Here is a 72089-nt window from a genome sequence, read left to right as displayed (position 1 = left end):
CAAGAAAAAAACAAAAAAAAAGCTCGTGACCCTGCGTTCCACATACAAAAGTGCTCGAGTCTCCCATTATAGTCAATGGGGTTCGTTACTCGAGCAGAGCTCTCAAATTTTACGAAAAGCTCAACTCAAATAACGCGGACCCGAGCATTCGGGTGCTCGCTCATCTCTAATTTTAATGTTTCAAATTGTCCAACTAATTTAGACATATCAAAAAAGATTCAGACATTAATGGTAAACGTAGGGGGCAGCTTTTAAATGACCATGCCATGTATTGAAGCTAGAGATTTATTCATATGAAATTGATGAAAACTTTATTAATCTCTACTCACTGCTATTAGAGATTGCTTAGCGTTGTACCCTGCTTCTGTTTGGCAGTCCCATAGAGATGAATGGAGCAGGAGTGCGCTGCTTGACCTGCTGTAGAGTTTGCATTGGGGGTTATGTCTCCAACAGGATCTTCTAATTGCCTTATAAACTGGACTTGAATTTACTATAAGGGTACTTTTACATGGGCTGAGCCCAAATATGCAATTTCCAATTATAGTTGTCCTCATTACTCATTACTCGCTAGTCACTGAAGCAAAGTGACTAATGAGCGACTGCTCACTCAGCACAAAACCGGTAGTCATTCATCTATGTATGAATGACTGCCTCTTTGCTGTGAATGGAGGCGAGTGGCTGGAAGAGATCTGCGGCCCACTCCATCTCCATTCACTGAATGACTATCCCTCCTGTGTGAAAGCACAGAGGCGGCAGTCATCCCATGAAAATACCTTGCATCTACACAAAAATGAAAGAAGTTGTAGATTTTGTCACACAACAGCTGGAATAAGCAGTAAGTTCCTCACCTCAAACAAAGATGAAGTTTACAAGAAACACCCTGGAAGGCTCAAGCTGCTCTTCATTTAAAGCACATCATGCAAGAATACCATTTTTGTATGTTCAGTCATGAGAGTTGAACAATTAAGGCCGAATGCACATGGTGGGAAATTCCGCGGCGAGATTTCATGTAGAATTTCCACCGTTGCACGCTGCCATATGCAATCCTATGCAGACAGCCACGATTTTGATAAAGAAAAACTTGCGCCAAATCGTGGCATGTCGTATTTGAGTGCGAGCCTCGCAGAGGCTTGCACTGCCGAGTCAACGCTGTTGCGCCAGCTCTGCACTGCACATGTGCGGCTGTGCACCAGCCAGCACATCCGCAGAGCGAAGATGCCAGACAGGTAAGCCGCGAGTCACTGCAGAGGCATGGGTCACATCCCACTGTGAGAATGTCACAGTTGGAATCCGACCTGGTCTTCTGCATTCAGCCTTATACTAACAATTTCTAAACATGCATGTAGTGTAAGGTTTTGCAATATACTAAATAATTTTTTTTATGCACTCTTAGCAATGATGAGTGTGTCATTTTGGATCACTGCAGTAATCTTTGGGTTGTATGCCTCCCAGTAGTAGGGGGAGACTTATGGCCCTTTTACACATTACGCAAAATGCACGATTCTCGTTTGCCCAAGGACACAAGCTGGTGACGTCATCACCAGCTCATTCACGCTCATGCAGCCTGTTTAGACAGGTGATTCATCGTTGAGAATCATTCACTTCTCATTCGGTGCTTCACATTCCTATGTGAGCGGGGAGTGTTTAAACGCACCAAGACGCGAATGGGCCAACAATGGTTTTTATGCCAGCTGAAATTAAGTGGCGAACGAAAAGCGAACAATTCTCATTTGTTGTTCAGTCGTTGGCTTGTGTTTAAACTGAACGATTTTCGTTCATTTTATGAACATTTTAAATGGTAATTGTTACGTCTAAACACACTGTTACTAATTTCAACCAATTATTGCTTTAATTTTCCAAGCAGAATCAGAGCTTCCTATTGTATTTAGGTGAAGTGGCTTTACATGTACTGTCTAATATTTAGCTAAGTCAAAGAAGAGAGGGATATAGTAGTAGTAGTGAGATTTAGTAGTAGTGAAGTAATATTCTCCCCATGTTTATTCCACATATATACTTATAAACACATACATTCATCTGTCTCTTACATTTCCATGTGCAATTATTGCAAATAAATAATTGTGTTCTTTACAATATAAAGCATGGGATTACGGTTAACAACCACTGTTTTGTGCTATTACAAGCTGCAATCACTCTGACAAGCTTTAGCTTTACTAACATATGTTAGGATTTTAAGGTATCAACTGAAGTGATGTTGACTATAAAGAAAAGTGATACAAAAGGAATAGGGAACAGTTAGCAGACAGCAATTGTTCAGCATCTGTTAAATGGCTGGCATGCTCATATTTTAAATGACAACATCTCAAACATACATGGAGGGCATTAGGGGTATGCATCTAAAAAACTTAGATAAGGACTGGTGCTAAGAAACTTTTAAAAGTTATTGAAACCTTATTAAAATATAGAACTGCAATAGCAATGTACTGAGGGAAAGTCAATTCAGTTACAGGTTTCTGTAAAAGTCCTTATCATAGCAACATTGTAGCACATTAGGGGCATAATCCTGGTGGAAATCTTGAGGTTTCGCCACAGCGAAAAAATGCGATATTTCCGCCGGGAAAGCGCTGCTCAAATCCTGCGGCTCTTAGCCGTTGGTGTTGGATCAGCTTGGCCGCATGCTTTTCTGTTGTGGCCGGCACTCCCATACAGAGCAGCGCAGGTGCAACAGCAAAAAAAATTAGACATGCTGTGGCTGGGGAATCCACGCCACAGCGCCGGCTTGTGCCGACTTTGCCACAACGGATTTGCCGTCCCGTGTGGACGAGATTTTTGACAAATCTCATCCACATGGCTGGCTAATCCCGGGATTAGCAGACATAAGCGGATTTGCCACAGCGAAATTCCAGACCGAATTGCCGCGGCAAATGCGCCATGTGTGAACCAAGCCTAACTCCAGCATTGAAAAGCAGCAGAGTGCTAACAACTGAGCCACTTTACTGGGCTCCTCTGCTCCAGACGAGAACAACTACAAGAATAAACACAAAGATAACACAAAGATAATCCCCTCCAGATGTTACCCGTGGTCAGATTTGAACCTACAATTCCAGCTCTGTAAGGCAGCAGTGCTAACAACAAAATCACCACACCTGTGCTTTTAGATACACTGAAGGAAAAGAACAGGAAGAATAAACGCAAATAGAACATAAGAAACACCATCCAAATGTTGTTATAGGGAACTTTGGACCTAAAACTCGGGTAAGGCAACTGTGGAAATAACTGAGCCACCACGCTTGTTCTTCCTTCTTGTTCCTCTTTCTTCTTCTTCTGCTGGCAAAGGAAAAAACAAGAATGTGAAGTAGAAAAATAAGAAGGAGGAGAAGGAAGAGGAAAAGGAAGAAGGAGATGAAGAAGAAGGAAATCTTCTACTTTTCCTTCTTCCTTTTCTGCTTCTCCACCTCTGCATAAGAAGAAGCAGGGGGAGGAAGAAGCAAGAAGCTTGGTGGCTCAGTGGCAAGCACTATTGCCTTATAGTACTGGGGTTATATGGACAATATCTGCATGGAGTTTGTATATTCTCTGTGATTATTTTTCTTCTCCTCCCCTGGAAAAGAAAGAAGTGTGGTGGCCCAGTTCTTTGCAGTGCTGGAGTTGTAGATTCAAAGCTGACCAAGGGCAACATCTAAATGATTTTTTTATATTCTTTTTGTGTTTATTCTTGTTGCTTTTTATCTAGAGCAGAACAGGTGAGTGTTTAGCACTGTTGCTTTACAGTGCTAGAGTTGTAGGTTCAGATCTGACCAAGGACAATATCTGGATGGAGTTTTTCAAAGTCCATGCAGATGTTATCCTTGATAGAATTTGAACCTAGGACCAAGCACCGAATTCAACACTAGTACTGAGCACATTACTTATAACTGCTGAGAGGAGGGCCGCTGGTCATAATAACCTGTGGTATACTGATCCCATACTTACTGCCTGAACCTATTGGAAACATAGCTGTACTGGATCCAGTTACACGGCCTAGCTTAGTAATTGGGCAGTGTTATTTAGACACGTGCTTGAGAGTTATTTTACCACCTTACAACATTGTTCTTTTATGATTACTGTATATTTGTTGTGTTTATAAATGTCATTGCTTATAGCAATGTATTCTTCCTTAAAATAGTAGCACTCTATATCTGATTATAGGCCTCTCTTTTTAGTGGAGATTCATCATTTGTTTTCTCTTTGCAATAATCTATTTATCTCCTGACAGTGCTCTCCCGTTAGTTGAAATGAGATGTGATAATCCTCTCATCACTCAATAGTTTAGAGGCATGGGTTACAGCGTGCCACCATTGATAGAAATATATGATATTATTGAAGCATAGATAGATCCAGAAAATTCCTCAAAGAGCACACGGAGTAGGCAGGAAATGGCAAATATAGCTGAAATGCATTCCTTTTTATATATAGTAGCTATAAAAAGTATTTACCCCCTTAAACATTTTCATTTCTCCCTGTGTAACAGTGGATTCTGTTAGGGCTCATTCCCAAGAATGCATTTGCGCTGTGTATTACGCAGGCAAAATCTGCACATGCAGTATGCATTGAATATAGCCATTGATTTTAATTACTTTGGTCAACTGTGCATTTTTTGTGTGCGTATTTCAGTCGCGCGAAAGAAAACCCGCTGCATTTCCTATTTTCGTGCATATTGTGCATGAAAATAACTCATATTAAACTAGTTCACCTTAATTGCCTACTGAAATCAATGGGAGCATACTTGCATGTTCATCTGCACAAATATGCAAAAATACAATAAAATTTGCACACAGGCACAGAAAAATGCAACGCCTATCAAGCAAAAACGCCATTCAAATGCGTGCATAAATATGCTTACACCTGTGTGAAGCCAGCCTTAGAGCTCCTTCATGTGACCGTATATGCTTGTATGGTCTCCCGCATGCACCATAAAATTGCGTGAATGAAGAAAAGGCGCAATCAAATCCCAAGCTTAATTAGCTTTTCCTCATCCATTTACACAATCGAGTGTCACGTATTATCGGAAAAATACGCCACAGCCCGGAAATCCCTCGCTTGGCATAAATCCTCGGAATCACTTCTAATTACTAAATAGAGGCACATGTAAGCTTTTCTATGCATTGGATGCTGCTAAACTCCCTCCCCCTCCCTTTTTTTGCAGCTCCCATAGGAGTCTGTGGGAACCGCCAAAGTAACTCGGTCAAAAGATAGAGCAAGACCTTTTTTTGTGTTTTTTTTCCCACACATATTTTATTAAACATTTTCTTTAGTCCCACAAGGGAACCTTCACCATATTATCACTTGACTGCTTCTATAATACACTGCAATACTTCCAGGTTGCTGTGCATTGTGGCTGTACCATTAGAAAGAGGGTGTAATAGGTGTACTATGATGGCAGGCCTGGAGGCTTTTACTAAACCTCTGGCTTTCGTGACCACAACTAATCATCCCATGATCACATTGCAAAGGAGCTGATTGGGTGACAGAGAAAACATCTCCCTTTTTCTAACCACTAACTGTAGATCACACAGTCATCATTGATCGTTAAATAGCTGGTATCAGAGTTATCTTTGATCCCAAACTGTGCAGGTGGGTACAGCTGTATAATACAGGGTGCACCCACCACATACAGAATTCCCTCAGCTCAATGCAAGCCCTTACAACTTCCGATGTACCTGTATAGCAGATGATGGGAAGCATTAAAGATCAAAGAAGACTGCTGCAGAAAGAAAGAGATTGTAAATTAAGCCTCCAGCATCCCTATTACTAAGACTCATTTGCTTTAGTATATGAGCAGAACTTATCTGATGTCCATTTTTTTCACTGTTTTAGTAGACTGTACTTTATAAACATTATGTCCTTGCTGTAGTAGAAATCAGCTATTCATGCACTGACGCACTGCTGAGCCTGTGGTAGACTTGTGTTTATACACAGCAGTCAATCAAAGGAGGGAAAGTTGCAGGGAGAGGGACAGAGCAGCAGCCTTAACCAATGATGATACAGGGGGTGTGTCTCAGACTACCTATAGGCACTTTGCCCAAACTCTACTCACATATCACAGTTCTGGCCTAATGGAGTTGAGCTAAAAAGCAGTGCAGTTGATCTGCTGATTGCTATTGGTCCAGATTCTGAAACCTCAAGCTATTGTGGCTAGGGTAAGCTATGGTCAGCCATACATTTCCCCTATATTGAGTGCTGCTGGAAAATGTACTATCACATGCCTGCCATTAAGATTAATAGCCAACCCATCCTAACATTCTTCTATGATAACAATATGCCCTAAAAGGATTGTTTGTCTCCATGAGACATTTAGAGCTAAATAAATTGCAGTGTGACCATGTGCCAAACTATGCACATAATTGCAAAGCCTTATTTGCCAACACAGTTGGGGCTTCTAAATATTGTCCAGAGAGGGGTTAATAGTTATGCATTGCATTAATTTAGCAGATATTTTAAGCGCAATTATAATTACATTAAAAAGATCCCCAACACTTATATTGCCACAGAGAATGATCGCCATTTGGTGTGAAAGGAGAGTGACACAAACTTGGTGCCGGACTAGAAAAGTTGGTATTGCTTACTAGGAAATGTAATTGTGGCATTACAGAACAGATAAAACTCCATTCATACCCCATTTGGTGTGAACGTCCAATGTGTGCACAACTGTATGGCATACACAATGTATACACAACTGTACGTCATACACAATGTATACACAACTGTATGTCATACACTATACAATACACTACGCAATAGTTGTCTCACTGCTCATTGTACTGTCTAGAGCTCGTAGGAGATTTTTTTACTTATGTGAAACTTTTCCTTCTCTAATTATGCCTTAAACTAGCACTGATTATGAGACCGAATTGCATCTATTCTGAGTGGTCTGTATGTACACAGGTTTCAAGTCCTATAAACCTAAAATGCTATTTAAAAATCTATGTTTTGTTCAAAGTAAAGAATCGTTAAAAGACAAATCAGCTTATTAGCAATTTCGGGAGAACTAACTTTGCTCATCCAGAATAAATTTATCGTGCAACAAATTTGCCTGTGCCTAATAGAAAATGATCTTTACGCCATTGACATTTGACTGTGGCAGTGTAAGGCTTTGTTACTATGGCAACTTCAAAGATGTCTTACAATTTCAAACAGAGCATCAGCTTGTCAAAGACTGCAATGTTATCAGAGCTTCAGAGAGTAGAAACTCTGTCTGTCCTCAATTTGAACTAACATAAAGCTTTTCCTAAGACCTTACACAATAAAAATCAGAAAAAGACATGCCAGCATACCAGAATTACCCGCCTGCTCTAAGATATATATATAGTGTTTAACTACAGGACAGCGCCAGGACAGAACCTTTTAGTTACATATGGGATACATTTTCCTGCAAATTACAGAGGTACTGCATTTATGTATATACCTAATCAGCATTGGACTGACATGCCCTGGGCCCACTAGAGAAAAAGATCCTGTTTTCTCGTGTGGCGCAGAGTGTTAAGCTCTCGCTCACAACCTGAAGGTTTCGAGTTCAATCTCTGTATGGTTCAGATAGGTGGCTCAAGGTTGACTCAGCCTTCCATCCTCCCGAGGTCAGTAAAATGAGTACCCAACTTGCTGGGGGGGGGGGGGGGGGTAATAAATAAATTACCTGAAAGAGCTGCAGAATAAGTTGGCGCTATACAAATAACAAGTCCCTATTATGCACCTCCACTTTTAATTATATCCCAAAATACGGTACCCTTCAATAGCCATCGGCTGAGATGAGTCTGCATGTGTTCTCAATGGGTAGAGGACAAAAAGCTTCTGCAAGATTCCTTTATCAGTGGCTAATCGCCTATGAAAAAAGAATCGACATATTGAAACCTAAAATGTCTGAAACTTTTTTCTCCCCATATCTGCAGTTGGTGGAAAGTCAACACACTCCCATACACAAGAGATTGTCGAACGGTCATCCATAATAGGTAGGTTCAAAAGATGTTCCCCTTATGTGCATGTCCACCTTAAATTGCACTGTTATCATTATGCATATAGGTCATATCATCAGTAAATTCTTAAAGTTATTTGTAAACCAACCTATGAAAATTGTTCCAAACAGCAATTAATGGAAACCAATATGCTGTAGAGTTTCCAACGATAATGGAACTTTGAGGCTCATTGGCCCAACACTGGAGGATCTTCTCACTCTTGTGAACAAGTCCGAACCTCTAATACATACACTACAATTTTAGCAGGGCTCTCCTGCTTCTAAAAATATGGCTTATTAAGCAACATAGCATATGGCTTGCATAAGCTTCTTGTAAACTGGAAGTCAGAGCTGAGCTCTTAAAGAACAAAGCCTTTTGAAAATATGTCTAGAATAAACTTTCCTCAAAAACTCACTGTACAAAGAAGCTACTAGTGGGGAGGGGAGACTAAGAGATTACACAGGCTTTCATTGCTAAAATGGAAAGTGCTGCACATACGGCAACTGCAACACCAGTCCGTCACTACTTTTGGCTTTATGTAATGTTTTCCACTATTGTACTTACTAAATATAGCAAACAATTAAAATTACCATATGTTACACACAGATACATAATGTTCCTACATCAAACTGCATGCCTACAGTAGAAATCTGAGTGTTAGCCATGGAATCCACAGTAAACTAATGTCGGATCTGCCTATGGCAAATATGGCATGACGTGTGAATATACCCTTTGGATCACTCAGCCACTCTGTGTTTGCTTTTATACACACACACACATATATATGTGCACACACAAATAAGTGATTTAAAGAGTATATTCACACTTCAGATACGCCATATTTGCCATAAGCAGATCTGACATTTGTTTACTGTAGAATCCATGGCTGACACTCAGATTTCTACTGTAGGCATGCATTTTGAGGTGCTGCAGATCTGCGTACCATCTGTATAAAATCCTGGAGGTGTGAACAGAGGCAAATTGAGGGCCAAATAGTGAAAAACACTCCAATTTTGGTTGCATGTTGCCCAGCAATAAGGGCAGGTCAGCACACAACTGTACAGTATGGTGCCCACCCACCTCTGTGCACTGAGAATGCCCTGTTGCTGGTTCCCGACTCCCTGTCAGCCGTTGCACAGTCCTCTGCCAGTCCTCTTCTCTTCTTGTTCATTTAATATCGGCTCTGTCTTCTACTCTTCCTTCTTGACTTGCTACAGCTCTGTCTTCTTTTCTGTTATCTTCTTCCACCTGCTCCTTTGCCCCCTCACTCCTGACTGGCCACACACTCCTCCCTTCAGCATCTCACCTGACCGTTTCCCTGCTCTGTCCAGCCTCCCTGGAAATGACTGCATGCTGTTGCAATGGGGGTACATTCCTCTACCCCTTACACATGTGCTGGGGTATGTCAGTTTACACATATAGTAGAGTATCATATAGGCACTTTGGGTGACCACCCAAAAGGCCCATATGATAATCCGCCATAAACTGTCACTATTATTGCTATAACATTTTTTTATTAAAGGGGTTGTCCCGCGCCGAAACGGGTTTTTTTTTTTCAATAGCCCCCCCGTTCGGCGCGAGACAAACCCGATGCAGGGGCTTAAAAAAAAAAGCGCACAGTACTTACCCGAATCCCCGCGCTCCGGTGACTTCTTACTTACAGTGCGAAGATGGCCGCCGGGATCTTCACCCTCGGTGGACCGCAGGGCTTCTGTGCGGTCCATTGCCGATTCCAGCCTCCTGATTGGCTGGAATCGGCACGTGACGGGGCGGAGCTACGAGGAGCCGCTCTCCAGCACGAGCGGCCCCATTCAGAAAAGAAGAAGACCGGACTGCGCAAGCGCGTCTAATCCGGCGATTAGACGCTGAAAATTAGACGGCACCATGGAGACGAGGACGCTAGCAACGGTACAGGTAAGTGAATAATTTCTGATAACTTCTGTATGGCTCATAATTAATGCACAATGTACATTACAAAGTGCATTAATATGGCCATACAGAAGTGTATAGACCCACTTGCTTTCGCGGGACAACCCCTTTAAGTATTTCATTTTTTTATCCCTAAAATCAACCCTGTACAAAGTGCAAAAGTGTAAAGAAATAAATAATATATTGAATATCCTTATCGCAATTATACTTTTCTTCAAACTGCTGGAAGAGACTCATTACTTTAAAAATGTAAAGATGTTGAATTTTTATGAATCTTTAATGTGTTCTATACTCGCACTTAAGGTCAGATAAGAACTATCTTGAGAAGAAATGGTTGGCAGATTTTGGAAGAACAGCTTGACCTGTTTAGTTTGTACATTTGTTGTCCATTTTGATATCCCACATATTATTAGGTTTGTTTCTTTCGGTATGTTTTGAAACAGTCTTTTGTGAACCAAAATCTGTTTTATATTTCCCTATAGCAGTAGCCTCCACAACCTCAGCTCAGTAGACTTTTAATGAAGCAACCAAAATTTTCCTAGATGACGCACATCACGGCATTAACCCATACTTTTTTACATGACCTCTTGTTCCTACATCAATCTCTGTTTGAAATACATACCTATTTGGTTGATACTCGGAGGTATAGATGTACTTCTATCATTTTCACTAGCTTTCCTCTTCAAAGCTTTCTTACTTTAATAATTTATTATGTATTGTCGGCTTTGCATGATTTTATGAACATTAAACCTGACTTTATACAGTACTCACTGATTCAATTTTGAAAGTATTTCCTAAAAAAAAATATTTCATGCCTCGACAAATAAATTGCCTAAAGCCCCATTTACACACACAGAAGACCGCTCAAAATTTGTCAGAAACTGACAGTTTTGAGCGATCATTTTGCATTAGCTACTAATGGGCTAATTAGCCCTTTAGTAGCTAACTAGTTTCATTTGCATGTATTTAGAGAACAGTGGGTGGTCTGTTCTCTAACTACATCACTATTGTTCTCTTGTGCAACAGCTGCTGAAAGAATGTTATCAGCGCTGCCTGCGGGGAAGTCAACATGCGGTCCCTTTTATCAGGGATGACAGATTAAGCTGAGCTGAACTCAGTGATGGACGAAAAGTGCATGGTAAGTGAATTATGGGCACACATTTGCAGGCAACGGCTATCGCTCAAAACCATCGTTTGGTTGAATTTTGAGCGATAATTATCATTCTGTGTAAATCAGCCTTAATACATAGCTGTGTTGAAGAGGTAATTAGAGTGATAATGTGTTAACAGTTAGTTTACAATGGGTGGGCGGAACACACACAACTATGCTCAGTAAACTGATTACCAGGGTACTGTAGATAAGGCAAATAAAATCTATGCAACTCAGGGCCCTTTAAGACTTAATGAGAATCTCACAATTCTCCTCTGTACGAGAAGAAGAGCTGGTGACATCCCGTTGAGAATCCGGCAGTTCTTGTTCACTTATCGTTAATTTTTTTTACATTCCTCCATGAAGGACTGAACAATCAGTGTTTAAACTGCCCGACAAGTGAACAAGTCGATGCTGATTTTTATGCCGGCTGAAAATGAATGACGAAGGAGAACTGCACGATTCTCTTTGTCATTCAGTCATTGGCTTGCGTTTAAACGGAACAATTATTGTTCAGTTTTGCTCATTTGAACGATTTTCTGGACAAATCATTCCGTGTAAACAAAGTATTAAGGTAACTTTATATGGAATAATTACTGGCTGCATAATCATTCGAAAGAGTGAATTCAAATGATAGCCGTTCAGTGTAAACATAGACACTGAGGCCTCGGTCAAACAGGCGTTTTTTGCCACGATTTGCGGATCGCATGACGGATGCGCATCCGCAAATCGCGTGACCGGGGCCGAAAAATCGCCAGAAAAATCTGCTCCTAGCCGCGTTTCCTTTGAAACGGGCCTGATAGCAGGAGCGCTGTCCAGCCCATTGAATTCAATGGAGCCGGCAATACAGCCGGCTCCATTGAAAGCAATGGGCTGCCGACGAGCGCAGGATGAATTTTCGGGAAGGGCTTAAAAATATAAGCCCTTCCCTGAAAATCATCCTAAAATGTGTAAAAAGAAAAATATATATATATACTCACCTTGTCCGTGCAGCCGGAGTTCAGCCGCGGCCGGCCGGCAGTTCTCCTGAGCTGCTCTGAGTAGTATTCAGCAGCAGGGGATTTAAAATCCCTGCCTGCTGAATGGGCTGCCTCTGATTGGTCACAGCCCTCACCAATCAGAGGCAGCTCTCACTCACACCCATTCATGAATTCATGAATGGGTGAGTGAGTGCTGCCTCTAATTGGCTCAGCGCAGGGACCAATCAGGGGCAGCTCTCAGCTATTGAAAGACAGCCTACCCTGTCCCTGGATGGCTTATAGATATCTCCTTTTGGTCAGTCAATTTGAATGACCACACAAATATTCCAAGGAGCAAGTGTAAAATAATGCATCCAGAGAAGGTCCCAGACAATTGGTGGATGGTGCAGTATTGAGAGAACAGGTAAGTTCAACTACTATAATAACTGTACTTATGAAATTAAACACGCTGATAGAATATTCATAATACCCCAGAGACATGTTTCAGATGTTCAGGGGTTCCTCCTTCATTGAGCCCTTATATATTTAAGTTGTCCTAATGCAAGATCTATGCCTTAGCATCTAAGGATTATCCATGTTTGTGTACCTGGGGCAGCATGTGTTCTTAACGTCAGAAGTTCAACCGCCTGAGACCTAAAGTGACATGTGCGTGTCAAGCACCAAGGTGCAGTATGTTCCAATTTACAGAAATAGCCTAGCCAAATACATGGATAAACTGAATAAAGGCTCAAAATAATAAAATTTACAAAAATTTAATATTTACAACAAACTGGTACTTGTTATTTGATACTCTAAGAGAAAGCCATAATTGAAAAATATGTAATAAAAATATATAAATAAGGACACCCATATGTTACTGTGTCGGAAAAAAGTAGTCATTATCATAAATAACACACAAGTAGAATAACAAGCAAAAGATAAGATGTATAAAAAAGAGTTTTCCAAATGTGAAAACGTAGAAAACCGCAAGTATTCAGGATAAACTTCTAATATCCACTGTGTAATGTTAAAAAATCCAACAAAGATGAATTATTTCAGATTTATTTCCACCTTCAGTGTGACCCGTTACCTGCACAATTCCATTGAGAAACTGAAATCATTCAGAATGGTAAAATAAAAATAGCAAAACTAAAATAATGTAGTTTGCGTAAGTGTGAACACCCTCTTATATTTGGGGATGTGGTTGTGTTCAGAATTAGCCAATCACATTTAAACTGTTAGAAAGTAGTCAGTACATAGCTGCCATTATTTGTTGATGAACCCCAGTGATTCCCAACTCGGGATGCCATGGCTCCCAGGCTGGAAATCACTCAGCCAACATTAAATTTGCTTTCCAGGCAGCACCAGCCGGGATACACACAGGAGTTGGAGCAGAAGTGATGTTTCGACCCCTATGTAGTGTCCGGCGCTCCACCTGCAAATTCAAGCACTGCTCCAGTTGATTTCAGTGAGAGCTGAGCCTGCAATTAAAAGGGACGTCCACTACTCAGGCATCGGAGCAGCGTGTCTGCTCTGATCTCGGTGTATCCCCGCAGGTGCTTCCTGGAAAAACCCTTTAGTTTGGGTCTACACAGGATAGATTTGGCATGGAATTTGCATACAGACGTTCTATATGGAAATTCCGTGGCATTTGCAGTAGCAGCATGGCCCATCTTGATGTGACAATCTTTTCCCACTCTTCCTTGCAAAAGCACTCTAAATCTACCTATCTATCTATCTATCTATCTATCTATCTATCTATCTATCTATGTATCTATCTATCTATCTATCCATCTAGTATCGGAGATGGCCAGTAGAAGGCTCTGTAAAAGTGATTCCAGCAAGTTATTCAATAGTAATTCAAGTCTATCAGGCGTCCCTCCACTCTGAATTAGTTAGAGACTCCTGAGTAGGAGAGAGAATCCCAGACTGTGTATGAAAGAGACACAAATTGTGTGTTGGAAAATAGACTGTGCTTTGTGGACTGTGTTTTGACTAAGCCTATGTCTAAAGAGGGAGGTTAATGTATAGTAAGAGGTCAGGCGGCCAGGATTTATTTTTGTGTATTTACCAGTGTAATGTGCAGTTAAAATACTGTAATCAGTTGCTGAGTGTAATTATGTTGGCAGCTACTAGACTTAAAGAAGTCGGGTTGTAAAGAATATTCATGAGAATGGCGCCAACCGTCTTGGGTGAAGAAGACAGCAATATGATTTAAAGAAAAAAAAAACAACTGTAATAACACACATTTTAAACCATGAGATACACTACCTGAACTCATGCAGATCACAATACTCTATACCAAAATACATAGATTATAATATCATAATACTAGCTGATATATAGATATGAAAAGCGAAAAAAGGAAGGCAATGAACCTTACTGCAGATGGTAAAGTATTTTGAGAGCTTTTGCGGTAAATGAATTTAGACTATAAATCCAGTACTTTTCTTTCCCGCACAGATTTTTAAAAACTAGAGGGTCTATTTTTTCAGTGAGTATAATACGCATAAAATGTCTTAAAACACTATGTTTAGTAAAATTTTTATTCATTTTGATTTGCGCTTATTAATTTCTTGTTGAAGTGGGGTAACAGTTTTCCCTGATAAGAAATAGTTTATGCTACAATTAAGGCTCAAAGTATCCTTTACTGTTTGTTCAATAGAAGCTACATGAGTTTTTTCACCAAGGGGTGCACCTAGAAAACGAAGTGCCTTATGCAATAACCAGATAGGGTACAAAATAAACAGAACGCTTATCCTGGTTAAGGGTTTACAACAAAATTGTAAGGTTTTGTGAGGTTTGGCAAAAGGATAGATTGTTTTAGTATTATGAAAATGAATAGTGTTGTTTGAAATTACCTGAGACATGGCGCATTAACATTATAATGATATACAGAGTGGGTCATGGTAATGCAGCATCCCGTAGGGTGACCTCAGACAAAAGGCACATGTTAAGGAGCTGGGAGGGTAGAGTGGTCACTTGTCACTGTGGCACTTACCAGGCTCACTTCCAGAGGGACACACGTAGCCTCAGCCAGAGCAGCGCTGGACCTCTTCTGGAAACCCCTAGGATAGGGATACCCAATAAACTGGAGAACAGGAATAGCAGATGTCTTGGACCGTTCCGTTACCCACTGGTATGACCCTTGGCGGAAAATAAATGGAGCCGCAGACAGAAGTAACATACCTCAGGTCCCTGGGAATGGTCAGGGCCTGGCAAAACTTTACTGGAAGAACTTCTTGCATACAAGGCTCAAATGACAATGATTTGCAGTGCAGGTATTAGACAAACTTGAGAGTACCTCCACTTGGTGATCCCAGACTTCAGGATAGCTGGGTGTGAAAAACAAATGGGTGTACCTCTACGCAGTGATCCACTAGATCCAGACAGCCGCATAGGAAAAATGAATAAAGAGTACCTCTGCATTAGGCCTTGGAAGTGGCACCTCCTTCTTGCTCACACTCTCTCTTTCTCTTCAATTGGGACTCATCTCTGGAACATACACTCTCAGGAAACCTCTCTTCTTCCTCCATTCTTCACCACATGAGTGTTGAAGTACCCCCCCATGTGGCTGTCTCTCTCTCTCTCAGGAACCTAGAAGAAATGCAACTCAGAACTCTGAAGAATGGACTCTCAGAACTCCTTTCCCACTCTCAGACACTCCTATTTATATTCTCAATACCATGTGACAAGACAAATTGATACATTGCAAGCATCAACCACACTTTTGCAAACACTTAAAGGGGTTGTCCCGCGCCGAAACGGCTTTTTTTTTTTCAATAGGCCCCCCGTTTGGCGCGAGATAAACACAAGGGATGGGTTAAAAAAAAAAAAGTTTAGTATTTACCCGAATCCCCGCTCTGCGGCGACTTCTTACTTACCTTACCAAGATGGCCGCCGGGATCTTCACCCACGATACACCGCGGGTCTTCTCCCATGGTGCACCGTGGGCTCTGTGCGGTCCATTGCCGATTCCAGCCTCCTGATTGGCTGGAATCGGCACACGTGACGGGGCGGAGCTACGTGATGATGCGTAGAAGGGGGCGGAGCCAGAACTCTGCTCGTGCCGAGACCCAAGAGAAGGGAGAAGACCCTTCTGCGCAATCACGTCTAATTGGGAGATTAGACGCTGAAATTAGACGGCACCATGGAGACGGGGACGCCAGCAACGGAGCAGGTAAGTGAATAACTTCTGTATGGCTCATAATTAATGCACGATGTATATTACAAAGTGCATTAATATGGCCATACAGAAGTGCTTACCCCCACTTGCTTTCTCGGGACAACCCCTTTAACTCCTCACGTGCTGCAGCTGTGCAACACACATAGCAGAATGACAAGTCCCTTTTGCACAGCGCACCAACACAAGACATGACATGTATGACATTATGGAGAGGGCCAAGAATAGATGTACTGGACCACTACAGTAAAGTAGCCAGACACCACACTCTTATGAAAGCTGTTTAAAAGAAAGTCTGTCTTTGTTATCTATAGCAACCACTCATAGCACAACTTTCATTTTACCGCAGCAATATAAGAAATGAAAGCTGTGATTGATTGCTATGGACAACAAAGATGGACTTTCTTTCGGACAGCTTTCAAAAGAGAGTGGTGCCCGGCCTCTTTGCCATGGTCCACCCTTGTGAAACCTTGCTTTGCCATTCACTCTGGGAAATCTTGCATCGCACTCGGATGAACATCGTACACCATATGATGTGTTTTCCGGACCCATTGAAAATGATAGGCTAGGCATTTCAAGAGAACGCCCAAAGATAGGACATGCCCCAATTTTTTCTTTCCCCAGGAACCGCGATGGAATATAGGAAAATTCACCATTTTTGCTTTACACATTGTTTTATTATTCAGGCCTCATTCAGATGATCATTGTTTTTGCGCACTATACTCGTGAGAAAAGTTTGTGGCTATAGTTCTGTAAAGATCGCATGAGCGGGCTGCTTCAAACTTGGTGAAGTCACCCATTCACACAATCCGAGGTGCGTGCTGCATGCTCTCAAAGCTCCCATAGAAACCTATGGAAAGCATGCATCAAGATAGGACATGTCTAACCTCGGAGTCCTATCTTTTGAAAGGTGCGCTGATGCAGCGTGCCTAACATTCTCTCATCTGAAAGCTTCTATAGGAAACCCTTTGATTCCTATTAGAAGCGCTTCCTGTGTGCTGCTAACAGCTCGAAAACAGCGCTCGTCTGAAAGAGGCCTGACAAGCATAAAAAGGATAGAAACTACACATACTGTAATTTCGGTTTAAAAGTGCCTTGAAAAATAATGCCAGAATACGGTAGTTGTTTTCTGTTCATCTTGGCTTCTAAAAACAGGAATAAAAATCATGAAAAAGTTGTATATAACCCAAAATGGTGTCAATGAAAACTTCAAGTTTACCAACCTAAAATAGCCCTGATATAGCTATGTGTATGGAAAATATAAGGCCAAATGCCCACAGACAGATTATCGCTGCGGAAATCGGGGTCAGACGCCTGCCGGGATTTCCACAGCAATTTCTGTCCATGTATGTTGTGTAAAGCGATTCTCCTATGCCCACAAACGGAAATCAGCTGCGATTTTCCACTCACGGGGAGGTGGGGGAGAAATGCAGCATGTTCTAATTTGAGCGGAAAAACGCACAAATAGCTCCCATTGCAGTCAATAGAAGCCGTCCATCCCGTGATACTTCCACACAGGGGCGTAACTATAGAGGATGCAGGGGATGCAATTGCACCCAGGCCCAGGAGCCTTAGGGGGCCCATAAGGCCTCTCTTCTCCATATAGGGAACCCAGTACTATAAGTAAAGCATTATAGTTGGGGGCCCTGTTACAGGTTTTGCATTGCGGGCGCAGGAGCTTTAAGTTACGCCTCTGCTTCCACAGTGAGCACAGCGGAAGTATCGTGGGAATCTGCGTCATACCCCACTCTCGCTCGCTGGCCGACAGTCTTGCTGCAGATCCAGACAGGTAAGTATGGAGTCTCTGGGGGGCGCCGGGTCTGATTCCACTATGAAATTTCACAGGCGGAATCCAACCCCGCCGTGAACAGGAGCCCTAATGCTATATGTTTTAGAATAAGACAACACAAAAACAATTCACTTTTTAAAAAAAATTTTTTGGTGTGTTCAAAAGTAGCAAAACATAGCAAAAATGCTATCAATTTGGTATTGACATACTCATAACCATCCACAGAATAAAGTGAATGCGTCATTTCACATGCTGAGCACTTTTAAAATAGATTCCAGAAAGAAGATGGTGAATTGCTGTTTCTTCCCACTGTTCCCCAGAAAATTAATAAAAGTGGATCGTTACATATACCCCAAAATGGTTTCCACAACTTTTCACACAAAATGCAAGGTCTCAAGCAGGTACATTGAAAGAAAAATTATGACCACTGAAGCACGGCGGGAAAGGGCGAAATTTTGCTGGTCCTTAAAGGGGTTGTCCCGCGAAACAAAGTGGGTCTATACACTTCTGTATGGCCATATTAATGCACTTTGTAATGTACATCATGCATTAATTATGAGCCATACAGAAGTTATCAGAAATTTTTCACTTACCTGTTCCGTTGCTAGCGTCCTCGTTTCCATGGAGCCGTCTAATTTTCAGCGTCTAATCGCTAGATTAGACGCGCTTGCGCAGTCCGGGTCTTCTTCTTTTCTGAATGGGGCCGCTCGTGCCGGAGAGCGACTCCTTGTAGCTCCGCCCCGTCACGTGCCGATTCCAGCCAATCAGGAGGCTGGAATCGGCAATGGACCGCACAGAAGCCCTGCGGTCCACCGAGGGAGAAGATCCCGGCGGCCATCTTCAGCAGGTAAGTAAGAAGTCACCGGAGCGCGGGGATTCAGGTAAGCGCTGTCCGGTGTTCTTGTTTAACCCCTGCATCGGGGTTGTCTCGCGCCGAACGGGGGGGCTGTTGAAAAAAAAAAAAACAGTTTCGGCGCGGGACAACCCCTTTAAGCCTGGTTGCAAATGACCAAGCGGGATACCGGGCCATGCAACTTGGCCAGATATTACGCTTGGGAACGTGCGATGTACCTGCGGATGTGAGGCATTTTTGTGTCAATAACATCTCCCGTCAGTTTAGTATAGTTGCGATCCCCTGGCGTGGCTTTCAGCTGTGTCAGGATTGTCAAGTGTTTCCCATTGTTTTCAATGGGAAACCTTAATCACTGAGGCAGAACGAACACCAGATGGCGAATTAGTTTAGTCACTGTAGGGTTCGGAGCACAACTAAAACATAACTTTTATTAGGTACCAATAAAAAGAAACTTTGTCAAACAAGTTTCAAAAAAGACACACACGTAGTATAAAAGGAATGCTCCTCATGCGATAATCCCAGAGCTGATCTATACACGGAAATGGCCGTAATTCTGGGAGACAATATGAGAGCTTAATGTAAAATTCAGAACTTCAAAACGGTTCAATTGATCAAAAAGCCGACCATAGGGTTAAATAGTACAGCTATGACCGTTTAGTCAACTATATAGATCAGCTCTGGGATTACCGCATGAGGAGCATTCCTTTTATACTACATGTGTGTCTTTTTTTAAACTTGTTTGACAAAGTTTCTTTTTATTGATACCTAATAAAAGTTATGTTTTAGTTGTGCTCCGAACCCTACAATGGGAAACCTTGCATCGCACTCACATGCACATCGCACGCCATATGATGTGTTTCCGGCCCCATTGAAAACACTAGGCCAGGCATTTCGAGAGAGAATGCCTAAAGATAGGACATGCCGCGATTTTTTTCCCCCGAATTGCGATGGGATACGGGAAAAAAAAATCACTCATGTATTTGACCCCGTTCGAAAGATATATAGTCTTACAACGCAAAAATCTCACATGATTTTCTGGGCCATGTAAACGCACTGTGAAGGGGTCACCCCATTTCTAGTTGATTTGCAGCAGGAAGCAGGCAGCTCCATACTTTGTGCAGTGACCCAGATTGGTACTGTAGGCTGAGTCCCATTCACTACAATAGGACTAAGCCTGCAGGATCCACCCCAGCCACTGCCCGATGAATAGAGCTATCTGTTCATACACACATTTTAAACTAAGTTATGATGCTTATAGTTTAAGTGACATGGAGTCTGGGGAGCCTCTTTTCATACTTACCAGATCTCTCTTTCTTGCGTGCACCCAGCAAGTGTGACTTTTTCCAGAAAGGAGTGAGCGTGCGCTCAATTACAGATTAATGGAAATGCGAAGCACTCTCTTCTGAAAAGAGTCATGCTGGCTGTGTGTGCGCAGACTACACCGGGGGATACCACAAAAACAGGGTACTGGTATGAAAATAGACTCCCTGGACTCCATGTCACCTAAACTATAAGCACCATTACTTAGTTTATGGTGCTTATACTCGATGGCAGGTTCCCTTGAAGACATAAATTTGAAATCCACAGTACAATAAAAAAAAAGTTACACTTTCAGAAGAGTTTTTCAACTTTTAACAAAGCTTTTAGGAGTTAAAAAGAGCAATTGTCTCAAAAGAGAATTGTAGTTGGAAGGGAGAGATTTCCATATTTGTGTCCACTCCCTATAGGTATTGCACTTTACAAGGGTGTGGAGGGATGCATGAGGGACATGGAAGGGAAACAGTTTTTGCTGGTTGCTGCAGCGGTGTGCAGTGAGCGGAGCAGTACGCTGATCCCTACGGGACACCAGCTTGATTCTTGCCCTACGGGTAATTCTGAAGCAGCATTGAACAAACTGCACAATTATGCTTACTGCAGCGGTCATCGCCCGGGTATCTCTCTGCATGGATGTTTTGATAATGCTGGCAGCCGGCCGATAGTTAGATCGAGAGACTTTACATTCCAAACAGCTATGGATTCTGTTTATCCTACAGCTGGACCAGCCATATTGAACTGTTTAAAGAAAATTTGGAGCATTTCACCAATGTCTAATACCTGAGTTATCCATGCCAATCTTTTTGGATGCCCCTTCCATGGGGACAAGTTAAAGAGGCAAAACACTGTCTGGTTCTGTACCTGCTGTGATGCGACTCGGTCACGAAGGGTTAATATCTTTGGTGCCAGAGACTAAAGACCAGAGTACAATAATGCAAATGCAAACACAAATGGATGTGAATCTTCCCCTGGTCAAAGATACACTGGCCACTCCAAAGGCAGGGGTTATGGGGAGTCCTGAATCTACGACTGGAACCCCCTCTACAGCGTTAGCAAGGCAATACCCACTGTCCAAAGCACCAGCCTACTCAGAACCATGCAGAACTCAGTCTGGTTCACTTTCAGTCCCTAGTTTGATGAAACAATGTTATGTTCACCTCACTATTAGTATTAAAGATGTTGCAAGCCTATGAGGCGACGCCATTTTTTATAACCCCTATAACAGCCATAAATAGTGCTTTGTGTTACTCTTTTGATTTATGCAGTTAGGCCGCCTGCACGCAGCAGATCTGGATTCTGCATGTAGGTTTCTGTAGCGGATTCTGTCTCTGACCGCAGCCAGTGACACTGGGTACTTGCATTTTCTCTTCTTTTTCTGTACTGCAGATAGGGAAAAATAAACATTTGAAAAAAAAATCTGTACTGCGCATGTCTGACGGCGGCTCGCCGCAAGCATCTGCAGTACTGATTTTTTTAAAAAATCTAATTTTTCTGTCCTATCACTATGCGATGATGCGGAATTCACGATGCTGTCCGCAATGTTATTAGTGCACAGGCCGCACATCCGATGGCTTCCATTGACTTCAATGGAAGTCGTCCATGTGGAATCCGTGCAAAAATTGAGCATGTTGCGAGTTTTCCTCTGTGAGCCAAAATTGCAATTGATTTCCACTCTTGTGCAGGAAAAATCAATTTCCCATAGCATGCCATGGGTGGTATTTACTGCGGATCTGCGATGCAGAATCCGCAGCAAAAATCCCCCCGTAAGACTGGTAATCTGACACATTTAAGAAGGACTGGGCATGTTGATCTGCATACATGATCCTGTAGCACAATCACTTGTGGTCGACAGTTTCATTACTATGAAAGATAGTCAATTCTTTTTTTCATTATAGCGCTGTGGAATATTTTGGCGCTATATAAATAAAGATTATTATTATTTTTCCATCTCTTACAATACCTGCGGGTTACAGAAACTGCCCAATTATGAAAGTCCTTGTCTAGTGTAGTGGATTTCAGTCTTAGTTTCGCCCATGCCAGACAAAAACATTCTCCTTAGTATTAGAAAGGAATATATAACATTTTATAGTGTATCCAATTTTCCGAAAAGTTGTTAGATTTTGTATAAAACGTAGAGAATAAAAATCCAGCAAACAGTTCTGTTTGTGCTAAAAACAGACTCGTTATATAAAAGGTTTTGTGAAAATAAACACATTCATTTTTTCCCTCAAAGTTCTTAAATGATTGCTTTAGGGAATCCTGTGGCATAGTGCATTCACATCAGCATTCGCTGAAGATTACCATTTATGCCTACAGACAGGAAAGTGTATCTGGGGTGATTCTCTCTTAGAACTGTTTTTGGAAGGATTTGTTTAAAAGCCGGTTGATGGTTTACTGATAAACTGTTAATATAGCCTGCTTTTGCTAATTTTCTCTGGGGACAAATAGGACAAGACAAGAACAACCTGCTTTTTAAGCTGAGCAGGCACTGTACCCTCAGGCAACAGAAGCAGTGAGGAAAACAAAGAATCTGGAAAATATGAAAGTTCTCTACACAATGAAGGGAAATAGTTTTGTTTTTGTTGAGAAAACATACTGAAATGTATATACCATATGGAAATAGCGTAGCAGTTAGTGCCACGCGGTTAAACCTCGGCTACATATTTAACAGCATTGTATGGTTATTATTTTAACGTTACTTTCTCCTTTTTTGAACCAATAGGGTGTTATTTTCATAGCTTTTTATAAAAATATGTTGCTTAAAGTTACATATGGTTAACATTTAAGCATTCCTTAAGGCCCATTTAGACACTACGATTATCGCTCAAAAGATGTCACTCAAGCGACTTTTAAACGATAATCGTTGTGTTATTTAAAGCGCAAGATGATCGCTTAAGATGAGTGATTACCTTGCTCTGCCTGCGGAGAATGCAGAAGACAAGCGGGGTGCCCCCGCTTGCCTTCTGCATCCAGCTGTTTTCTGCACGGAGTGCCCGGCTGTTATACAGCCGAGCGTTCCGTGCCGGGTGTGGAGAACAGAGCTGGACCGCTCTGTTCTTCATACCCAGCCTGTGATCAGGGAGCGGGATACAGCTGAAACAATAGTATCAGCTGTATCCTGCTGTGAATCCCTAATAAGGCTCATCGTCATCTTTCAGCACGCTTAAAGACAACGTTGAGCGACGGGATGACGAAAACTGCCCAGCGGAAGTGCAGTTATACACAACGATTATAGCTCAAAAGACGGCTTATGGTTGTGTCTAAATGGGCCTTTAGTTACTATTGGTCTAAAAGTGTCATTAGGGCTCCATGAGAGGACTGGATAGGGTTAAGCAGTAAGTGTTAACAGAGATAATCCACTCAAAGGCAATTTGTCAGTTCAAACATTCTATCCTAACTGCAGGCATCATTTTGTAGAGTAGGAGGAGCTGAGCAGACTGATATATAGATTTATGGGGAAGGATTCTGTATGGCTTGTATTCTGTTCATTTGAATTTCTGCTAAGTCTTAGCTGAATAGTCCAATGGGCGGCCCTATCAATGATTGACAGCAATGTGTATGACTCTACGTACAGAGGTAGCTGTCAATCACTGATAGGGCCGTCCATTGGACTGTTTAGCTCAGAATAAATAAAGGTTTAAATTAATAAAATACAAGTTCTACTGAATCTTTCCATATATATATAAATATATATATATATATATATATATATATATATGATTCTGCTCAGCTCCTTCTGCTCTATAACATCATGCCTGCAGTTTGGACAGCATGGTCAAGCTGAAAGACTCCCTCTTAAATGAATTATTCTACCAGAAACATTGATTTTAAGCATGAAACACAGCTCTGCCCTGAGCATGTCTTTGTGAAAGGCAGAAGATTTTTCATTACACTAAAACCTCACTTTTATATTCTGCCATGCTGTATGTGAATCAACCCAACTTGAGTCACAGAGGTGGACTGTCTGAGCCCTAAGTCACAGCATGTTGCCTTTCTTTGTGACTTTTGCAGCTCGCCACCTCTCCTTGCTACTGACATCAGCACAAGCAGCAGTGAAATCCCATACTTGTGCTGTGCGGTTCTCTGCCCAATCCTGCACAGCTCGGCCATTTCACCTTTACGCTGGTGAAAGTGCAAGCAGCGGTGAAAACTCTCATTTACGCTGTGCAGTTGTCTTCCGTAATAACAAAAAAATATAGCAAAAGGGGCAATTCAATTCAAGAAAAACATAGCAGGCAACCATACTTACTGATATAATGGTATATAAATTTAAGGGAGGTGAAAACACACTTCCCAGCTGTATACAGACCAGGCATAATACATATGGAGGAACTTGACCAGGTGCAAAATACTGATGAATAACCACTCATGCTCACCACAAATGTGAGACAGCTTAGTATTATATGTGCAATAGGACATATTATGGGTGTCAGCCACACAGATACATGTAGTGCACCATACAGGCTTACAGCCTATAAGTGATGCCACTATTCAATCCGACAGGCTGTCCTAAACTTTACAAGTGGACCACAATAGTGGAGTTATTCTGGGCTCCCCCAGCATTTTAAAGCCAGACCACCTATTGCAAAAGTTACAATAAATCCAAGGTATTAGTTAATATTTTGGCCAAAATATGCAAGCTTGCAAGCCCACGTCAAGGGTCCTTGTTATCCTGCGAGCCCCTACACTAATACTACTTCCTCCATCATTATTAAAAACAGCCTGGTCTACATGTGGCATAATAGGCTGTAAGCCTGTATGCAGCCCTACATGTATCTGTGTGGCTGCCTCCCTCACATGCCTTATCTATGTACAAATGTGACACAGGCGCCGAAATGTGTGATAGGTGTGGCTGTTCATCAGTATTTTGCACCTGGTCAAGCTCCTCTATATTCATTTTGCCTAGTATGCATGCTGCTAAGAACCAGTGTTTTCACCTCCCTTGTATTTATATACCATTATATCAGTCAGTATTGTCACTTGCTATGTTCAATGTTGATTGACAAGTGGGCAGCGCTATGGTACCTGCTTATAACCAATATTTCTGGTGACAGACTCCCATCATAAAAAGTAATGGCATAGAGCTGGGCATCCCACTAGGCAGGACAATCCAGTTCTAAAACTGTTGGCAAAATCTGAAGCTCCTAGGGCCCAGTGCAAAAACTGTAGGAAGACCCTCCACCTACAGTATCACATGTCATTAATATCCCTGGTCTCATTTGTGCCAGTGGGACCTTTTTGTCTCCCTCAGACTTTAGGACCTAGGTGCAACCTCAACCTTTGTTTCCCTTATAGTTATGCCCCTGGCTGCAACCCCATATACTCTCAGAATCGGTGGATTCCAGTCAATTGAATCCCCCACTTATCAGATAATGATAAGGTTTCTCGATGACATGCCATCACTTTCTCTGATGGAAACAGGTGTTTAATTTAGCTAATATGCTGAAGTAGATTTACAAGTAAACCAGCCATATGTTTCATGAATTTAATTTAAATGCAGTCCAATTATTAAAGATCTACATGTATCAATTTTGCATTCTAGCCTCACCTATCCGTTTCTTTCAAAGGACCAGAACTTGATTCAAAAACGTGCCATTCTCTCCTTAGAAGAGATAGTAGATCTGATATACCAGCATTGACACTCACAACAAATCTATTTAGATAATCAGTTTAGAAGTAAAGTAAAGATTTGCTCATCTAGGGAGATGGGTGACTTTATTCACCAGGTTGAAGAGTCACAGTGATCCACATTTTGTAGAATCAATGCAAGAGCGAATTCTAAAATCTCTCTATTTCCTACATGTTCTCTAGCACAATGATAGCTTAAATTGACTTGGATACAGTATATCTCTGGACCAAACGTTATCATAAGGTAGTTTATTTAATACAATAGTGTGCACAGTGTATACAGTATGCTTATAGTATTTATCTGATATGGAGTTGTATATATATATATATATATATATATATATATATATGTGTGTGTGTGTGTGTGTGTGTGTGTATGTGTGAATTATATTATGTTAGGCATTACTGTACCTCCATATTCCTTAATATACTATATAATAAATTCTTAGCAACTTCAGTTTTGCTACATGCAGGGGTAATGCTTTGGTAGAGGAAGAAATACTGGGAATGAAAAGACCCTATTGACTGTTCCACAAGAATCTATAGCCTGCGTGCCATTGATCCACAGCTTTTTCACGATGAGTGAATTCTTGAAAAATCTTCTTATGTCTCGTGGAAACCCTATTAACATGGATCAGTCAGTCGGTTACTGAAAACATGCACATAAAAGCCTACATCAGGGACTGTACCACATGGTATTGGCCATATGAACCGACATGTCAATTTCACTTATCTCAAACTAAATATTTTGTCCACCCTATGTTAATCAACACTGAACAATCTGAAACTCAACCCAGAATTCACTGCATTAAAAGTGATTTTCTCTGCAAGTAAACCTTTGTTGTAGGGAAACCTGATTGAGAAATACTGCTGTGTGCCAAAGACAGACTATAGATCATCATAAATTAGGTCTATATTTTAGAGATGGGGAATAAGAATTCCCTGCTCCTTTGTGCAAAATGCAATAATAGTTCTCAAATGTTATAGCTAGAGCAGTAGATGGGAAAGCATTTTAATAACTTTATTTATACATAAATGGGTTAATAGAGCCACTTTTTGACTTTTTTGGAACATTGGCATTAAAAGAAAATTAATTGGACTCTGGATACATTGATATGAGAATGAAAAACAGCCCTAAAATGTTACACAGTATGCAAAAAATGGGCAAGACAATAGGAGATAAATGTCATTTTTAAGGAATTCCATCACAATTTTTTGCAGTGTCTATCATATTACAAAAAAATAAATATGTTTATCCATTGTCTACAAAATCTTGCTGTGGAGAAACCAAGATACTGAGTGAAAATATGTCACACTGCAACCATAACTGTGAAGCCATTTGTAAAAAGAAAAAAAAAATTGCTCTGTATTATGACACGCTGAGCTCTAGTAGCGCGGAAACTTTTTATTGATTTCACAAAGTGCGGTTTGCTATGCCAGATGTTACACTGTCCTACACATAGCCAAACACAGTGAGAAGTAAATATCTTCAAAGTGAGGGAAGAGAAATATCTAACATTTAACACCTTGGGATTGAATCCTTAGTAAAACATAAGCTTCTAAGTGGAACTGCAGTTGCTGAGTCACTTGATCCAACAGTATTTGGCAAAGATATTGGATATGATACAATTTATCAAGTATCTGAGTACTCTAATAACAGATATTGTTTAATAACTGTGATCTTGATATTTGTATAAAGATTTACCATGTTTAGAGTATATTTTGGCAGAGAAAACAAACTAATTTTGCATTATCTTTAATCTTTTTATTTGCTAACAGTATAAGAAAACTGTACAGCATTATACTTCTGCATTCACTGGCGTAACTATAGGGGATGCAGGGGATATGGTTGCAACCGGGCCCAGGAGCCTTGGGGGGCCCATAAGGCCTCTCTTCTCCATATAGGGAGCTCAGTACTATGGATAAAGCATTATTGTTGGGGGCCCTGTTACAGGTTTTGGATTAAGGCCCAGAAACGTCAAGTTAAGTCTCTGCGTAAAGGGGTAAGAAAAGTTGGGGGGCCTCAAGATAAACTTTTGCACCTGGGCCCAAGAGCCTTTAGCTACGCCCCTGTCTGCATTATAGAGTTACAAGAATGCTTGTGTTCTGAGCCACATAAAATCTGATGGAAGAGGTTAATTGTTTTATCATAATCACTATGTAACTCACTAGACATGCAAAAATTCTGTAACTTAATATCTGGTGTCATATTCTGATTTCAGATAGTAGCTTTAGGGTACTTTTACACGTAATGATAATCATTTGCCTCAGTGAAGCAGCAATCGATGTCACAGTTTGCTCATTCGCTTGGGTGATCCTTTTAAACACAAAGATAAATCTTTTTTTTTTTTACAGGATCGTTCAGTTTACTGCACCAGTGAGTGAGAATGACGGGACGATCGGTGTTTAAATCGAATGATCAGCAAACGATCTAATGAGGATTTTTATGCCTGCATGAAATGAATGATAAGCAAACTAATTGGTTCATTGTTCAAGCATTGGATTGTGTTTACACTGAACGATTATCATTCAAATTCAAATGATCCAGCAATTTTTTTGAATCCTAATCATTCTGTGTAAAAGCACCTTTACTACGCAGAGCCCTAGCTAGACTTTTCCTCACATACGATTTTTTACTCACATAGATTGCCCTCCTCTTGTATGTAAATACTGTAAACTGACACAGGTAGATAACTTAATGATACTCAGGACGTGTTGCGACTCAAGGTTTAGGCAAATAGAGTCAACAAACTATAAAATAGTTGAGAACACTGAAATAAAAGTGAGTACTTGGTTGGGAATGAAAAAGCAACTGAATTCACTTTAACTTTAAATACCTATATATTATTTCCGATTGACTGAAACATGATATTAATACATTGTAATATCAATAACTCTTTTCTAACAGTAGTGCGATTTCATGAAAATATGTAAATATAAATTATAGAACACAATGCTAGGTTCCACTTTGGGAATTAACTTCCTTTTAAGAACAGTTCTGATTTTCCCCGGGGGTGGGGTGGGGTTATCAAGCAATGGAAACTGAATTGCATCACCTACAGTTTGATACATAGGAGTCACAGCTCCTACTGACTCAAGCGGTCCTATAGAGTTGTCCAGGGTCTCCACATTTTTCTCTGTCTCCTCATTGGTGCTGATCAATCCTGTTGATCCGTTTCTTTGCTGTGAGTTTTGTATCAACCTAACTCTGCTCCCTCTCTGGCCTTTTCCTCACGTTCCCTGCATTCCTTATTTACCTAATAGGCTGCAACAATAATCTTTTATATCAGAAAATTCCTCAACCAAATAATGTCCAACAAGGATGCTCAATTCCATTGAACTAAAATTTGGCACAAATTTTGGTGCACATAGCGATTTGGCACAATTTTTAATGCACCTCTCCAATCAGTCTCTATGGCAACATTAAACACTTCGGGTGAGTCCCTTACACTCAGCCTTGGCACATGCCATCACCCCACTACAGCTCAAGTTGTATGCAATTTCGGCACTCTGGTGATTCAAACCACTGCTCCAACTAGTTGTCAACCTCCAGTATGTTATCTAAAATAATATATATATTTTATATAATGTTTTAGAACAGTTTTCAAAAATACTGTGTGTATCAGAATACACATTTGATGCCATAAATGTTATGTTCAAATTTGGATTGAGGGCTCTAAAGATCTGGCACAAAATCCTATACAATGTAATGCGGCGTGCTGTGTTATCTTCCCTGGGAAATGCCAGATGGCATGACAAAACACAGATGGATTCCATTATAGTTAATTTCATTTTCCATCATGTAACATATCCGTCCCAAAGCTGGCATTCTATTTTCCCCATTCGTATGATGGAACAAGAATCGGAATGCCACAATGCATGTGGGAATGAAGCCCAAGGCTTGGGCAACATTGAAACTTTTTGTTTTAACCATTAAGCTACTGCTGTAGTCCAATAAATACATTGAACTCTATGCAGTCTTGTGGACTATAGCTGTCACTAAATAAAAATCAATCAGTAGTGTCACAAAAAGTCTCCTTGCAGCCCAGGCCTTAGATTTACATTGCTTACAAGATGCTATAAAACTAACCTGCGTTTCCCTGTGTGTAATACATCTCAAGCCTTTTAAAATTCTGTATAATAGAAACACATATGGAGCTTTAGTTTTCCAAATTTTAGTGTCCACAACTATTTTTTATCAGTTTCTCAACAATGGTATATGGGAAATTTAATACTGAGGCCTAACATGATACGTGATAATTAAACCCAAATTAAATTTGGTACATAGCTATTGATTGAATTACATTGAAGCAGATATTCCCGCTCCTCTTTCTTTTTCCTCTCCTACACATAGATACTTTTAGGCAGTTCTTGAGCTCTTGAACAGGTCAAACACTATATATAATGTATAGTATATATTTTTACCGCTTCAATTGTTCATAGGGCAAAGGAAGAACAATTTTATAACAAAACTTCAAAGCAAAAAGTAGTTGGCACTGCTTGAATGTACGGTATATCAGCAACCAAGTGTAGAGAGACTTGTGCCTGGATTAGTGATGCTTAACATGGAATATAGTCCATAAACTCTTACTACAGTTTTATTGCACTTGGCATTAGTGTTGTAACTTTTCCTTCTATGACATTTGATAGCTACTGGATTTAACCAAAACTTGAATGGATCATTGACATGCAGGCAATGTATGCCATGCTTACCAGTTTAAACTTAGATGATATTAGGAAAGTATCCTAGAGCTCTGAATTGAAGGTAAATCTCAGCGGATGAGGGGTAGTTTGATTGTGTTACTGTCAGGGAAATTTCTGCGTACAACACCAATCAGGCCCACCCCAATGCCCCGCTGCCGGTGGTAAAGAAGAGACACCACACACGGAGGTCTGGTATAGTTCCTCACATGGGGACATAACTGCGCACTTTATTACAGATTACATGGGGTCTTATACCCTTTGGTCTCATCACTAGGAATGGGTGATGGTCTCATTGGCTCAAATTCACTGCATAACCATATATGTTAAGTCCGGATTTCTGGCTGAGGCACTGATAGTCATATACGTAGTTAAACAGTCGTTATCTTGATACGGCGCCTCTGGGAAAACAGCCAAGCACACGGCTTTCGTGTTCGGTTCTGTATCATCTCTGAATTTCTGGACACATCTCTCTCAGCCTTGCAAACTTTTGGAATATCTGATGTAAGGCGACATATAAGTTTTTCTCATTTTAACTTTGAATAGAACTTGCATACAGGTATAAAAGCATAAAAAACATTTGACAATATATACATATACCCTCACATTACTATAGAGTAGAATAATTTTGATTCCTATATATAAAAGGGGTTAGATTAATTTTAAGGTATGTGCTGTTCCGACAGTGTCGGAAAACATTAACTTGACAGATAACACTTTAAATACACCATTGAAGAAACCGTTAAATTGACACTTAACACAACAAAGGGTATTGAAAAAGTTAAGATAAGGTATGCTACAGCTGTGTCTTAAGTGTCAAGTTAAGTGTAGCTTTATTTGTGTTTTTACATCATTATGTTAAATATGCAGCATGTTCTATTGTTGTCCAATATTTCCATCTAAATACATATTCCTTGTATGGTGGCTGGAAAAAGGGAAGCATATGGTTGTAACACAACTGATAAAAGAGAAAACTGACAACATAGCATTTATTGACTGAAAATTAACACAGGCTTCATATGAAGGCAACTATGTGCAAAGCAATGTCTGTATTAGATTATTGAAGTGCACATGAAACCATATTGCAAAAAGCATTTTCCCCCAAATAATACCCTAGGACAGAATATGTGTGATCAATTTGGATCCAGCCACTGGGAACCCAGTAATCAATAGAATAGTCCAACTAACCAAGGAGAGGTTACTGTTCTATACTTGCTGACTTTTGGTCATTTTGTGGATCAGCATACACCATACTTCCTTGTCTTTGGCCGCTTCCTTCAGATTTTCCACAGTCATTTTCGTGTCACACTTGATTGTGTCTACCCAGCGTGTTCTTTGGCATCCTCTTCTTCTGGACCCATTGACTGTGCCGAGCGTTAATGTTGTTTCAAAACAATTAGCTTGTATGACATGACCAAAGCATGAAAGCCATTGTTTGGTGATTTTGCTTTCTAGTGATACTTTTAGTCTGACACAGTTTAGAATAGCCTCATTTGTGACCATCTCTGTCCATGGTATGTGCAGCATATACTGCCAGCACCATAGCTCAAAGACCTCGTTCCTTCTTCTGTCTACTTTCTTGAGTGTCCAGCTTTCGCATACATATGTAGTTATTGGTAAAATTATTGCATTGATTATTTGAATATTTGTTGTAACGCTGATGTCTTTGCTATTCTATATCTTTACCATTCCTTGCATTGCACTTCGGCCAACGCTGATTCTTGGACTGATCCAATTTCTTCATTGTTGAATGTTATGGGTAGTACAACATTGCTTGCTGTTGTCAATAGCTTTGTCTTCTTAATATTGAGATACAGTCCCATGTGTTCGCTTTCTTCTTTGACTCCTCAAATTAGGTATTCAAGGTAATTTTCATTTTCAGCAAGTTGAGTTGTGTCGTCACCATATCAAAGATTGTTTGTGCTTCTTCCACCAATTTTCACTCCAGTTGGAGATTCCTCCAGATTGCATTGCCTTATGATCATTTTGACATACAGATTGAACAGGGTTGGGGATAGAATGCAGCCTTTTCAGATGCCTTTCCTGATTTCAAACCAGTCAGTGCTACCAAATAAAGTCTTGACTGTGGCTTCTTGGTTCTCATAAAGTGATCTTATCAATTCTTCCAGATGCTCTGATATTCCTATTTGCTCTAGGCATTTCCACAGCTTGTCATGCTCAACACAGTCAAAAGCTTTGCTGTAGTTGATGAAGCACAGGTATGTTTTTTTGTTGTTCACTTGTCTTCGCCGTGACCCAGCACAAGTTTGTGATTTGGTCTCTTGTTCCATGCCCTCTGCAGAGCCCAGCTTGAACATCAGGGAGTTCCACTTCAATGAAGGAGGCCATACGTTTTTTTAATCATTTTTAGCAGAATTTTGCTTGAATGCGTTATAAGAGCGATGGTCCGAAATTTGCCGCTCTCTAGATCTTTCACACTCCATTGAAATACTACATACCTGTTACAGAAACTGTCCAGAACTCCAAATTTATTGGGCTCCATATCCTCACTGCTGCTTGGGGTCTATCACATGGCAAAACCACTATGTTGAGAAAGCTGCTACACTGATCCACAGTTTCCAAACACAGATCAAACTTGTATGGGCAGATAAAATAACCTAATGAATCATTTCAGTTGTGCTAGAAAACACAAACAATTAAAATGTTTTGCATGCGCAATTTGAGTTAATGTATAGTAAGATATATTTCCCATTCAGTAGTTAAATATCAAGAAGAAACTAGAACTTTTTTATGTTGTCATTTCTGTTTTACATTGCTAATGCATAATTTAATTCAATAAATAAATCAGACCCAATTTTAGTCACACAGAAGTGTTAATTCAAGGACTATTAACATTTCTCGTTTGCTTTCATATGTCACAGATTTTTATATATTTAAGATGTACGTTATGTAGACCTTCCTGACGACAGGTTGGAATTATTCTCTTATCAATAGAAGTATGCTGGGGAAATAAACCAAGCGGAATTGAGTCAACAAGGAGAATATTTCACTTTCATGGCATGTAAAAATCTTTATTCCCTCTTGATGGCTGCAATTTATCTTCCTTTGTCCAGATTTTTGTAAGTGACCACAGTTACCCTGCACTTACTAAAGTTATAAACATTGCAAATGTAATTCACTGAGCAGACTTTAATTAATGACCTTTTCACAATCTCTCTACGGTGCTAGCTTTTTATTTACTATTGTCTTTCAACATAATAATAGCAAATGAATCTTCTCATACAATGAACAAGTAATGCTTCCACATTACAATTACGATATATAACAACTGAAAAAAAAAATAAAAAGGACTTTATGGCACACTATATAGAAATAACCTTTTTGTGCCAGGTAGACTTGGCTGTCCGCCTGTTTAACAGTAAAATGTCTGTAATAAGAATGTTTTATGGAAAATACGTGCTCAGTTTGTATTCTGTTAAATATATAGTAAATAATTACAATATGTTCTTACGAGAGGAAGTGCATAGAAAACCAGCAGCATAGCTGAAAAAGAAAAAATATATATATTAGATATATGACCTTGTCCTTGACGAAGAATCTTAAGAAAATAAGAAATAGGACCAGAGATGTGTGAAGACCACATTGTTAGAGATCACTGTTCAGGGTCATCCCTTATGGCCCTTTTAAATGGGCGGTTCAATAATTCGGATTCCTGCACCCAACGGGATTTAGAACAATATCATTTAGTGTAAATGCATGCCCCAACTGAACGACGAATGAGAATTCATTCGCTTCTTGTTTGTCGTTCAATTTATGAATTTATAAAACTGAATGATGGATCAGCCCATGTAAACAGGCAGTCATTCATTAATGAACCACTGCCTGTTTACTGTGAATGTATGCGGGTTGGCTGAAATGATCCCCGGCTCGCTCCACCTCCATTTATTGAGCAGTGATCGTTCCTGTGTAAAAGCATAGGGACGATCATCACAGGCACGGCCTGTTGGGCATCTGCGCTCAGCAGATCGCTCAGTATAAAAGGGCCCTTAGATTATAAATAGGGATGAGCGAGTATACTCGCTAAGGCACTACTCGCTCGAGTAATGTGCCTTAGCCGAGTATCTCCCTGCTTGTCCCTAAAGATTCGGGGGCCGCCGCAGCTGACAGGTGAGTTGCGGCGGGGAGCAGGGGAGAGTGGGCGGGAGAGAGGGAGATAGAGATCTCCCTTCCGTTCCTGTCCGCTCTCCCCCGCCGCTCCCCTCCCCGCGGCGGCCCCCGAATCTTTCGGGACGAGCAGGGAGATACTTGTCTAAGGCACATTACTCGAGCAAGTAGTGCCTTAGCGAGTATACTCGCTCATCCCTAATTATAAACTTTATCAAGACTTTATGAGTTGCTTCAACATATATTTACTTTTTCTCCCTTGTATACCGGAGCTTGGTATAAAATTGTGCTACTTCATGAATAAAAAATAATACTTGCAACCTGCAAAAGACTTTAGTTGGCATATGCTTCAATGCCGAATATTGTTACCTACAGTAAAAATGTGCTGATAGAAAGTAATAAGAACATTTACAAGTAACATTCACCTATAATAGGTGCTTATGTGAAAGCATAGTATTCTGCAGATGTAATGTTACTGTCAGTAGGAATTGACTGGCCAGCAACAGTGGATCCACAAGTAGATTAAGCGCTGGATACTCTGGTTAGCAGATCCTGGGGACCACAGGTTTCTACCCTTTAACCCTTGATCAAGGGATTTAATCTTTACTGTTGCGAAATCCCAGGTTGCTTCTCCAGAGTAGCTGCTGATTGATGAAGCAAACAGAAGACAGTGTTAACAAACCAGTGGTCAATACCACGTAGTCAAACTATGCCAGAGCAAAAGGGTAAATCACAATCAGAGTCAGGGACACAGCTGAGTTAAATATCAGGAAATAAAATAGCAGGTAAACAGGTGGTCTGACAAATCCAAGGTCAGGATTACAGAAGTCAGTCAATATCACTCCAGGTGGCACGGTAATCCATACAGAGGAATTTATAACGACCGCTGTGCACTCTCATAGTGCTGCGGAATAAGTTGGCGCTATATAAATAAAGATTATTATTACTGCAGAGTATCACAGATTACTTTGCTGACCTGTCAGTCAGGCTCAGCTGGCAGACCCCAAAGCACCTAAACTCAGTATTAAAAAAAAGTACCAGAGTGCATAACACGACACTGTCTGGATTGCTGGGGGTCCGGCCCACACACCACCAGGCGGGTTTTCCGGTACCAGCACTGTCATTAGTCGGTTGTATCTGACCTCAAAGTCGTGAAAACGCAAACAGGTAATTGCTTTCTGTCAGCACTAAGCAGATGATTGCCATCGTTCACTTTAGGGCCCATTTACATGCAACGATTATCGCTCAAAATTCGTTCAAAAGAACGAATTTGAGCGATAATCGTTCAGTGTAAACACGGAAAGAATCGCTCACTGTACATTCAGCGGAAAAAAAAAATATTGTTGAATCACTGGCTTCTTATTGCTTGTTAACGCTCATCACCTCACATAGAAGGTGAAGAGCTGAGCGAGAAGCCAACGATGTCTTTCAGTCTAAACGTTCTGCATGAGCACTGACGACCTTAGCAGTGACGTCAGTGCTCGTACATGTAATAGGGCCCCTTAGACCTTGACCACAATGGTGCTTACAATCTAATTTTCCTATCACACACATCATTGTTATAGGAAGTTAATTAACTATCACATACTGCATCATATACAAATGTAGGACCTACATGCTCCATGCAGATACTGTCCTTGGTCATATTTTAAACCAAGACCCAATACTGCCAGGGAACATCCCTAACCACTGAGCCACTGTGCTGCTCATATCACATCTTACATGAATAGTACATGGTAAAGTAACTGTAATTAATGTAAAAGACCAACATATTATCATTTAGAATAAAACACTAGCTTATTGGATGAAGGTGTTTGCAAGGTGATTACAATGATATTATGATTTCATAGCACCCAGTGCTTGTGTCCCTGATTGCAGGCATCTAGATAATTGCAATCATCTAAGGAATTACTTGTTCCGCTAACTAAGCAGTTAGACATGTTTATATACACTGAGTGGGCTTTCCAAGACAATTATATCCATCAGCAGCTAGAATTGGTTTATATAAGCTTTGTTACAATATAAAATACAGGTAAATGCCCACTTTCTTGCCCTAGATGATCACTGGTTCAACAGTGATGATCATTAGATCACTAACGATGGCCACTATACCACTCTGTAACAAAGGATTGCCACTATATCATCAACTACTGGATGATCTAGTAGCAATCCTAGATAATTATCAAGGATTAAATAATATGAAAGAAAAATTAATAGCAAATTTTGGATGGCTGCTAAAGAATGGAATCACAAGTCATAGTTGCTGGGTAATCAGTAATATCCCCCAGGAACAGAAGCTGGATAGGTACCAGTGAAAAACATGACTGATTAAAATAAATGCACAAAAATAAATTAACCATAAACATTTAATCAGTAGAAATTGATTGATTAATGTTTCAGGTCCAAATAATTAATACACAGTAGAGATGAGCGAGCATAGCCGTTAAGGCAAATTACTTGAGCGAGTATCGCCATTTTCGAGTACATGCCTGCTCGTCTGAAAAGATTCGGGGGGCCGACGGGGGTGAGCAGTGGGGAGGCGGGGGGCGAGGGGGGGCAGAGACAGAGAGATATCCCCCCCGTCAACCCCCGCTCTCCCCCGCTGGCCCCCGAATCTTTTAGGGCAAGCAGGCATGTACTCGAAAAAGGGGATACTTGCTTGAGTAATTTCCCTTAACGAGTACACTTGCTCATCTCTAATAAACAGGGATGACCGTTAAATTACAGGATCACTAGTAATTAGAGATGAGCGAACACCAAAATGTTCGGGTGTTCGTTATTCGGAACGAACTTCCCGCGATGTTCGAGGGTTCGTTTCGAACCCCATTGAAGTCAATGGGCGACCAGAGCATTTTTGTATTTCGCCGATGCTCGCTAAGGTTTTCATGTGTGAAAATCTGGGCAATTCAAGAAAGTGATGGGAATGACACAGAAACGGATAGGGCAGGCGAGGGGCTACATGTTGGGCTGCATCTCAAGTTCACAGGTCCCACTATTAAGCCACAATACCGGCAAGAGTGGGCCCCCCCCCCTCCCAACAACTTTTACTTCCGAAAAGCCATCATTAGCATGGCATACCTTTGCTAAGCACCACACTAGCTACAACAAAGCACAATCACTGCCTGCATGACACTCCCCTGCCACTTCTCCTGGGTTACATGCTGACCAACCCCCCCCTCCCCCCCACAGCGCACACCAAAGTGTCCCTGCGCAGCCTTCAGCTGCCCTCATGCCACGCCACACTCATGTCTATTTAGAAGTGCGTCTGCCATGAGGAGGAACCGCAGGCACACACTGCAGAGGGTTGGCATGGCTAGGCAGCGGCCCTCTTTAAAAGGGGTGGGGCGATAGCCCACAATGCTGTACAGAAGCAATGAGAAATAGAATCCTGTGCCACCGCCATCAGGAGCTGCACACGTAGGCATAGCAATGGGGAACCTATGTGTCACACACTATTCATTCTGTCAAGGTGTCTGCATGCCCCAGTTAGACCGGGCTTTTTAATTCATAGACACAGGCAGGTACAACTCCCTATTGTGAAGTCCCTGTCGACCCACAGCATGGGTGGGTGCCAGGAAGCCACCGGCGGTACATAGAAATATCCCATTGCATTGCCCAACACAGCTGAGGTAGTAATGTCGTGCGTAATACAGGTGGGCTTCGGCCCACACTGCATGCCCCAGTCTGACCGGGGTTCTTTACAAGTGGACACATGTAGGTTACACTCCGTGTGCACCTACAGCATGGGTGGCTCCCTGGAACCCACCGGCGGTACATATAAATATCCCATTGCATTGCCCAACACAGCTGAGGTAGTAATGTCGTGCTTAATGCAGGTGGGCTTCGGCCCACACTGCATGCCCCAGTCAGACTGGGGTTCTTTAGAAGTGGACACATGTAGGTTAAACTCCCTGTGGACCCACTGCCTGGGTGGGTGCCAGGAAGCCACCGGCGGTACATAGAAATATCCCATTGCATTGCCCAACACAGCTGAGGTAGTAATGTCGTGCGTAATACAGTTGGGCTTCGGCCCACACTGCATGCCCCAGTCTGACCGGGGTTCTTTACAAGTGGACACATGTAGGTTACACTCCGTGTGCACCTACAGCATGGGTGGCTCCCTGGAACCCACCGGCGGTACACAAAAATATCCCATTGCATTGCCCAACACAGCTGAGGTAACGTCAGCTGTAATGCAGGTGGGCTAAAAATTAATTTGATTACACTGTAGGCGAGGGCCCACAAAAATTGCTGTATCAACAGTACTAATGTGCATCCCAAAAATTGGCCATGGCCAGCCAAGAGGGCAGGTGAAACCCATTAATCGCTTTGGTTAATGTGGCTTAAGTGGTAACTAGGCCTGGAGGCAGCCCAGTGTAACGAAAAATTGGTTCAAGTTAAAGTTCCAACGCTTTTAAGCGCATTGAAACTTATAAAAATTGTTCAGAAAAATTATTTGAGTGAGCCTTGTGGCCCTAAGAAAAATTGCCCGTTCAGCGTGATTACGTGAGGTTTCAGGAGGAGGAGCAGGAGGAGGAGGAGGAATATTAGACACAGATTGATGAAGCAGAAATGTCCCCGTTTTGGATGGTGAGAGAGAACGTAGCTTCCATCCGCGGGTGCAGCCTACGTATTGCTTACGTATCGCTGCTGTCCGCTGGTGGAGAACAGAAGTCTGGGGAAATCCAGCCTTTGTTCATCTTGATGAGTGTTAGCCTGTCGGCACTGTCGGTTGACAAGCGGCTACGCTTATCTGTGATGATTCCCCCAGCCGCACTAAACACCCTCTCCGACAAGACGCTAGCCGCAGGACAAGCAAGCACCTCCAGGGCATACAGCGCTAGTTCAGGCCACGTGTCCAGCTTCGACACCCAGTAGTTGTAGGGGGCAGAGGCGTCACCAAGGATGGTCGTGCGATCCGCTACGTACTCCCTCACCATCCTTTTACAGTGCTCCCGCCGACTCAGCCGTGACTGGGGAGCGGTGACACAGTCTTGGTGGGGAGCCATAAAGCTGGCCAGGCCCTTAAAGACTGTTGCACTGCCTGGGATGTACATGCTGCTCGATCTACGCACATCCCCTGCTACCTTGCCCTCGGTACTGCGCCTTCTGCCACTAGCGCTGTCGGCTGGGAATTTTACCATCAGCTTGTCCGCAAGGGTCCTGTGGTATAGCAACACTCTCGAACCCCTTTCCTCTTCGGGAATCAGAGTGGGCAGGTTCTCCTTATACCGTGGATCGAGCAGTGTGTACACCCAGTAATCCGTCGTGGCCAGAATGCGTGCAACGCGAGGGTCACGAGAAAGGCATCCTAACATGAAGTCAGCCATGTGTGCCAGGGTACCTGTACGCAACACATGGCTGTCTTCACTAGGAAGATCACTTTCAGGATCCTCCTCCTCCTCCTCAGGCCATACACGCTGAAAGGATGACAGGCAATCAGCCGGTGTACTGTCAGCAGCGGCCCAAGCTGTCTCTTCCCCCTCCTCCTCATCCTCCTCATGCTCCTCCTCCTCCTCCTGTACGCGCTGAGAAATAGACAGGAGGGTGCCCTGACTATCCAGCGGCATACTGTCTTCCCCCGCCCCCGTTTCCGAGCGCAAAGCAGCTGCCTTTATGGTTTGCAGGGAATTTCTCAAGATGCATAGCAGAGGAATGGTGACGCTAATGATTGTAGCATCGCCGCTCACCACCTGGGTAGACTCCTCAAAATTACCAAGGACATGGCAGATGTCTGCCAACCAGGCCCACTCTTCTGAAAGGAATTGAGGAGGCTGACTCCCACTGCGCCGCCCATGTTGGAGTTGGTATTCGACTATAGCTCTACGTTGTTCATAGAGCCTGGCCAACATGTGGAGCGTAGAGTTCCACCGTGTGGGCACGTCGCACAGCAGTCGGTGCACTGGCAGCTTAAAGTGATGTTGCAGGGTGCGCAGGGTGGCAGCGTCCGTGTGGGACTTGCGAAAATGTGCGCAGAGCCGGCGCGCCTTTACGAGCAGGTCTGACAAGCGTGGGTAGCTTTTCAGAAAGCGCTGAACCACCAAATTAAAGACGTGGGCCAGGCATGGCACGTGCGTGAGGCTGCCGAGCTGCAGAGCCGCCACCAGGTTACGGCCGTTGTCACACACGACCATGCCTGGTTGGAGGCTCAGCGGCGCAAGCCAGCGGTCGGTCTGCTGTGTCAGACCCTGCAGCAGTTCGTGGGCCGTGTGCCTCTTATCGCCTAAGCTGAGTAGTTTCAGCACGGCCTGCTGACGCTTGCCCACCGCTGTGCTGCCACACCGCGCGACACCGACTGCTGGCGACATGCTGCTGCTAACACATCTTGATTGCGAGACAGAGGAGGAGGAGGAGGAGGGTGCTTTAGTGGAGGAAGCATACACCTCCGCAGATACCACCACCGAGCTGGGGCCCGCAATTCTGGGGGTGGGTAGGACATGAGCGGTCCCAGGCTCTGACTCTGTCCCAGCCTCCACTAAATTCACCCAATGTGCCGTCAGGGAGATGTAGTGGCCCTGCCCACCTGTGCTTGTCCACGTGTCCGTAGTTAAGTGGACCGTGGCAGTAACCGCGTTGGTGAGGGCGCGTACAATGTTGCGGGAGACGTGGTCATGCAGGGCTGGGACGGCACATCGGGAATAGTAGTGGCGACTGGGAACTGAGTAGCGCGGGGCCGCCGCCTCCATGATACTTTTGAAGGACTCCGTTTCCACAACCCTATACGGCAGCATCTCAAGGCTGATGAATTTTGCTATGCGGACGGTTAACGTTTGAGCGTGCGGGTGCGTGGCGGCGTACTTGCGCTTGCGCTCCAACAGTTGCGCAAGCGACGGCTGGACGGTGCGCTGAACTACACTGCTGGATGGGGCCGAGGACAGCGGAGGTGAGGGTGTGGGTGCAGGCCAGGAGACGGTAGTGCCTGTGTCCTGAGAGGGGGGTTGCATCTCAGTGGCAGGTTGGGGCACAGGGGGAGAGGCAGGGGTGCAAACCGGAGGCGCTGAACGGCCTTCGTCCCACCTTGCGGGGTGCTTGGCCATCATATGTCTGCGCATGGTGGTGGTGGTGAGGCTGTTGGTGTTGGCTCCCCGGCTGAGCTTTGCGCGACAAAGGTTGCACACCACTGTTCGTCGGTCGTCAGGCGTCTCTGTGAAAAACTGCCAGACCTTTGAGCACCTCGGCCTCTGCAGGGTGGCATGGCGCGAGGGGGCGCTTTGGGAAACACTTGGTGGATTATTCGGTCTGGCCCTGCCTCTACCCCTGGCCACCGCACTGCCTCTTGCAACCTGCCCTGCTGATGCCCTTGACTCCCCCTCTGAAGACCTGTCCTCCTGAGTAAGCGTTGCACACCAGGTGGGGTCAGTCACCTCATCGTCCTGCTGCTCTTCCTCCGAATCCTCTGTGCGCTGCTCCCTCGGACTTACTGCCCTTACTACTACCTCACTGCAAGACAACTGTGTCTGATCGTCATCGTCCTCCTCACCCACAGAAAGTTGTTGAGACAGTTGGCGGAAGTCCCCAGCCTCTTCCCCCGGACCCCGGGAACTTTCGAATGGTTGGGCATCAGTGACGATAAACTCCTCTGGTGGGAGAGGAACCGCTGCTGCCCAATCTAAGCAGGGGCCCGAGAACAGTTCCTGGGAGTGTTCCCGCTCCTGAGCAGGTGTCATTGTAGTGGAGTGAGGAGGCTGGGAGGAAGGAGGAGCAGCAGACAGAGGATTCGGATTTGCAGCAGTGGACGGCGCAGAACTGCGGGTAGACGATAGGTTGCTCGAAGCACTTTCTGCCATCCAGGACAGGACCTGCTCACACTGCTCATTTTCTAATAACCGTCTCCCGCGTGGACCTATTAATTGGGCGATGAATGTGGGGACACCAGAAACGTGCCTCTCTCCTAATCGCGCAGCAGTCGGCTGCGACACACCTGGATCAGGAGCTCGGCCTGTGCCCACACCCTGACTTGGCCCTCCGCGTCTTCGGCCGCGTCCACGTCCTCTAGGCCTACCCCTACCCATCAGCATGCTGTATTACCAGTGATTTGATTTCACAGGCAGCTAATAAATTGGCGCAAGACTGCAGGCCAAATATAATTTTTTCCCTTTTTTGAAAACGAAAGGCCCCACTGCCTCTAGTGAATGTATAATCTAAGTTTAATAACTGTGCTGTTTTCCTGCTAATGTGTCACAGAACGTGAGGGTAGCAGAGTTATTAACTGTGGCAGAGCAGGTATTTTTTTTCCCAATTAAGGAAAGCAAATGGCGAAGCCAGGAGTAAAACGTAGCTGGGTGTGTCTGATTTTTACAGGTTGCACACGCAGCCGACACGTGTCCACCGCCCTTAGGACGGACAGAGGCAGGACAAATAGAATTATTTTCCGTTTTTTTGCACCAAAAGGCAGCACTGCGTATATTCTATGAACATGAGAAGTTTAATAACTGTGCTGTTTTCCTGCTAATGTGTCACAGAACGTGAGGGTAGCAGAGTTATTAACTGTGGCAGAGCAGGTATTTTTTTTCCCAATTAAGGAAAGCAAATGGCGAAGCCAGGAGTAAAACGGAGCTGGGTGCGTCTGATTTTTACAGGTTGCACACGCAGCCGACACGTGTCCACCGCCCTTAGGACGGACAGAGGCAGGACAAATAGAATTATTTTCTGTTTTTTTGCACCAAAAGGCAGCACTGCGTATATTCTATGAACATGAGAAGTTTAATAACTGTGCTGTTTTCCTGCTAATGTGTCACAGAACGTGAGGGTAGCAGAGTTATTAACTGTGGCAGAGCAGGTATTTTTTTTCCCAATTAAGGAAAGCAAATGGCGAAGCCAGGAGTAAAACGTAGCTGGGTGCGTCTGATTTTTACAGGTTGCACACGCAGCCGACACGTGTCCACCGCCCTTAGGACGGACAGAGGCAGGACAAATAGAATTATTTTCCGTTTTTTTGCACCAAAAGGCAGCACTGCGTATATTCTATGAACATGAGAAGTTTAATAACTGTGCTGTTTTCCTGCTAATGTGTCACAGAACGTGAGGGTAGCAGAGTTATTAACTGTGGCAGAGCAGGTATTTTTTTTCCCAATTAAGGAAAGCAAATGGCGAAGCCAGGAGTAAAACGTAGCTGGGTGCGTCTGATTTTTACAGGTTGCACACGCAGCCGACACGTGTCCACCGCCCTTAGGACGGACAGAGGCAGGACAAATAGAATTATTTTCCGTTTTTTTGCACCAAAAGGCAGCACTGCGTATATTCTATGAACATGAGAAGTTTAATAACTGTGCTGTTTTCCTGCTAATGTGTCACAGAACGTGAGGGTAGCAGAGTTATTAACTGTGGCAGAGCAGGTATTTTTTTTCCCAATTAAGGAAAGCAAATGGCGAAGCCAGGAGTAAAACGTAGCTGGGTGCGTCTGATTTTTACAGGTTGCACACGCAGCCGACACGTGTCCACCGCCCTTAGGACGGACAGAGGCAGGACAAATAGAATTATTTTCCGTTTTTTTGCACCAAAAGGCAGCACTGCGTATATTCAATGAATAATAACTGTGTTGTGGCCCTGCCTATACAATTCTTTCCCTGCAGTATCAATGGAGGGTGCAATGCTCTGCAGAGGCGATTTTGAGAAGCAAAAAAAAATGCAGCACAGCTAACAGCAGCCAGCATAGTACTGCACACGGTTAAATATGGCCCTAGAAAGGACCGTTGAGGTTCTTGAAGGCTACACTCACTCCTAACACTCTCCCTGCCTATGCAGCACTTCTGTCCCTAATGCCGGGTGCAACGCTCTGCAGAGCCGATTTTGAGGAAAAAAAAATTGCCACTGCTAACAGCAGCCAACACACAGCTATCAGTGGCCCTAATAAGGACCTTTGGGGGGTCTTGAAGCCTACACTAACTACCAATTCTTTCCCTACAGCAGCTCCGGTACAAACAGCACTGTCCCTCATCTAACTCACATGGCATCTGAGGCGAACCGCGGGAGGGGCCGACTTTTATGTTCGGGTGACATCTGATCTTCCCAGCCACTCACAGCAGGGGGGTGGTATAGGGCTTGAACGTCACAGGGGGAAGTTGTAATGCCTTCCCTGTCTTTCAATTGGCCAGAAAAGCGCGCTAACGTCTCAGGGAAGGAAGTGAAAGTAACCAGAACACCGCATGGTGTTCGTTACGAATAACGAACATCCCGAACACCCTAATATTCGCACGAATATCAAGCTCGGAAGAACACGTTCGCTCATCTCTACTAGTAATAGCCATTGAAATAACTAAACCATCAGGGAAGGACTCAAATACAAGGAACAACTCTAACAATACAGAGCCTGCTATGTACTTTTAGTGATTTGTTGCTGTGGCGTAGTGTGTTATTTGCATGTTAACATTCTATCACAGATTCGGCACAAAATCCTAGGTGAAATAACACAGCGTGCTGCACTACTTTGTCTTGGACAATGCTGTGTAACATGCAGGAAATCCGAAATTATAATCAATGTGGTTTATCGGGCTCTATTTGGGTCCAGCATGGGCCAGATCTGGGGTTTCTGCTATTTTTTTTGTCCGACTCCTATGATGAAACCTAAAAACAAAATAGGGAAGTGCAGATGTGAAAAGGGCTTAAACCACCATAGATTCAACGTTTTATTCCACTGACCACAAAAGACTAGAAAGATATCACTAGATCACCAGAGATTGGACAGTATCTCAGTGGATAACTATGGGCTAGAAACTTTTATTGCAATAGAAAATAGGTACAGGACATGTCATAGATATACCAGTCACTGGTCTCATGTGGTAGCAGTCATTAGTTCTTTATATAGAATTGTCTTGGACACAATTTGGGGTGCATGGCATCAAGACTTAAGATTTTTTTGGACAGGAAAATACTATAGCAAACTTCCTACTAATTGCACCTTTTATATAATTGAAGTCGACTACACCTGAAGATTACAACTGAAAGATTAAATGGTAAAGTATGCGTTACATGGGCAATACTTATTAACGATGATAAAGGCCATGATTTAACCATTTACAACATGCAAGACAGACAGCTATCAGTGACCATATCCAGGCAGAGAATGCTTGTGAAGGTTACCATGCTGCTTGATTCTAATTCCATGGTATACCATGTGAATATCCCATATAGTCTAAGGTGGGGAAATCCTTTCAACTAAAGGACTAGTGACTGACTGCCTAGTGGTTAAAACTTACATGTGTTTCTTTCAGTCAAGTCATACAAGCCTACTACAACATGCTGCTATAATTCAATATCACAAATAAAGGCCCATTTACTGTACATGTGGCATGTCAATTGTTGAAATATGAACAGCAGAACCAGTATTTGCATTTACCATTGTTCCTAGTACATTACTGTAAATATGGAGAGATTAGAGTAATAATTTGTTCATTCTATGGTGTGCGCACCTAGCATCTCTGATGTGATCCACATTACATATAGTTTGATGCTCCTATCCAAGCGGTCTTACAGTGCTGTCCAGGATCGGGAGTGCTACTCTCCACATCTTTCTCTGTCTCCTCATTGGGGCTAATCGATCCTGCTCCTTTCTGTTGCAGGCGGCACTGTATCCAGCTTTTTCTGTGTCAGTCTTGTGCCACCTCAACTCTGCTCCCTTTCTGGCCTTTTCCTCTCAGTCCCTGTTTGCCTTCTTTCCACTGTAAGCAGCAAAAATGATCTTTTATATCAGAACATTCTTCAACCAAATAAGTCTAGTGAGCGTGCTCAGTTCTGTTGCACTAAAGTTTGGCATAAATTTTGGTGCACAGGACGATTTTGGCACAATTTTTGGTGCACCTCTCCAGGTCTCTATCAACATCAACTCCTTGGGGGGAGTCCCTTACACTCAGCCTGGTTACGTGCTCACCTCATTCTGTCTGGGCGCCTCCCTGCTACACCTCAAGTTGCATGCAATTTCGTCACCTAGTGATTGAAACCACTGCTTTAACTAGTTTCCAACCTCCAGTGCAATATCTATAAATAACATATACACCTTATAGAATAATATTCTTACAGTTTTAGAACAGTTTTCAAAAACACTGTGCATCAGTATACACATTCAATGTCATAAAGGTTGGGTTCACATTTGCATTGAAGGCTCTGAAAAGCTAGCACAAAATCTTGTACAGTGTAGAGCAACATGCTGCATTATCTTCCATCTTATTCTTACAGTTTTCACCAGTTGGTTGCCATTCGTGTGCCACCAATGGGTGGATTTCTGCTAATAGGATTGTATTTATATGGATCCATATTTTACAACTGTTTTCCGGGGACATTTGTTTTTTCAAAAACTGGCTCAGCCTACAGTACAGACACAATAAAAGACATGCTCAACTTTTCCAGTGCACTCACCTCTCCCATTCCCACAGTGCCCGGTCCCCACTAGTCTTCACTTCTGGGTGCAGGAAGCTGGTGATGAAGTCACTGACACCAAGGCCATATGACAGCTCAATTCAGCTGATGCTAAGCTGCAGTGGTCACATGATCTTGTGTCAGTAAAATCATTACTCTTCACTCAGATGCGAAGACCAGAGGAGACCAGGCCCTGGCAGAACAGGAGTGGCAAGAGAACGAGGATGATGAGTATGTCTTCTATTATCTTCATACCAGACTGAGACAGTTTATAAGAAACAGATGTCCCTGGATAACCCCTTTAAGCTTTTCAGTCTTCATTGACTTTTAGTGTAAAAAAAAAAAGTATTTGTGAAGGACGCTCTAGAGTGAATTTTTTTCTTTAAGGGAGTAGATCAGACAAATTTAGATAATCTGTTTCTTGTCTTCACTTATTTAATCGCAGGCAATCTATTTACCTCTAATAGCATAGCTGAAATTTTCCTAGAACATTCAGAACATAAAATGGTTTGCAGAATAAAATGATGGCTTGCATTACCCAAACATTCACTATACATCACTGGTTATCCCAGAAGTATTTTACCTTACTTGAATCTATTGTATTCTCTGGAACATTTAGGATCACAGTTCATCTAAAGGATAATCATCAGGGATAGACTGATAAATTAGGTTGTTAGTAGTAACAGAAAGACATAATCACAATGCGCCTTCTCTTCCAATCTCTGCTACCACAAATAGCTTCGAAAGTAAAATGCGTCAGCTCTAAAAACACTGACATTTCATATAAGTCTTGATATTTTTTGCTGTGATGGGCAAAAAATGAAAAATCCTGCAATCACAGCGGTGTGTATTTTCTATGGTATTGTTTATTGAAAATTAACATTTCTATTATCATTGGGATTAAAAAGAAGAAAAATGTGTTAGAGCCTCATGAAGCTGCAGAGGACTGCTTATCAGGAAAACTGCAATGATAAGGGAGTCTCTGAAATAACATAAACTGTCTCTGAATTACAATAACTGAAGCATTATTTCATTACATTAGTGTACAGGTGTAGAGCAAACATAGTGTGGTGACGTGTTAGCCAAAAACGTCTATGTGATGTTAACCTTGGAAGCCCCTAAGGTTTTTGACTCATGCCGACCCCCAATGTGAGTGCGTTAGACTCACAGTCAATTCTGAGTACTGTATCACACGTTTCACAGCAAATGTGGTTTCAAAGGACTTTCTGTTATTTCACCATTAAGTGGCTGAGAATATCACTAACACAAATAAGTTATCCTTGGAACGCTTTATTAATCTCTTTTCTTATACAAGATATTGAAACTAATGTTACCAAATAATACCGCGCTGTTAATTTACTTTAAACATTTTGTGCACACTAGGGAATGGTCTCTCGTGAAACCAAAGCTTTCAAAGCTTGAAAAAGACCATGGAGTTCGAAACGTAACTGCTTGTCTTTTCGTTATGGAAGAAAAAACCTGATCCATTGCTTTGCACCACTTTATGCTGCCAAGTATCTGTTTATTCCTTGAACTGTTACGGGGACGAGGCTTTGATCCCTATCTTGGCTTTGCATGCTGATCCGTCCTGCCCAGAGTGGGTTGCTGTGTGGTGCTGCGGGTGTAATCTCTTTTGCTTAACTGTATGTCACTGTTGTCGTCTTTCGAAATCAAACAAGTTATTTCTTTGTCACTAAGTTTTCTTTTTACAAGAGAAAAAATCCTGGCGCTCCAGTTGTTTGGTGTATGGAAGGAAGGAAGACGAAATGTAACTTACTTCGTAGGGGTGTCAATGCCTGTGACACCCCTAAAATCCAGGTTAGCATATAGGATTATGGATGGAGTACGTGCTCATGAAGTTCCAGAATAGAGATGTTTATTTTAAAGACATGCAAAGCGTTTCGGCTACTACAAATAGCCTTTATCAAGTATGCTTGTATCCTGCTTTCTCTGGTATATATTATGCCTAGAGCCACACCGTGATGCTCTCCCACCTTGGGATGTCTGCCTGACCAGTTCTTTGGACCCTGCATTTTACACCATCTGCTTTCCTGGATAATTTGGACGAAACCGTTACCCCACATCCAGGGTACGGCTGCGTCTGGGGTAAGTTGTTTTACTTATTCCATTTCAAAATTAAGCGCTTTTCTTTCTCCACCTCACATTGGAGCGCCACTAATCTCATCCTTTGCCTTAAGTTTTCTTTTTGACATTCTGAAACACTAGAAGCAGGGAAAAATTATGAACACGTACACTTGTTCTCTAAATACTACTATCTGGCAAATAGTGCTTAACATGTCTTTCACAATTGTGGTGGGGTCTACCCAAAACCACTGAGATACATTATGTACAGTCCACAGAAAAGCACAAAGGTGGGAAGAACAAAGGACCCAGAAAATAACTTGTGAGTCCGTCAGACTCATGTTAGGAGTCTATGTAACAAAATTAAGGAATAGCATTTTTCTGGTTCATACATAATGGTGAGAAGAAAGTGCAAAATCATGTTATATGTGGAACAACATGATGGGGGAGTAGTGAGGGGAATATTACACGAAGCTAAAAGGAAGTACCACCAATTCTCAAAAACATTGTAGCATGAGTCCAAGAGACTCGCCTTGGGTGTTCCAGGGTAAAACTCTATTGTATAAAAAGGCAAAAGTATTATAGAGGTGATACTATTATTGGCTATCATAAAAAATATATTTGCCAGCTCTCAAGGCTACTTAGAACCTCTATATCAGTGTAGAGTCACAGATTATAGCTGAAGAAACATCTAATATAAAAAAAGCCTACAGGCTTTTTCCTGTACCACACTTTGACCCCTTTTGTGTGACCTTTGGTGGATGATTTTGGTGTCATTATATTTGTGACATCCTCACCACCATCGTAAAATCATACAATTTGAGTTTGATACATTGAGTGACCTGTCAGGACTGGTCAAAGTTCCTATGGTAGGTATAGCGGCGCTGTTGTGCTTCAGCCAACATCTCCACTAGGGAGAGTCAGGGCTCCTTCACACTGGTGAGAGTGAAATCGGGCTGTGAATCACAGTCCTTATATTGCCTTCACAATCCATGTGGAAACCCCTGGACGCGAGGTGTTTTCACATGGAAATAGCCTCGCATCCCTGCAGGGCTGAAGGAATACCCCAATGTGGCTGTCACAGTCGTAGCAGGGAATCGCGATGTTCTCCCATTGTTTTCAATGGGGCCGGCGCTGTTGCAGCTGGTCCCATTAAAACAATGGGCGATATTGCAAAAAGAAAGGACATGCTGCGATTTTTTTCTCTGGTATAGCATCGCAACGCGGTGCTATGCAGGTAAACGTCGCAAATGTGAATTAACCCATTTTATGTTCGTTTAGGGAACATCGCGTCAATCTAGTTTACATTAAACAGCTGTAATATTGTGTGATTATAATCTTACATTATAAAAAAGGCAGGAAAAGCACTGTATTTAAAATTATATTTGTGCATAGGATAAAAGAGGGAAAGGTCATGATTTGGGAACTCACTGATCAGGCATAATAAATCATAAAACCAGGTGCTAAATTCAGCCTGTTAATATCTGCAAAGTTATCAGTTTGATTTCCAATTTATCATTTTTTAAATGACCTCTGGGAATTGTCTTTTAGATCCCTTAAACTATGATCTGGTCCAGAAAAATAGTTCCCCAAGGGTGTATCTAGCTCTTTGTTATTGTGTGTCTGTGCAAATTTATCCTGTACTGCAGTCTTTGTTTTGTTTCTCCAAAGCATATGCCTTCAGGACACCTTTTAGACCGTATCATGTACATCAAATTGGAGGTTGTACAGGAGAAAATGTCAGTGATTTTATTGTTCTGTTGTGTGTTGAGTATGTAGACTGTGTCTGTTGGTAGGACATAGGATACAAGATATGTACCCCCATTTAAAAATACATCTCCTTGTGTAAAAACACAAGCCCTCATATGACTAGATTAATGGAAAAAATATCATGGGTCTTGAAATGTGATAAATAAATGCTTGGTTCTTAAGGTGCAAAATATGCTGCAACTTGGGAGGTTGCTCAAGTAGAGTTGGTCTTAAATAACCCAGTTTGCCATTATGTGCGTTTGGTCTTATCTACCTAGGCAGCTCTTCTGGCTGCATTTCTTGCCATCACTTTTAATCAGTTCTGGATTACATAACATATATAAACATCATGCAGTCATGAAGGGTGTATGAAGCAGGCTCAGGAGCTGAGTCTTCTCTATACCTGGTGGCTATTAGCTGTTTTTCACAGTTGACAGCCGTTGGCAACTGCTGCCATTGGAGCTAGTTCCAATTGCGGCAGTTAGCTGTTTAGTGTAGAAGCCGCGGTTAAAGCTGACCATGTGTTCAAATAGTCAGCTGGAGGGTAGCCCTCTGGCACTCCCATGATGTGATCACAGGGGGCCAATGGGCTTACTTAGTAGCCTAGAGTCTAGTTAAGGCTCTCAGGGCTGAAAAGCAGAGATGACTGTCAAGTTATATCTGTGGGTTTAATAGGCAACATTAAAATTCACTACCTACTGCATTATTGAAGTATTGCAGTATATAGTAGAAGCAATCAAATGACCACAAGTTCAAGTTCAAATCACCTATGGAGACTGAATAAAAATGTAGAAAAAGGATTTACAAAAATGTTTTAAACCCTTTAAAAGATATATATTATACTCTTCAACAGCCTCCAAGAAACATCAGGGAGTGATCATTCTTGTGCATAATTCCCTCCCGCTAAATGTCACCCATGTAGAAGCCAACCTACAGGGCAGATTTCTTATCCTGCAGGGTACCCTCTATGACAATAAAATAACAATAGTTAACTCCTACGCCCCTGTCACAAACCCACATAAAATTTTTACTATGGTGTCTAACAAACTCCGAAATATCCCAGACTCCCACTTATACTGGATGGGAGATTTTAACATGGGGCAGTCCCCCTCCTTAGATCGCTCTCATTCAGGCCCAGATAGACTAAGCCCAGCACAGCGAGCCTCATCAAAAACTGCATTAGCAAATCCCACAATAGGAGATGTGTGGAGGGAGAAACATAGAGCACGAAAAGGTTACACCTTCTTTTCCCCACTTCATAAGTCCTACTGGTGCATAGACTGGACCCTGGTATCCACCTCGATCCTACTGGCGTTGTTCCAGGCTCGACACATTTCATGCGCCTGGTCAGACCATGATATAGTTATGACCCATCTCCTAGATCACCTCCCACGCACACACACGGGAAGATGGAGACTTAATGAAACCCTCCTTAAAAATCCAGTGTCTCATTCTAAAATTAATGATCAACTCAAAAACTATTTAACTACTAATGTCACCCCCGATTCACAACCGATCTGGGTTTGGCTAGCACACAAAGCATTCATGAGGGGACAGATCATTAAAAATGAGTCACATATTAAGCAAGAGAAAGCTGGAAAAATAGATGACCTAGAGAGACAGCTAGGCACCTTGGAACAAGCTAATCAACAGCTTCCAAGCCTACCCTTAATTAAAGAAATAAGAGACATAAAACTCCAATTAAACCTACTCTACACATCCCAAGCTGAGAGAGTCCTCCAGTGGACGAATGCCCACTATTACCGGCTGGCTAATAAACCTGATAAACTACTAGCTGCCAAGCTTAGGCAAAGAGTGAGGCTCAACACAGTCTCCTCTATACGATCCAACAATGGGACATGCACCTCAAATCCCCGCACAATTGCCCAGACATTCCGGGAGTTCTACAGCTCCCTTTATAAACATAAACCACAAAGACATCTATCAGCACCACAATCCTTCTTGGATGGAATTCCCCAACCCAGCTAGACCCTAATCAACAATCTGATCCAAACCAGCCCGTTGTGGCGGAGGAGGTGAAAAAAACCATAAAAAACCTAAAACTGGGCAAAGCCCCGGGGCCTGACGGGTTGACTGCCCTCTGCTATAAAAAGTTTGCAGAATCCCTTTACGACCCCTTAGTCCGTCTGTACAATGACATTCTATCGGGAAAACACATACCCAAAGAATTCCTAGACACTCACATAGGGGTAATTCCTATACCCAATAAAGATCACACCACCCTGAAAAACTACCGCCCCATCTCTCTGCTAAACCTTGACTATAAAATATTCACTAGCATCCTTGCCACACGGCTAAATAAATTCCTCCCCACCCTGATCCACAACGATCATATTGGTTTTATACCCACGCGTCAAGCCCCAGATAACGTCAGTAAAATTTTAAACCTCGTCCACATCTCACAATCTCAAAAGTCCCCACTGCTCCTCCTAGCACTCACCATAGAAAAAGCATTCAATAGCTTGTCATGGGAATATCTATTTGCAGTCTTAGATAGGATGGGGGTGAGAGGCCCATGTGTGGCGGCCTTGAGATCCCTGTACTCCCGTCTGTCTGCGAGACTGAAGCTCCCCGGCTCAGAGAACGACTCGATTCCTATCCAGAGAGGGGTGAGACAAGGCTGCCTACTATCCCCAGCCCTATTCACACTTGCGATGGAACTGGCCTACCTAATTAGACAAAATTTGAATATATCGGGTCTTAGATGTGGGGAAAGGGAATCTAAACTGAGCCTTTTTGCAGATGATATTCTACTATCTCTTACTAGACCCCTAACCTCCTTACCCAACCTGGTTAGATCTCTTGACTCCTTTGCAGAGGTGTCAGGCTTAACGGTCAATATGGACAAGACTGAGGCTCTTTATATTAATATCCCCACTCAGATGAAAAAGCTGATAGACCTCAATTTTGGGTTCCACACTCCCTCCCACTATCATACTTACTTAGGTATAAAGCTTACCCCCGATCTAGCCTCGTTATACAGGTGGAACTATCCCCCATTATTTAAATCCGTTAAGGCAGATTTGAGGAGATGGGACCAGCCTGCTCTCTCCTGGATTGGACACATAAATGCTATCAAAATGACAATACTACCACAACTATTCTATCTTTTCGGATGCCTCCCCATTAACATCCCGGCGGCAGATCTGAAAGAGATCCAAAAGGCGGTCTCCCAATTTATCTGGAGGGGAAAGAGACCAAGAATCAGGCAAAATGTTATGCACTACCACAGACGGGTGGGCGGATTATCTGCGCCTAACTTTCAAAAATATTTTACGGCGGCCCAATTGTCTCAGATCCCGACGATATTTGCAGGGTCAGGAGCATCAATTTGGGCAGAATTTGAGTCCTCTATTATAGCCCCAGTGGACCTTCATGCAGTTTTTTGGGATAGGGGCTTCTAGGTCTCGGCCTTGCGACTACTGTCCCCATTGACAGCTCATCTTTTGATATCTGGAGAAAAACTAGATTTAAATATTCCTTGATGACAGATTTCCCGCCCCTTTTACCCATTATCCCTAACCAGGATTTCTCTTTCAGTACCCAACAGGGGGATTTGCGGTGGTGGAGGAGCAAGGGTATAACACATTTACACCGCTTCCTATAGTTCCAAAAGTTCCTTAGCATTCCACAAATTATTGAGAAATATGACATCCCTAACAATCAATGGCTCGAACTCCAGCAGATCTACAGTTTTGACAGAGCATTGCTGCCTAGGTCGACATCTATACCCAATAACACCACATTCGAAAGGATATGCCTATGGACCCCCCTTAAACCGGGGACTATTTCCTGTCTATATGCATCTATGAACCAACCCCCTCTCGACAGAAAACTACGGTATATGATTAGATGGGAAAGAGACCTTAATATTTCTCTCTCTCTGCCATGTTGGCATCATTGTTGCACATTTGCATCTAAGGGCAGCCACCAGGTGACATTGGCGGAGACCTCAATTAAGATCCTTCACAGATCCTACTTGGTTTCTGAAATAATTAGCAAATATGATCAAAACTGCACATCGTCTTGCTTTCGAGGCTCTGCGAAATTGGGCTCTACTGTGCACACCTGGTGGACCTGTCCAAGGGTGACATTCCTCTGGAGACAGGTTGCTGGCCTCGTCTCATCAGTGATTGGTAAGCCCTTTGATCGATCCCCAGCGACATGTTTGCTGGCGGATCAACAGCTAGGCTTCAACAACCAACAGCATAAATTGGCTCAAAACATTTGTATGGCAACCAGAGTATATATAGCGTTACAATGGTTATCGCCCGTATTGCAGATAGGCCCGGTCAAGGCTAGAATCTCGTTGATTATGGCATACGAGAAGCTTTCAGCTATCAGAGAAGACAGGATGGAGTTGTTCTTGAAAACATGGCAGCCATGGTCTCACAGAGGCCCTTCAGCGATAAGTTGGGGAGGGGAGAGAGATATAAAGTAGCCCTACAGAAGGTATGGATAGCAGCAGAACTAACCCCAAAAATACATTACAAGGTTTGCGGAAGTTGTTGCCTGGATACTTGACTAATCTTTACTATGTTATGTTTTATTTTATAAATTTCTTCACTTTGAAATCCCCTTGCGAGGGGTATATCTATAGATACTATAGTGTAATAATTTGAGAAAAATTAATAAAACTATTTGAAACTAAAAGATATATATTAAATCGGTCAAAAAACCCTTTTATCATAGAAAAGTCTAAACAAAGAAAAAAAAACATATTTGGTATTACTCTGTTCATAGAAGCCCAAACTATTAATATAGCACAATCTTTATCGTACACTGTGAACTTTACTAAAAAAAAAGTACTGAATTGCAGGGTTTCATTTGGCTCCCCTAAAAATTAAACAAAAAGTGATCAACAAGATATACGTTTCCCAAAATGGTATTAATGAAAATTACAGGTCGCCCCATAAAAAACAGGCCCAATTGTTACTTCCAGAGCAATTGTTACTTCCATGCAGGCCATGGGGAAAACGACCTACACAGACGTAACCAAGTGTTGTGTCAATTTGAGTTTGACTTTGCTGGTTGTTTTGGATTTTTTTCCATTTGACTCACACTGGTGGTAGTTGTTTTTGGTGTGCTTTACTGTTGGAGTACACCTGAGGTCAATTAGAGAGGGTTTTTATTTCCACCTTGCCTTAATCATGTGCTGTTCAATTTATGCAGTCTCCTTCTGCTGGTGTAGGTGAACATTGCTGGATGAGGGTTCTGTGATTCTCCCAGCGACTCATAATGATAAGCACTGGGGTTAATTTTGTGGAATTTGTTTCTTTGCTCAGTGGTAATAATTTGTTATAGGTTGCAGGGATAGTGAGTGTCTTAAGAACAAGGGTGGATGCGTCCTTATCACGGCGGGTCATTCACTATTAGGTAGGGACTGTCACCATCTAGTGCCCAGTTCTCCTCCTCTTTTGTTTTCTTTACCACATATAACTTGTTTTCCTGATACCATGGTGTGAACAGTGCTAGAGTGATTATTTTGGTTTACAGTTTTGGCACGCTAGAAGCAGACGTGATAGATTGAACAGCCTTACTTTTTTTGTGGGATATTGTGTTGTGAATTTATGGATTATATAGAAGTTTGTCCCACAAGCTCAGGGCGCTGGCAATTGAGGTTGCTTAAGTTAAGTGTCAGCAACCAATTCGGATGGGCTTGGTGAAGGAACCGAAGCTTGAGTTACCAGACTGGTTTTCAGGTAACAGGCAAGAGTTTGGTATGTTTAAGGAGTCCTGTAAAGTATGTCTTAAGTTTTGCTTCATTTTGGGTGATGAGAGTCAGACAGCGGGGATTGTGATTTCTAGGTTGCAGGGAGACACGCAGGCCTGGGATAATTTGTTTTTCTGCATTAGGTCTAATTTATGATGACCCGGACATGATGTCATTGTCAGAAGGGAAGGTCAGGGCTTTGTGTCAGGGTGCATCATTTATTGAGGAATTTTGTGTTGAATTTCGTCACTGGGGGACTGCTTCTCAAAATGCATTCCTGGTACTCTGGTGTGAACAGTGCCATAGTGATTATTTTGGTTTACAGTTATAGCACGTTAGAAGCAGATGTGGCACATAGTTATGGCTGAGTCATTCTGACATGTTCACCTTGAGCACAAGACACACCATGCTCACAATAAATGTATGGCCATGCTTACACTGGGAGAAAGAACGTGCATAAACAACAACACAAGCACCATATAACAATAGCAATCTATACTATAGCTCTGAAAAATAAACCAGATGTGTGTGCAAACAACGAACAACAACTGACAAATGCCAAAACCCTTAATAATAATACCAACCCACGTTAGCAGGTGGAACAGCTAATAAATGCGAGGTATTAGTAATTTGGCCAAAGTATGAAAGCTCACGAGCCAACATCAAGGGTCCTTATTGTCTGGTGCATCCCTACTCTAACAAGGCAACTTAACCCCCCCCCCCCCCGAGTCCTGCCTACAAGCAGGGCAATCATCCCAGTAGGGACAGCTCCATGCAAGAACCTAGCGGCCTGGTCACACTAAATGTTAGCTGACAGGAAACAGAGCAAATACAAACAAGACATTAAACAAACAAGCAGGACCTAGTTCACACAAGGCATATGCACACCTACAGGCAGACAAAACAAGGCCCTAGCGTCCGCCTACCAACAGATAAACGGGACAGGACAAAGCTTGGGTGTCCACCCACTAACGAAATGGTAGAAGAAACAAACATGCACCACGCGTCCGACAACCAATGGATGGGAGGAACAGACATAGGACATAGTTCCGACATAAGCCAAAACAGAACATTAGACAGAATTCAGACAAGGGAAATGCAGACAGAAAACAAACTGTACTGTATGTATGCAGACCACAAAGGAGACTGACTGAATAAGACACACAGAACAAAGATCTGCACAGCATGCATAATAACTCCAAGGTAAGTTAGAAGATGTTATAGGTATAAATGACCAGCACCCCCTAGCAAGAAGGGCTGAAATTTAAGTGCACAGATTGATGGTGATTTGCTGGCTGGAGAACACTACACAATCAAGCAACCACAACTGCAGCAGTGTGCTCCTGTAAACCCAAAGTACCACAAGTCCCAGGAGCACAAATGTGACACCAATTAACAAAAAATAAAAATGTCATGGATTTCATAATATAGTGATGGAAAGCAATTTTTGTTAAAAAAAAAATAGTTTTTAAAAGTACTAAAATATAAAAAAGCTCCATAAAATTAGTATCACTATAGCTGACCCCCAGAATAAATTTCACATGTCATTTATACTGCACCATGAATGCCATAAAAACTACCCCCCACCAAATTAATGGCACAATCACATTTTTTTTTTCATTTCACCCTGCTTAAAATGTTTAAAAAGCTTTTCAGTATATTATATGGCAAATTTAATGGTGCCATTAAAAAATACAACTTGCACCACAAAAAACAAGCCCTCATACAGCTTTGTTAATAGAAAAAATAAAAAGAAAGGTATGGCTCTTGGAATACAGGGGAAAAAACGAAACAAAAATAAATCTCTGTCTTTTTTCTACCTCGAGGACCCACCATGAGAATCATGTTCCACTAACCAGTTAACTGTTGCAGCCTCTGGCAGATGTTGAAGTCTATGGAAGAGTTAGAGAGATACTGAGCTAATACCTATCAATTATATCTTTACTGATAAACATCTATGATTGGGAAACTTTGGTCACTACATACTTCATTTTAATTATAACAGTAAAAGAAAAGCTATGCATAGTTTTCCATAAATGACACATTGTTTAACAAAGTACTGAGAGTACTGAATAATTAGTCTCAACTTTGTGAAAAAATCACCACAAGCATCTGTACAAATTTGCATTGACTATGTATAAATAGCTAAGATCTACAAGTAGAACGGCATGCAAATTAAACATATACTATCACTTACCAAATGGCAGCACTACAGCTCTTGTCGCCTAAATATAAGCAAAAGCAAAACTGCAATATATTAGGGAAGTATCATGATAGTTCACTGCTGAATATAATATAAATTATTTTCATTATTATGGCATGTTATTTTCCCTCATTTATATTTAAGTTTTGTTTAAGCCTGGCAATAAATTCTCAACTGTACCACTACTGCACAAAGAAATACGATCTGAAGGAAACTGATTATAATTTAGTCTGTTTACTTTTTTAAAAGAACAGTTAAATGGAAAGGAAAGACTGAAGATCTGTCCAGATCTGCGCCACACAACAGTTCCTATCAGCGTCCATTGGAGTTATGTTAGGGTTCCTATGGCTTCAATGGCAAGAATATCACTGTACAATTGTTATGCTATTCTTTCAGTCAAAATGACAGAACCAGGGGCGTAACTATAGGGGATGCAGAGGATGCGGTTGCACCCGGGCCCAGGAGCCTTACTGGACCCATAAGGCCTCTCCATTAGCCCAGTATTATGAATAAAGCATTATATTTGGGGGCCCTTTCACAGATTTTGCATTGGTGCCCAAAAGCTTTAAGTTACCCCTTTGGACAGACCTATTTAACATAGCGTTATAAGTCCAGTCTTGGGCACTGTGGGGTCTTCCCAGTGAAGTCAACATAGAAAACAATTTAAACTTGAGTTACTGAGCAGGTAATAGAAATAATCCTAAAAGTGGTAGCTTTTACTGTGGCCATACTAGTTCTAGTAGAGGATCCTCCAAGCCACAATCAGATTTTCACTGGCTGAACCAGAGTTTAAGGGTTTTCCTGGTATTTACCATTTAACCCCTATATGGGGATTTGGACTTCCCTGCAGGGAATTCCCAGATTGTGATCCCTGCAGTAGTTTCAGATTCGTATTGGCAATATATTGTCAGTGGCAAATGAAGGACCCTCGAAAGTAGTCAGAAAGATCGCAATAAATATGTAGAGAAAGATCAAAACCATGCACCAACCAAAATCAATAACCAGGAAAGTACAGAAAATATAGATCTAAAGGGTCGAACAGAAGGACAGTCAAAGACAAGCCAAGAAGATTTTGCTGGTAAAATAGCAGTATGCTCTGCAAAATCGAGTGGTTAATGGCCGCTGTACATTTTGGCTGCATGTGATTATCGCAACATATGACCCTGCCCTTACAGCAGGCCTGTTGACTTTATGCAGAACAGCTGATTACCAGCACAGCTCAGGACAAGGAAGAATTAACCATTGCACTGATGCTGCAGAGCAGGGAGAACAAAAGAAATAGAAATATGCAAAAATTTAGTAGCGTGTATAACAGTCTTATATAACATCTTATATGGATAATGCCTAATGTATCCCCAAAATGGTTTAAGAAGAGTTCCGCCATGAACAATACCTGATAGTTAGACATGTTTTCTAATAAGCACACAATATCTTGCTGCTTGAAATCTGTGATATAAATGTCTATAATCAGAGATTGCTTAACAAGCAGCCCAGTTTATTGTTGTATAGATGCGTAAGTTGACTTAGATGACATCAACTTGCAGATTGTTGTTGCTGCCTAAAGCCTTCTAGTACTTCAGCATGTGTCCTCAGCCCACAAAGCTCAGAGGGCCCCTAGTCCAAGATCAGAGCCAAGCAGTGGCCTATGGAGGACCCCCACCTTAAAAACAATCCTGTTTTCGGAGGCTAGGACCAGGCTGCAGGATGATATTGAAAAAAGGTATGTATGTTCTCTTTCCTACTAGGTTATTAAAATGCATTTATTTTCCGATTCTTGTCATTCCTTTCCCCTAACTCCCAGCATGCCCAAACAACTGAAAACCCTACTGGGAGTTGTACGTAGATCTCCCCAAAGCTTGAATCATTTTTAGGGTTGAATTCACACATATGAGCCTTGGTGTTGCCGTAATATAGCTGAAGGCTCTGCTGATGTGGTTTTACTGCAGATTGGCACAGTTCTCAAATTAATTAATAATGGCTGTGTGGTTTTGCAGTTAAAACGGCTATTTACCCGCAAAACTGTGCATCCATTATCAATCAGTCTGAAAACTGAGCAGATTTGCGGCAAAACAATGTATAGGTGTTTTTTGTCCATGCTGTGGCTTTTTACTTTTGAGGTCACCCATTAAAATATATGCCATAAATATCACCTCGAGGATCCAAGAATGGGGGGATCCAAGAATTTCTGCCTGATGCATTCTTCATGAACTTTCAGTGGAGACATGACCTCATCAAATGCAGATTCATTTCCATTGAAGTGTATGAAGAATACAGGCTAGTAAACGGGAATCAGGTATTATTTGGTTGTAGCTATACAGTGGTTTACCAGAATGAATTTTACTGGCGGCTCTAGACACTGTAGTCTGATATCAGTGCCCTTTAGATACTCACTCACTGTCCTGGCCAGGTTGAGGAAGGGAGGTCATAGCTTAAGCTGAGCCCATACACCTACCCACCCCAATCTTGCTTGTGGGGGCAAGCAAAACAACTTTTAGAGCATTAAATGTAGGAAAAAACAGAGAATGGTGTGGCTGTCTTTAATCAGTAAAGCCATAGAGAATCAAGGATAAGTTTTATTGGGGCTACGCATTACAAAGTCAGACAGACTTCTTTGTCAGGACTGACGAGGAAGTCTATCCAACTTTGTCTTTACTCAGTGAATCCAAAGGGAATCAAGGATAATTTTTATTGGGGCTACTGGTTACAAAGTCAGACAGTCTTCTTCTCCTATTGCTTTTGCTATCTAGTGCTTTTCCATTAGCACTATCAAGCGAGCACCTTTGCTCTAAATATTTAATCTTCTATGTCGGTGATGTCTGTACTAGAAAAGCTTTTTTTTATTTATTTTTAAACATTTAGAGCATGGCTGGCTCAGATACAGTGGCTCAGTGCTAGTATATCTCTAAATAATGTAGCCCAATGTAGCCAACAGCTCTACACAGTGATTTTCACTGCAGTGCAGTTATCTCTAGTGATATCTTCTCTGATTAGAGTCATCCAATTTCATTTTTTCTTCTCTCTGGACCCAGACTGCCATGAAGATTTTTTCTTATCATGAGTTGTCTCTGCAGACTCTTCCCATCCTGCCTCTACCCCCAATAAAACTCCCAGTGCCCTTTCTTTAATCCCACAAAGTAATAATGCACTCCTCTCCGGTTCACAAGATATTAGTGCTTCCTCTGTCGCCCCGCAAAGTAGTAATGTGTCCTTTGTGCCTCACAAAGTACTAGTTTGGGGACACTATAAGGGATTCATCTGTGGTCCTATCTATTAATAGTGCCTGTCTGTTGTCACAGTTATAGTGCCGCATCTGTAGCCCCACTTAGTTATACTGCCTGTTTTGTGGCTCCATTCAGTTATAGTGCCCTGTCTGTAACCCATCTTAATTATAGTGCCCTCTTGTTGTTTGCACCTATAGTAGCACTGTCTGTGGTCCCATTATATAATAGTTACACCTGTGTGACCCCACTATATAATAGTGCCCCCCACTTAATAATATCTGCCCTCTCCATCTCATTGTCAGGCCAGGCAGATACATAATGGTGTAGTTGACAGATAAAGATGGAGGCAGTATTTTTTTGCAAACAATTAAAATTTATTAACGTGATGCATGGCTTTGCCTCACTCCATAGACGGGTATGTGACTTAATTGTTATAGATTTAAAAGAAATCAAAACTTATAATATTTTTATCAGAACGGCAAGGCACATTGTGGAACTAACTTCACTCAAAACTAACCATTAAAGGAGATGTCCCGCGCCGAAACGGGTTTTTTTTTTTTTAAACCCCCCCCCCGTTCGGCGCGAGACAACCCCGATGCAGGGGTTAAAAAAACCACCCGCACAGCGCTTACCTGAATCCCGGCGCTCCGGTGACTTCTCTACTCACCGCTGAAGATGGCCTCTTCCTCCGTGGACCGCAGCTCTTCTGTGCGGTCCACTGCCGATTCCAGCCTCCTGATTGGCTGGAATCGGCACGTGACGGGGCGGAGCTACACGGAGCTACACGGAGCCCCATAGAGAACAGCAGAAGACCCGGACTGCGCAAGCGCGGCTAATTTGGCCATCGGAGGCCAAAAATTAGTCGGCACCATGGAGACCAGGACGCTAGCAACGGAGCAGGTAAGTAAAAAACTTTTTATAACTTCTGTATGGCTCATAATTAATGCACAATGTATATTACAAAGTGCATTATTATGGCCATACAGAAGTGTATAACCCCACTTGCTGCCTCGGGACATCTCCTTTAAGTCTCCACAACTCTGCTTACTGCACTTTCAGAGATTCACAGCACAATAAGACATCACTGACTCATGGACTGTAGCTGCAAAAATATATCTGTGTCCACACAGAATGCAGGCCATCACAACCGTTTCACATACATTCTTTTCAGTGCATTACACTAATACAAAGTGTCTTGTCACCCACTTACAAAATATCTACACTTAACATCACTTGTAAACTATTTCCAGTTGAATTCAATGTGAGCCGCACCTGCAATACCAACCCAGGCCCTGCACTATGGTCAGCACTTTCTGCTTCCTCCAATGACCATTGCAACAGTGGCACTGGGAATTAGCTGATAGGTGGGGATCCAATTGGCGGGTACCTGCCTATTGTCTATTAATGGAAAAAGTTTACAAAGTCCCAAAATACCGCTTTAACCATAAACAGTGAATCAATGTTCCCATTTTACTACACTCCATTTTGGGGAAGTTTTCCCCCAGTCCACATCCGTCTGTAGAGTGATCTGTCATTGGAGACTGGTTTTACATATCCTTAAGCTTGATTCTGGTCCCATTTCATGACGCTACCATCAACTTCTGGGACCGAGTCCTGTGTGGAAAGGGAGTCTTCTTCTATGCAGTGCATAGTCATTTGCCACCTCTTGACATTGAGATCCATAATACAGTTTCTCTCCTCCAATGGACTTTCTGGCTGCTAAACACAGCTGCTCCCTAATATGAGGATGCAGCTCATGTCAGGCATCTGCTGTCTCACAGCCCCTGTCTTATGTAGCTACTGGCTGTTCCCCAGCATAGGGAGACAGCTATACAGCTGGCCTAGATGGGGCCTAACATGCAGCTTAGACCACATTCTGCACAGGAGGCGGCCTCTGCCACTTTATATATGATACTGCAGTCTCTCTCAAAATGGTGACAACTTAGCCTTTTGTAATGTCCTGGTCCCAAAATGGCTGTCATCTCCTTAAGGTTTTTACCAAGAAGGCCACTGCTTTATGTCCCTTTGGGGTCGGGGCTACAATTCCCATATACTCACAATGGCTCCACTGATTGCTATTAATAGCAGTAATTAGAGCTCCATCTGATGTCCAACTGTAATAATGTAGTCTGTCCATTAATGTTTATTTTAAACATACTTTTCAGCGCTCTATCTGGGATCTTGGAGCAGCAGAGCTGCTGTCATGACTAAGAGGGGAGCAGCTATTTGGTCACACAAGCCATGCTTTTGTCGCATATAGCGACGCAGAATTCAGGATTTAATGCAGCAGATAAAGTAACCAAACTACACACTATATATTGAAACACACAATAAAATAATACAGGACAGTGATACAATAGCAAAACTCATTGAGCAATTATACTTTTATGATTAAGTACTTAGGCTCTATCTACTGCTAGCTAAAATGTATGAATAATACTACCTTGTGAACACTCCATATTAACAGTAACACCCCATTAACAGCAGAACAAACACTCACCTTATATTGGTACCATTCCTAAGAAATACAGGTTACAGAATATAATGCATAGCTCCCATTTGGTGGTTACTAGAGATAAGCGAGCGTACTCGCTAAGGCTTACTACGTGGACCTTGAAACTAATGAATTTTAAAAAGTAACTTTTATTCTTAATACTTAAAGGGGTTGTCCCGTGAAACAAAGTTGGGGTATACACTTCTGTATGGCCATATTAATGCACTTTGTAATGTACATTGTGCATTAATTATGAGCCATACAGAAGTTATTCACTTACCTGTTCCGTTGCTGGCGTCCCCGTCTCCATGGTGCCGTCTAATCTTCAGCGTCTAATCGCCCGATTAGACGCGCTTGCGCAGTCCGGTCTTCTCCCTTCTGAATGGGGCCACTCGTGCCAGAGAGCGGCTCCTCGTAGCTCCGCCCCGTCACGTGTGCCAATTCCAGCCAATCAGGAGGCTGGAATCGGCAATGGACCGCACAGAAGACCTGCGGTCCACCGAGGGTGAAGATCCCGGCGGCCATCTTCACAAGGTAAGTAAGAAGTCACCGGAGCGCGGGGATTCGGGTAAGTACTACCCGTTTTTTTTTTTATCCCTGCATCGGGTTTGTCTCGCGCCGAACGGGGGGGGACTATTGAAAAAAAAAAAAAACGTTTTGGCGCGGGACAACCCCTTTAAAATAAAGAAGAACAAACACATACACATACATATATTATATAAGATGGGAAGGCATTAGAAAGATATATTCTGATTGATGCCACTTTCAATAAATGGATGAGGACCAATCAAGTGGAGTGAAAAAAGTTGCACTCATTGCACTCGACTTTTATGTAAGCTCAGGTTTTCTGTAATGTCATCCCTTACCATCAGGATGACACCTGTGCAATAGCTTTGGAAACATTTATTTTTCCTTGTTAAAATTCAGGACTAAAATTACATAATAGTCGAGTGCAAATTTTTGCCACTCTACTTGGTTGGTCCTAAGAAAGTGGCATCGGGTCATACCATTGCTCAGGTTCCTTGTAATGTCACCCCTTATCATCAGGTTGACACCTGTGCAATAATTTTGGAAACATTTATTTCTCCTTGCTAATTCAGGACTAATATTACATAATAGTTGAGTGCTACTTTTTTCACTCCACTTGATTGGTCCTCATCCATTTATTGAAAGTGGCATCAATCAGAATATATCTTTCTAATGCCTTCCCATCTTATATAATATATGTATGTGTATGTGTTTGTTCTTCTTTATTTTAAGTATTAAGAATAAAAGTTACTTTTTAAAATTCATTAGTTTCAAGGTCCACGTAGTAAGCTTTGCAACATTAATTCTTTGGACTGATACTGCCTCTGTGAATACTTGCTAAGGCAAACTACTTAAGCGAGTAGTGCCTTATGCAAGTACCTGCCCGCTCATCTCAAAAGATTCGGGTGCTGGCGGGAAGAGCGGTGAGTTGCGGGAGTGAGCAGGGGTGAGCGGGGAGAGAGTAAGAGAGAGATCTCTCCCCCGTTCCTCCCAGCTCTCCCCCGCCAGCACCCGAATCTTTTGAGACGAGCGGGCAGGTACTTGCATAAGGCACTACTCGTTCGAGTAGTTTGCCTTAGCGAGTACGCTCGCTCATCTCTAATGGTCACCACTCCAAAACAGTAAGGCCAGTTTCTGTATATGCCTCTTTAAATAACTCCATCTGTGAACACGGCTTGAGCACTGGATACTTTCCAACAGTTCTGTGTCCTTGATATGAGGCCTATTTCCTAAAGCACACCTGATGACTATCCTCCCCCTTGTACTTTTGGTGTGCACACCTACAGTTTTAATGAGAATGGCCTTAGGCCTCCCTCACACAGGCGTTTGCAAAAACGCAGCGTTTTTCAACGCTGCGTTTACTGCAGATTCTCCCCAGTTTCAGCAGCGCTGGCATGCGTTATGCCAGCATTTTGGCTGCGTTTTCAGCACAGCTGAAAGCACAGCCATGGCTGCTGATAAAAGAATAAAAATCAATACTTACCTAGCAGGTGAAGCCGCTGTCCCCGACGTCGCTGTCGGAACCTTGTAAAGCCGGCCGATTGCTCTGATTGGCTAAGCGCCGCTGAGTAACAGCTGGCTGAGCCAATCAGAGCCAGCACTGGATGCGTCCAATCACAGCCATTCAATGAATGACTGTGATTGGACACATACAGTGCTGGCTGTGATTGGCTGAGTGGGCTGTCACTCAACGGCGCTCAGCCAATCAGAGCAATCTCTCTTTCCAGCATGTGCTTGCCTCTACCCTGCATCACGGCTTTCCCTCTCCATTGCCTTTTTACATGGCGCTTGCAACATCAAGAAGATTTCCGTACCTTCCAGGGGGTGGGACTCCTTTTCTTCACTCTCTTTTCTGTCACTTCTATGTGCCACAATCTGGTCTTAATCCATCTCTTTGCGTCCCCTGCTCCGTCTGACAAAGAGGCAGAGCCAAGTGTGGCTTAGCCACTTTTAGTAGTAACATGAAAGTGGGGCACTGCTCTCCCCTCTTACACGCTCAACTCCCATTCTCGTCTTTTCTGGTTCTAAACATAATGTACCGCAGAGCCTGGAAGCGAGAAGCTAGGAAAATCAGGACATGATATTTTTTTTCTACAACAAAACCATAGTGCCTTAATCCGCTATCCTGAGGGACATCTCCGCACGAAGGTTTATAGCAATTTTAATAAATTCATTATCTTGGTTCATTTATTAAAAAAACCCTCTGGAGATTGATCAATAAAATGTTGTTCAATGAATACTTTAATTCACTGCTAAACTGCTGTAATCACTTTGAACCATTTACTGCTTCAGGGTGTTATCTACAGTTTAGCATTCTGTGTTATAAAATATCTGCAAGCTTCAGTGTATAAAAACACATTTCCAAGTCTTTGCTGCAAGGCAGAAATATGATGACGCATTTCTTTGCAGGTACTAATTTACTTTATGAAAAAAGATACAAAATAATGTTGTAGACTTAAGTACATTTTGAAAATTCTGCAAAGCATTTCCAATCTGAGAAAGATACACTGATTCTCCTTCAAGTCATTTGTGCCAAATGCTTTTTTTTTTCCTTTTCCCCATTTTCACAGGGCTTTGAAGCACCATCATAGTCTGAGCCAGCCTGACAGTCTCTTGCCTGCAAGGCAGATTCTTAGATCAGAATCCCTTCTCACCTTCTGGCTAATTAGCTGCTGATTTGAATAGCAGAATATATATCATCTGTATAAGCTACAACACACTTGTTTCATGCTATGGATAGAGCATTTCATTATGAATGAAATGATTATAACGAAAAATGCATATATACCAGAAAAGCCTTTTATAGTATATATACTTGCTCCATCGTAGATTGTAAGCTCTTGTGAACAGGGCCTCGCACATATGGGTACTATGAAATAGTTTGTTATTTTGTAATAACTCATTTTGTTTGTAAACCCATTCTCTGAATTGCAAGGTGCTGCGGAATATGTTGGCGCTAAGTAAAAGTTATCATTATGCCGTGATTCTAATCTACTGTATATTGCATATCTCCAGCTTCTTGTGTTTCTGTCGACTGTAGATGGCAATGCATGCCTTCTTTTAATTTGCAGCTAGAATTTCCTCAGCTACGATTTTTTTGGAAGCTGTGTAATGTTGGCATGCTCCACTTTTTTTTAAAGAATAATATACTGCTTTTTTTCAAAGTCAATTAACACTTAGGGCAAATGAGATGTGGAGAGGTAAAGGTCAATTACTTTAGGTCTGCTTCTAAACCTTTACGATTTGCACAGAATCCAGCTAGGAATTGGAGATCTTTAGTAAAAGAGTCTGAACAATAATTAGTTCATTCCTTGTCACTGTGACTAGAAAAAGGAATTTAAACAGGTTGTTTAAGTTATTTGGCAACCGCTCTTATCTTGATTCATTCACAACATTGATATATTCACTTACAGCTTGATAAGATATTCATCATTTATTGTGGAAATTGGTACCTTGTGACATCATATTGGCTCATCTCCAAAGCATCTCAGGCATAGACTGTACTTTACTAAAAGATTAATAGAGACAAATGATAGATTTATTACAAGGTATAAGTGTTGGTTGACCTTACAGCTTGTAGAAGAAGTGACTTTAATAATAAAGAATATATTAAGAAATTGCTTTGATTCGGTGAAAATAGAATCGGTAGTTATTATGTCTACAATATGTATTTACATGAAAATCAGGTTTGGTATCTATTAATCTGTTTAGTGTTAAATTGTATTTTGAATGACTAAAATATAAAAGATTAATGTGAACACTAAAGGGAAATGTTTAAATCCCACCCTTTTAGTTGAGTGTTAATTTAACTGGAGCAATCAGTGTCAAGCAGCCGCTGCGGAGACGAGTTAAAATTTAGGGGTTGCATTAAAAGAATCATATGTACTGTAGTGGTGGAGTATCAGAATGGCCTATAGAGGGTGCTAAATAGGCAGTCTGATGCCTGGAAAGGAAAAAGTAAAGGTTAACACCTGATGGGTGTAGCAGGAAGTGGCTACAAAAGAGCCAGTTCCTGCCAGAAACAGAGAAAGACACTGGCTGAGAGAGCCAGAGAGGCAGTGAAGGGAGCCGCATCAGGGACTTGGAGCCTAAGGTCCGGTGTGGACCAGCTGGGTCTGTGACCATGTCTGACAGAGGAAGACGCCCTCCAGATGCCCCAGGAGGGGTTAGTGACAGGACTCTGTGGGTTGTGAACCCTAATGCTTATTTGGACTTTATAGAGGACCAGCAAAGGCCCTGAGCTTGAGAGGGACAACAACCCTAACCTCACACCCAGGTGGGTGTTTATGGACTTCATATTGGACCAGCAAAGGGCCCGAGGTTGACAGGGACAACAACCCTAACCTCACACCCAGGTGAGGTGTTTATGGACTGTGTATGCTGTGTGTGAGATACCTGTTTGATGTACTGTGAATAAAGGCTGGCAAGAGCCAGATTATGAAAAGAGAATCTACGTTTCCTGAGTGTTTCTGCATGGTTGGTGGCCACTCCAGTCTAAACCGTTGGCGATCCAGTAGCAAGTGTACCCCCTGCTTGCTTACAGTACACATGATAAGAACATTGTTCTTCCTCTTAACAATTTACTGGTTGGACAACATATGAAATATTGTGCACAGTTTTTCTAGGGTCATTTACAAGGAATAATTATCATTATTATTGTTCTTGCTGGATCATCCAAAATTGAATGATCATTGTAAACGCTGCAATTGACTGAACAATCCACAATATTTTTTGCTTATCATTCATTGTTCAGTCTATGAAGGCATAAAAATCAAACGGCAATTGGCCTGTGTAAACAGGCAGTATGAATGATTGCCTGCTTACTCTGAATGGAGGTAGGTGGACGAAAATGTTTCCTGCCCTTTTCCACACCATTTAGTGAATGATTATCGCTCCTGCGGGAAAGCATAGAAGCAATAATTGTTGGGGCACCTGTTGGGTGCTTAATGCCCAACAATCCTTCTGTGTAAAAAGGAACCTTATCTCTTCCCTCTGCTTCTAGCTTTTAATCTTTAGCTAATGTTACCTGGCTATATATCTCAGGACTTTCAGCTCTCCTCTGCCAGTTAATGTTATTACTCTTTTTTTAGTCCTGTTTTGGTGGGCTTTCTGAATACCTGACCAGGCATTTTGATCCGGCTCCTGGATTACCCTTGGTTTGTTTGTGTGTAACTTGAACTCAGACCAACTGACCTTGTTGCTGCCTGTTGTACTGTTAATTATAGACATTTTCAGGTGTTTTCACTTGGCTAGTATCTGACCTGGATTTTATTTCCTGATTTAGCTTAGATAATGTACTTAAATAATGTCACCCAACTTAGTCCTCTGGCTCACATGTTTTCCTTACAGCCCAGTTGATGGTTGATGGTTGCTCTGCAGATGTAACCAGGAGGCCCCTTGCAGCCAAATCCGACCCTCTGTGAGAGGGGCCTGGGTGAATCCCAAGATCCTTAAAGACTCTGCTACACAAAATGACTTGTGCAAAGTCCGACCACTTTGGTCCTTTTGGGAGGACGAGCTTAGTCCTCTCTGTGCAGTGGGCAACTAAAGTAATAAATAGAATGGGGGACTATAATACCAAGAGAGATCAGGGTTATTTAGTTTAGAAAAAAGACAGCTGAAAGGTGTTCTAATGAATATGTATAAATATATTAAGGGTCAATATTCTAGATCTCTCTCATGATCTTTGTACTCAGGACTTTAACAAGGGGGCATCTTCTACATCTAGAAGAAAGAAGGTTTTTACATCAACGTAGAAGGGGGTTCTTTACTGCAAGAGCAGTGAGACTATGGAACTCTCTGCCTAAGAATGTTGTGCTTGTGAATTTGTTGCGGCAGTTGGTAGGTGACACAGATACCAGGATACAAGGTAGACACTGGATTTACAGAAATATACATTTTCATTACAACTTTTAATGGTAAAGGAATGTGATTAAGCAAGGTTAATGAACAGTTGCAATCATTACGCAGCTTTAATGATCACATACCAAGGTCCTGTTGTTAGCTAACTAGCACTAACAATTTCTAATGTAGATGTTCAGCAATTAGCAATCAGTGGTTACAATAGAGGTAACATTTTTCAAATAACAAATAAACAATATACTAACAATAAGAAACAAATTAAAACTGTCAGTTTGCCGCACTCAGTCCAAGTTAACAAAATGAATGTCTAAAAGCCTATCTGCAATGAGCGGAAGTGTACACCTAAAGTAAAGGTCCTCTAAAGAACTGGCCTCGGCTCCAAAAATGTCCTTTACCTTTAACTAACTGAGTAAGCTGTCAAGTTTGCTTAAGTCCTACAAAATAAAATCTGGTGAGTAGCAGGCATGTGTAGTTTCTATCAGCTTCCTTTGTTCATGTGCAGACTTGCTGTTTTTGCCAAGGTCCAACCTCACTTACAAATTTCCTGATGTACACTGGCGAAACCTAGGCTGTCGAATGGCCAGATGTTTTGGCTTGCTCTCTCTCATGAAGCAATAATCCCAGTAGTCTCTGGCAGACAGTAGCCCTCTGCACCTGTTGCATAGTGTCCTGTTGCTTATAACTCTCAAATTTGCTCCTCAAAGTGCAGCAACAGCTCAGAAAGCAGGACTTAGCACAACCTGTTTCTTTGCTGCCGCTCTGCACAGCCTCCAAAGTCCTCTGCACCAATCCTGTCCTGCTGCTCTTTTCCTGCAACTGTCTGCTTTTCTCCTCTCAAGCAGTAGCACTGCTTCAATTGGCACACAACCTCTCTCTGTGCACCCTGCTGGCTCTCTGGGCTGTATTCAGTGATGGAAACACAATTCCCACATCCTGTACTGCAGTCTTTGTGTTCTGGAGGCCCTCAGAGCTGCTATCTCTTCTCTCACTGTCCAAGGATCATCTGACCAACTTCCTGAGATGCAGTAATAATTCTTTTTCTCAGTCTGCAGAGTAGCCAATCCCACCCAGTACTTCTGGATATCCTCAATTCACCTCAATTCTAGACCTCTTACAATTTCAGTAAAATAGTTCAAAAGGAGCCTGGATGCCTTTCTTGAGTATGAGGTATTACAAATTATAGTCACTAGATTACTGAAGACGTATTGTTAATTCAGTGATTCATTTTTATGATTGACAGATTTGGAATTATGCTGAATCATTTCCCTAAAATGAGGAAAATTGTCTT

This window comes from Eleutherodactylus coqui, chromosome 7 (assembly GCF_035609145.1).
Source record: "Eleutherodactylus coqui strain aEleCoq1 chromosome 7, aEleCoq1.hap1, whole genome shotgun sequence".
Lineage (NCBI taxonomy): Eukaryota > Metazoa > Chordata > Amphibia > Anura > Eleutherodactylidae > Eleutherodactylus > Eleutherodactylus coqui.
Note: the sequence above shows the minus strand (reverse complement) of the source record.